Source organism: Carcharodon carcharias, chromosome 13, assembly GCF_017639515.1.
Source record: "Carcharodon carcharias isolate sCarCar2 chromosome 13, sCarCar2.pri, whole genome shotgun sequence".
NCBI lineage: Eukaryota > Metazoa > Chordata > Chondrichthyes > Lamniformes > Lamnidae > Carcharodon > Carcharodon carcharias.
In genome coordinates, this window is record NC_054479.1 from 26,846,934 (window position 1) to 26,919,022 (window position 72,089).

At 44.0% G+C, this 72,089-nt stretch overlaps 1 protein-coding gene across 1 annotated transcript; it reads left to right on the forward strand.

Moving 5' to 3' along the window:
- Positions 1–6,353: 6,353 nt before the first annotated feature.
- rtn4r (reticulon 4 receptor) lies at positions 6,354–39,134 on the forward strand. Its single transcript, XM_041203038.1, has 3 exons — positions 6,354–6,745; positions 35,829–35,842; positions 37,548–39,134. The coding sequence occupies exons 1-3, from the start codon at positions 6,354–6,356 to the stop codon at positions 38,978–38,980; spliced, it is 1,839 nt and encodes a 612-aa protein (XP_041058972.1). The 3' UTR covers positions 38,981–39,134.
- The last annotated feature ends 32,955 nt before the right edge of the window (positions 39,135–72,089 follow it).

Consider the following 72,089-nt stretch of genomic DNA (forward strand, 5'->3'; position numbering starts at 1 on the left):
GTGCTGAATTTCCACGGTTTATCAGCCTCAACGGTATCACTCATGTGAAAACTGCTCCATACCACCCTTCCTCAAATGGACTGGCCGAAAGGGTGGTTCAAACATTAAAGACAGGCACGAAAAAACTAACTGGCGATTCATTGGCATCCAAACTAGCACGCTTTCTTTTTCATTACAGGACTAATCCTCACAGAACATCAGGTGTCATGCCTGCAGAGTTATTGTTGAAATGCCATCTAAGGGTGAGATTGAGCTTAATAATGCTGAATTTAGAGGGAAAGGTGGAAAGGATTCAGGGAAGCCAGAAAACTAGATATGACTGGCATAGTCTCGAGAGAAAATTTACCGTGGGAGAACCGGTATACGTGAGGAGCTTCGGGGAAGGACCAAAGGCTGCTGGGTGAAATAAGTGCGGTGAGTGGACCTCAAACTTACCAGGTGGAGGTGGAAGGCCAGATCATCCCTAAACATGTGGACAATTTAAGGAAGAGAGAGACAAATCATGAAGATTTGATTCCATCAGTGATTATGAATGACCGGGTCTGTGTTTCCTGTTGAGGATACTCAACCCAGGACTGATATATCTGATGTTCTTCTAAAAGTTGAGGATACAGAACTGCAAGTGCCTATCGAAGCACCTGATATTCAGGCAACTCTGGGAAAGGGGGTTCCTGACAAAGAATATGAAGTTGAGGAGCTGCGATGTTCCACACGTACCAGGAAACCACCTGAAAGACTGATCTTGTAAGTTCCTTACCCAGTGTAAATATTATGTTATCTTGAAAAATATGTACCTGTAAATATATGTATAGCCAAGTTAAAGGGGGACGAATGTAGTAATTATGGTTTTATTTAGTGTGTAATGCACCTTTTAAGAATAATACTTGTTAGGCAAGATCACATGATCTGTAGTAACCAATATGAGAGTAGCACGGACTACCTCAGCAGGCAGTACACAGGTGGATAAAAGCAAAATACTGCAGATGCTGGAAATCTGAAACAAAAGCTAGAAAATGCTGGAAAAACTCAGCAGGTCTAACAACATCTGTGGAGAAAAAAATCAGAGTTAACGTTTTGAGTCCTTATGACTCTTCTACAGGGTTAAATAGAAGTAAAATGTAATGAAATTTATACTGTTTAAGGGGGGGGGTGGAGCAGGTGAAGCTGGATAGAGGGCCAGTGATAGGTGGAGGCAAAGGAGAGATTGCCAGAGATGTCATAGACAAATGGACGAAGGGATGTTAATAATAGTGATACTGGCTAAAGGAGGTGCTAGTGTTGGCATTAAGGTCAGAGGGCAGAATATGATAATGGCAGGATAAGGGTAATCACTCTGGAAAGAACCACATGAACAAGTGACAGATGGTCCTTGTGGGGGTGGGGTGGGGGGAGCGGACGGGGGTGGGAAAAATATTGAAAATAGGGTAAAATAATGAATAAAATTGAATTTAAATAAATAGGAATAAAAATAAGTGGATAAAAAAAGTTAAAAAATGAAAAAGTAAAAATTAAGAAATGAGAATGAATATTGAGAAAAGGGGATATAAAGGGGATGAGGGTGGAGAAGAGAGTTCGTGGTCTGAAGTTGTTGAGCTCAATGTTAAGTCCAGAAGGCTGTAAAGTACCTAACCAGGAGATGAGGTGCTGTTCCTCCAGTTTGCGTCGGGCTTCACTGGAACAAAGCAGCATGCCAAGGATGGACATGTGGGCATGAGAGCAGGATGGAGTGCTGAAATGGCAAGCGACAGGGAGGTCTGAGTCATGCTTGCAGACCATGCTTTACTTCCTCCCTCCTCACCATCCAAGGGCCCAACCACTCCTTTTAAGTGAAGCAGCGCTTCACTTGTACATCCTTCAATTTAGCCTACTGCATTCATTGCTCACAATGCGGTTTCCTCTACATTGGAGAGACCAAATGCAGACTGGGTGACTGCTTTGCGGAACACCTTCGGTCTGTCCACAAGCATGACCCAGACCTCCCTGTCACTTGCCATTTCAACACACTACCCTGCTCTCATGCCCACATGCCCATCCTTGGCTTGCTGCATTGTTCCAGTGTAGCTCAACGCAAACTGGAAGAACAGTACCTCATCTTCTGATTAGGCACTTTACAGCATTCTGAACTGATTATTGAGTTCAACAACTTCAGATCATGAACTTTCTCTTCCACCCACACCTCTTTTATATCCTCTTTTTTCAATATTCATTCTCATTTCTTAATTTTATTGCTTCATTTTAAAATTTTTATTTTTTATCCACTCATTTTTACTTTTTTTATTTAAATTCATTTTTATTCATTGTTTTATCCTATTTTCAATCTTTTTTCCCACCACCATCCTCTCCCCCCAACCCACCTCCTCAAGGGCCATCTGTCACTTGTTCATGTTGTTCTTTCCAGAGTGCTTACCCTTGTCCTGCCCTTAGCACATTCTACTCTCTGGCCTTAATGCCACCACTAACATCTCCTTTAGCCAGTATCACTGTCATTAACACCGCTTTGTCCTTCTGTCCATGGCATCTCTGGCAATCTCTCCTTTGCCTCCACCTATCAATGACCTACTATCCAGCTTCACCTGCTTCACCCCCCTTAAACAGTATAAATTTAATTACATTTTATTTCTCTTTAGCTTTGAAGAAGAGTCATAAGGACTCGAAACGTTAACTTTTTTTTCTCCGCAGATGCTGTCAGACCTGCTGAGTTTTTCCAGCATTTTCTGTTAGTGCAAAGATGGAGTTGGAGTTGAAAGCACATGTGCAGTTGCTGCTGAGTATATTGTAAATAAACTTAATGTTCCCACCTAAGAAGTGTCTGCAGATCAACTCTATCATTAATAGCACAACTCGGCACCCCACAACAACCAGGAACTTGCAGGGTCAGCCATGGCCTGGTCTGTCTTAGTTCCTGCCTCTTTCTAGAACATTTTGCTGGACTCTGAGGTAATTTAGGCCCAACATTTCAGGAGGTGCACTGGTTTAAAATACTTTTGCTCTGATTCTTCACTCTATTTGATATTCAGGCAGCATATCATTAGTCAAAGGAACGTCCACCTATCATTTCACTATTAAAGCCACAGTACTATGTCAGATGCATATGACTGATCGTAAAGGAAATGCTTGTGTACACTGATCAGAAGGATTGAGTAGACATGCAAAACTGAGTTCAACTCTATAACAATAGGGAAGACCACTCCAGTCTCACCCATAGCACAGAAACCAGATTAAAAAGTCCACAATTCATAAGAATTATGCAACTAGTTAAAGAATCAACATTATATTACTTATTCATAAAAAGAGTTCCAGGACTTTCATTCCTCTAACATATGTTGGTATTTTATTCTCACAGTATACAAACACAACACAAAAAGATGCGCTTGGTCAGATCAATCACCCTTTGTTCAACATGCCACCTGAACTGATGTTTATTGAATCAAGTTTGTACAAAATAGCCCAATCCTCTGATTAAGGAGTAAACTGCTGCACCCAAAAATAGTTTGATAGCAATACACTATAATAATCAATGTTACACCTATGCTCAAACTAAAATAAAGAAGTTATCTTTTGCTAATTTCCATTTTTATTTTTGGTCAAATAAGCCATTTCTACCAATAACAATGTTAGTAATAAAAATTGGGGAGGTTGTGGCATAGGTAACTCTTTTTTTTCATATTGTCACTGGACTGGTATTCCAGGGTCCCAGGGTAACGCTCTGGGTTCAAATCTTACCACGGCAGATGGTGAAATTTGAATTCAGTAAAAATCTGGAATTAAAAGCCTGTTGATAACCATGAAACTATTGTCGATTGTTGTAAAACCCACCTGGTTCACTAATTTCCTTTAGCGAAGGAAGTCTGCCGTTCGTACCTGGTCTGGCTTACATGTGACTCCAGGCCACAGCAATGTGGTTGACTCCTAAATGCCCTCTGAACAAAGGCAATTAGGGATGGGCAGTAAATGCAGGCCCAGCTAGTGACACCCAGATCCCAGGGATAAATAAATAAACAAATACTTTGCTGGGAACAATATGTAATGTTAGTACATACACAAAGTATTTAAATATGAATGCACCTATAGAACTATGATCTATAAATACAGTGGTTTCTTATATTGACTTTCATTACTGCATATCAGATGACCCACAGCAATGTGGTTGACTCCTAAATGCCCTCTGAACAAAGGCAGTTAGGGATTGGCAATAAATGCAGGCCCAACTATTGACACCCACATTCCCTGAATGAATAAAAAAAATCAAACCTTGACCTATCAAACATCAATATGTAGATGTGCTCATGTCCTGCTTCTGAAGGCTTGCATCATATTTTACTTTAATGTATGAATAAATGCCACCATAGCAAAGTAATTTTGAAACAGTATGCCAGTTCTGAATTCTCAAGTAACAGCTACCAGTCCTATCATGATGCCTAAACTCCCTCTATCCAAAGCCCAATATCTATCTCCTGTAACTGTGTCAACGTTAGTACCTTTTGCATTTGTACCATAATTCTAACACTGTTTACAGGTCTGCCCTCTGCCAGTACCCACCTGTAATTGCTGATCACTGCTATCCATCAGATTTCCCCCATCCCCCCCAATCATTACTATTCAACAGTCTCTGCCTGTGATTCCCAAAGCAGCACACAAAATTACAAGCAAGAGAACAGAAGTCAGCATGACACATGCCATTGGCTATACAACAGCTTCATCTATTTGACTTTAAGACAGCTTAACAGCACAGGATGCATTCTCAATGTTACTCTTTAATTGATAGATTCGGAATGGAAGCTTTAAAAAAAAGTGTTCAGCGATGTCCAGGGACACAGATACTTTATCAGCAGTGAATGTAGTCAAGCTAAAGGAATATGAACAGCAGTGCTGCACAATTGTGGAATCTTCCGCTCTGAAGTTTAAGGGTGGAATTTGCTGGAAACTAAGTGATGTGGTGGGCAGGAAAGTCGGCATGCCCGATTTTCTGCATGTCAGCTTATCAATTATGCAATAACAAGGAGCTTATCGAATCTCGTGGAAGGATGGGCAGGAATTCATCTGCCCCGCCATTAACTCATAGGGTCGAAGGCACTGGCGCTATATTTAAATGGCACCTGCATAGACATTCACTCGCTATAGGCCAGGTATGCTGTAAAGTTCCGTTTCACATGGCACCCAAAGGAACAAAACTCTCGGTGCCACGATTCAGCGAGCCCTCCCTAGAAGCTCTCCTCCAGCTGTTCAGGAAAGGCGGGAGGTCCTCTTCCCTTGGGATGGGAGCAGGAGGTCCTCCCACCTGACAACGCCGGCCTGGGAGGAGGCTGCTGGGGAGGTCAGCACCCGTGGCCTGCAGAAAAGGACCACCCTGCAGCGCAGGAAATGAATGAATGATCTGATGTGCTCTTTCAGGGTAAGTGAAACCTCTACTCAATCTAAACTCACAATCTCTTAATGGCATCAGGCAGTCTAAGGGTTAGAGTCCACACATGGCCAGCAGATGGGACATCAGCACTGAATGTTTGCCACTCGCATTAAGCTCATCATCTCATGTAAGATTCTGTACAAACGGCATCTTAATCCCTTACTGGGGAGGCTCAGCACACACAACAGGCATGCATGCTTCTGAAATGCTCTTTCATCCATAGTGTTCACAGTCAATCCATCTGTCTTTGTGCAGGACAAGATCTCCCACGACAGTAGGGAGAGAGCAAAGACCAGAGGTGGGACCCCTGAGCTGAGGGCATTCTCCTCCCATCAGGAGCAATTGCTGGCAAGGACAGAGATTGTTGCTCATGGAAGGTGAGATTGGCCTCCCCCAACAAGCCAGTGAGGGCCCCTCCAGTATACATCAACAATATGGTGACAATGACTGTAAGTCACCTATAATGTTGGATCCTACCTAGTCAATCACTAATTACCTTCTTCTCTCAATTCCAGCTACCAGCAAGAAAAGGTGGAGGAAGTACGCCAACAAGTGTCTGAGCCCCAGCACCCAGGCCAACTTAGATGAGGAGGCAGATGAACCATCTGATGAAGATCTGTCACTGTGTTCACCTGCACCCTCAACCAGCCCAGATACATGCATCTCAGTGGATTCTTGTTCTAGAGTGGGCTGGGGTTCACAATCTGATGATCACCTCACGGACATGTGTCCACAGTAGGCGGAGGCAGTGACAGCCGAGATCTCTGACACTTGGAGAGCTGCTGGAGACCAGGCCCTGCTGAGTCTGAGTCTGATGATAAGCCTCTGAAATTGGCCCTGAGAGAAATGTTGGAGATGCAAGGTCAGGCAGGGGAACATCAGGCAGAGTTGTCAGAGGCTGTCGCCAGACTGGAATGAAGGATGTAGGAGTCCATCTATGTTTTATATGATGTTGTGGCTCTGGCATGCGAGCGCAGAGAAAGGTGGAGGCCACCTTGGAGGCCCAGGTCCAGTATTTTCTGCAGATTTGCGCTTGGACTTGCACCTCATTGCTCTAACTATGGGTACGTTCCAGGAGTGGATGGGCAAGAAGGGGGAGGGGCACTTTGACCACCCTCTAGGTGCCCCTTCTCCTCAAGGGTTCAAGGGCATGCCCTGGGGCACCCAGAGGAATGAGGAGCACCAGCCAGGCACCCCAGGGGCACCCACCCAAGACACTTCAAGTGTTCCCTGCCATTCCAACTCTCCACTGCCTATGACCCCATCAGCTCCAGAAGGTCAAGCCAAGGAGAATGCACCTGCCTCAGAGCAAGAGGACCTTAGCAGGCCAGGGCCCTCAAGGTCTCGGGACACCAGAGAACGCCCACCAAAGTCATCTCAGACAACAGGGCAAAGCAGTCAGCAGCTGCCTCCACCTCTGCTCCAGATGTTGGGGCAGCACATAGATGTAGCAGTAGGGTTAGAAAAATTAATAATTTTTGAATGCACAATAGTGGCACGGGTGTTCATTCACTGTATATAATCTGCGCTATTGTAAATACATTTGGCATTTATCCCTCTCCAAGTCTCAGGAATTGAATGGCTAATTGATGTGATGCATGGTCCCGCATTCATTTAAGGGGACAAAATTTCCACCACTTCCCCACCCCACCCAATTATCTTCTATCTTGTTCCTCAATTCCATTAAATCTCACCAAAGTGAATCACATGAACAAAAGCATTTCATGTATAAAAATGATGGCTGGGCAATGACATGTGACCTTGGATCTCAGTAAAACATTATTTAGCCTCAGGAGAATTGTTCATCAAGATTAGTGATTATCCTGATGCTTTTGCACTGATGCCTGTAGTTTGTAGATTTTACAAGTTTGTTGCCATCAATTTTAGAGTCTTTTCTCCCAGTTGTACTTTGCAATGGCATTTATTTTAAGTCTGTGAGTTTTGGGAAAAGTAGTATTTACTGTCAAACATCATAATCTTTCAAGCCTCCCCGCAGCGTGTTTTCGTCTCCATGGTTAATGCTGAATGTTATCCCTTTATTATTTTCCATTGTCCCTGTGACATTGAATGATTGACATTGGTTCCACTCGGTGACAATTGAACAGTCTGCTTGATGGCAATGAATGTGTGATGTTAGAGTTGTCAATGTTCAGTGCTTTAACCATCTCAAGAGGGAGCTACATCTGGACAGCACCATCTCTCCAAATGATGGGAATGAGTGTGTGATGTTAGAGTTTTGTGCTCATCCTGGTGAAGTCATCTACTTACTTGTGAGGATCGCACTTCACTCCTAAATGGCTGCCTGGTGGTGCTTTTCTGAATCCTTCTGTAAATGCACAGCAGGCAAATCAATATAGAATTCATTGCATGACTGTGCACCCATTGACTTAGGGTAGATAGAAAAGAATTTGAGAGATGGACAATGTCGAGGACTGAGATGCCAAGTAAATGATGCTTTGGCACATCTGCTGGGTATTCAGCAGGATCTATGAAGGGCAGAAGTTGCCATAGACTGCTACATCAATACTGACTGGGTCATATTTCTCCTTATTGCCATGGTGATGCAGGACATAGACTTGCAAGCTTCCAACAAACACAGTGTCATGAGTGGTTGTCAAAAATCAAACGATGGTCCTGCTGTGATGACAATTTGAATATAACTCGTGGCTTTGGGTGCATGCTGTTGAGTAACAGGTCACTGCATCCTGATGTCCAATGGCATCTTAGGGCTCAGTAGCATGATGAGGCCTCTGCATTTTTCATGTATGAGAGCTGGTATTTGGAGAGATGGTGCTGTCCAGATGTAGCTCCCTCTTGAGATGGTCAAAGCACTGATCATTGACAAATGTTTTTCCTGTCAGTGTCGCCTTGCTAAGCTGCTGTCATACTGGTATAAGTGAATCCATATGTGCAATGTTGGTTCAGCCAGTTGAAGGCTGCCATGCCCACTGATTTGTTGACACCATGGTTGAGGGTTCAAAGTTCTGGACTATGTATAGTTGCTTAAGGGGGTGCGCTAGTGGAAGGCTGATCACATTGCACATGGCCATATGTTCCCTAGGCTACTGTGCCTTCCAAGGATGACCCCATTGTTAGAGTTGAAGGTAACGTATGCTGTCTCTGTGATCATTATGAGATTGGTAACCTTTCCTGATATGTTGACGCTAACAATGAAGGTTTTGTTGTGTCCCTTGAATTAAAGCATGAAGAGAACTTTGATCATGAAAACTTGTCTTCACTTTATTCCTCTTGAAATCTTGTTGCTATGAGATTGGCATGGGCACGTCTGCTGTATCATGCCCATGCAATGGCATCCTCATGTGGCTCATCTGAATCCTCATCCTCTTCAGATTCATCCCCTTGAAAGTCCTGCTCATCTAAAGAGACATCTAGCTCCTCCATATCTCCCTCTGGAAGCACTTTCCCCCTTTGCAGTGCTGGATTGTGCAGGGTGCAGCAAATAATAATGATGAGGGACATTTTCTGCGGTGAGTAATGGAGAGCCCTGCCTGACCTGTTCAAGCATCGTAAAAGCATCTTTAAGAGATCAATAATCTGCTCTATTAAGGGCCTTATGGCTGAATGTGTAGCATTGTATCTCTCCTCAGATGCACTCTGTGGCTAATAAACGGGCATCATTAGCCATCTCTTCTGGGCGTATCCCTTAATCCTGAAGAGCCAACTCTCTAAGCACTGAGGTCCCTTAAATATCTCTGGCACCTGGGAGTGACTTGAAATGCATGAGTTGTGTGATGTCTCTGGGTACATTGCACAGACATGCTGGATCTGCGCTCTGTAATCACAAATTAGCTGAACACCCAGAGAGTGAAATCCTTTTATATTAATGGAATTTCACAGGCTGCTGCCAGGGAGCTCTCAAGGACATGCCTTGCACTTGGGGGAATCCTGACATCACCATAAATCCCACAGCTCTGGCAGTCTGGCTTGCTTCATTCACATGGAACTGCATGTACTGATGAGCTTTACTGAAAAGGGCATCTGTGATCTCCCTTATGCATTTGTGTGTTGCCAACTGAGATTCCACAAATATCCTCAGTGGATCCCTGGAAGGATCCACTTGCAAAAAAAGTTCAGTGTGATGGTAACCTTCAGAGCACCTAGCATTGGATGTCCTCCAACTTCATGTGGCATGAATTCCTCACAGAATGTGTGGCAAATATGAGCTACCACATTGCTAGACAAGTGAAGGCACCTGTGGCACTGTCTTTCGCTCATCTCCATGTGTAAGCTGCATCTTCTGTAGACCCTTGGTTGCACCATACGCCTTCATGGATTTGGTCCCTCCTTGTCAGCATTTTGGTCTTCCTGGTTCTTGTTCCTCAGGGTAATAGTCATCCCTGAGCTGTGCCAATCATGACGCATCCTTCTTCTCCTCATTTTAATCAAAGCTATGAAGAAGGCGCGTCGCCAGCAGCCTGCATTCTCTACTCCTCCTTGTATCTGTGAACGGATAAAATGAAGCAATTATTGGTAGTTCCTGTGAATGGTCTCCATCCATATGCAGGACAGGAATGGAGTCTTTAGTCCTTGACCCCTCAGTCTGTACATGGCATACCAAGGCCACCACTTCAAAGACAATATCATCGTGGAGGACGGCAGATGGCTGAGCTTTTCCCTAATATGTGATTGCATATTCACAGTGAGGGCCTTAAATTAGGGTCAAAAGACTCAGGTCCTATGACCCACAGGCAGGCTTCTGGTGGCTGTCCCCCAGTGGCCTTGACAATAACTATAAATACCGAATCCTTGCACTTATGTCATGATTGTGGGCATGGTGCCTTGAATGCCAAGACCAGTGCACCAGGACTTGGAGGTTTATAGGGTCATGCTGCCTCTGCACAGCAGATGTGGCCCTTGATTGTTTGACCCTACATCCATTCTGACATGCTTTGTAAGGATCAGGTCCCAGTTAAGACCATATGCACCTCAGCACCTAGACTTAATGGATTGTTGCCTGAGTCCGTACCATTAGATAAGGAGCTAAGCTCATTCATTGTGCCTTAGACCCTCAAGTCCAGCACTCAGCTGATCCATACCCTCTGTGGTTTGAGTAGGACAGTTATAGGGTGCCCCTTCAATTAATCAAATACTCCAGTGCTGAGCTCCCCCCACACATCCAGGGACCCTTCCCCAATCAATGTTTTTTCTATTTCATCTGTTCTGATGAAGAGCTATTCAGACTCGAAATGTTAACTCTGTCTTCCTTTCCACAGATGCTGTCAGACCTGCTGAGTTTTCCTAGCAATTTTTGTTTTTGTTTCAGCTTTCCAGCACCTGCAGTATTTTGCTTTTAATTTTTTTTTCTAGCTTGTTTTTCGAGCTGTATTGTTAGGCGAGATTGAAAATGGTGCTCCTGACTTTCATCTATTAGACCAGCTTCCAACCTGCCCATCACCTACCAAGTTCCTCCCATCCTGCTCCATACTCACAGCCTCCTATTTCCCCTTTGTCCTGTCACTGTCCAGCCTCCCCCGTTACTCTTGGCCCCATCATTGTCCATGTGGATATTCCTGTTCTCCCCAATGAACCTTCAATGCTGATGCCCCCCTGCCCTTTGTCAACATGACCCCTTCCCTTTTTGAGGCTACACGCACCCTGACTTTTCAGGACTCCCCCCTACCCCCGCCACAACATGAGACCATTCAATACCTCCCATGACTTTTCAGCTACCAACCTACATGATCCAGATGCCTCCCCTGACCATGACTGTGCCATCTGCCTCAAAGTGCCATTACTCCAACCCCCAGGACAAAATTCCTTAGGTGACTGACCACACCTTGCACACCATGCTTTGCAAGACCATCACTGCCCAGAGAGGTGTTCCCCCACCCAAGACCAGGACCAAGACATGCCATGTAGAGTCCTCTTACATGGCCCGTGCAACCCTTCAATGTACCCCTGACAGTGTAACCTCACGCCCAGGAGAGTCTCTTCAATATGTCCCTGACAGCGTGGCCTCAGTCCCACGGTAATCTCTTATTCTTCCTTGGACAGTCTTTCACTGCCCCACCCTATTTCTTGACCACCCCTTAGCCCTGCTTCTATCTCTCCCCTCCTATCAGATTTTGGCCTCCTCTGTCCTGCCTCCAGCTCCTCCCCTCTCATGTTCCACACACACACCATGACCCCAAGTCCTGCCTTCATCTCCCCACTCCCTTTCACATTCCACATACGCCCACAGTCCTGACTCCACCTCCCACCTCCTCCCTCATGTTCCACACACCCTCCTCTTATCCTACCTCCATTTTCCCTCTCCCTTTTCATGTTCCACACAGACACATCCACAGTCCTGCCTCCGCCTCTACCTCCCCTCTCATGCTCCACATATGCCCCCTCTTGTTCTGCCTTCATCTCCCTCTCCCATGTTCCATATACCCAACCCACTGCATTCACCCCTCCATCCAGTCCTGCCTCCGACTCCCCTGCCCCCTCTAGTCTTGTCTCCCATGCCCAGCCTTAGCACAGCTTATGATGCAAACACCCAATATCTCGCAGCAACGCTCTTAAAGGTAGGTGAAAGCAGCATCTACTGACCTCAGAGTTGTTGATGAAGTGAAGTTGGCCAGGTGCGTGCCATTTATACACAGTCATAAAACTGAACGTTCTAACTCCTCTGTGGTGGGGAACTTCATTTGGAGGGGGAGCTTAATTCCAGCAAGGTGATCTTTTAATGAGCATGCAAGACATGAAAATATATGTAAAATGACTTCCTGACATTGTTCACCGGTAAGCTTGACCTGCCTTTAACCCGCTTCCCAGAACCCCAGAATTCCAACAGTTCATCCCGACAGCGGGAAACTGATTTTTGGCCCCATGCCTAATTAAATTCCCTCACCCTCTATGCTTCTTGCTGTTGATAGGGGTGGAAGATTCTGCCCTACAGGCCTGAGACTGTGTCGGACACACAAATTTCCACTTATTAAATACTCCTTACATGAAATGCTTTTAAACCTTCCACTTGTCGTTGAGTAGCTGCTTGGCTCAGTAGGTTACGTTAGTTCGTAGGCTTAACATTAGTTTTTGGGTCCAAATTCCACTCCAATGCTTGAGCAAAATATTCTAGGCTACTACTCCAGTTTTGAACTGAAAGAGTTTTATTTTGTTGGTTTTCTAGGGATGAGATACTAAATTGGGGCCTGTCTGGCTGCTTTGTTGTGTCATGAAAATATAATAATTCTCATAATATTATTGTGATTTATTGTAAAAGTGGGTTAATAGTGCGGTTTGGATAGTTTATCTGTGTGTATGTGTGTGTGGGATTTAATTGAATTTGAGAAAGTTGGTCTGGAGGCTTTGAGTAATCAGCAAGAAGCTAGGTTTGAAATTCTAAATATGTAAACATGACTGAAGTTTTAGAATGTGAGATATAAGGAAAATTTGCATTTTTAGATAAATTTAAATTTCAAAGAGCTGGCATGATGTTACCCCTAGCCAGAAGACACTAAACCAAACAGTGTGTTTATTTTTCCCAAAGGCTACTGATGATATGAGCACTATGAAAGATTTATAATATAAGAAAAGTAAAGCTCCAAAGACATGCTGGACCATGGAATTTGCATTAAAAGGGGAGAAACATGTATAAAGGAAATGAGGCTATGTGTCAGAGAGTAGGAATTCTAAGATCTAATACATGTGAAAAGCCTATAGCCTCTGTGCATCAAGTTGCTGTCTCCAGGAACCAAAGCTGAGAAAACTCATTTTGACTTCTCATCTCCAGGGTATTGTATTGCTTTGCCTGGGTCTGTTTAAATCTATTTGTTTTTATTGTTGTCGTAACGGGGGCATATCTGGAAGCCAGATTAATTAGGGGTTTTAGGACTTATTATGGTAGCCATTTGTAAGACCTATGAATGGGCTTGAAATCTTTTCTTTTGTTAATTAATGTTGAATTTAGTTTTCCAAAACCCTCTGAAGTCATGGTAGTCTTATTGTTTCTGAATTCAGGGCTTGCATCTCGAAATAAAATACAAATTACAAAACAGTTGTGACCACATGATTAAGTTTCCTCCATGGATTTGATCTGCCTGGTATACATCATCTGTTACATCATAACAGTTGATTCATGTGAATGTTAAGCAGACACTATTTCAAGATCAGAGTGCCCTCCTGGTGTCTTCGTCAGTCTTGCTTTCTCAACTAAAAGAACCAAAAAAGATAGATTAACCCTTCATTGGAAGAGGGGTAAGACTTTCTGAAATGTGTACTGGAGAACTTCATCAGCTTTAGAGAACCAAGCTCAACATAGAATGTACAGAGGAGAAATTTAAAAAAGGGAATAAGAAAGACAAAGAGGGATTGTGGGATCTGATTAGCAGCGAAGGTAAAAGGAAACCAAAAAGTATTTTATAAACACACATATGGTGAAAGTGTAGGACTTTCAAAGGAAGGGTAGGATTGATTAAGGGCCTTCTTTTGAAGGCAGAGTGCATGGCTGAGGCAGTAAATGAATACTTTGCATCTATCTTCATCACAGAAGAAGATGGTGCCAATGTAGCAGTAAAGGAGGAAGCAGTAGTGACATTGGAATCAGTTAAAATAGCTAAAAATAAGATGCTTAAAAGTTTGGCAGTCCTCAAAGTAGGAAAGTCACCGGTATACATAAGAAGCATTCTAGGTTACTGAGGGAATTAAGGGTAGAAAATGCAGAGGCTCTGACCACAACCTTCCAGTCCTCCTTGAATGTGGGGTAGTGTTAGTGGATCCCATTGCAAATGTTGTATCCCTACTCAAAAAATGGAGAGGGATAAGTCCAGCAACTACAGACCAGTCAGCATAACCTCGGAGATAGGGAAACCAGGAAAAATTAATTGGCATTTTTAGAAACACGGGCTAATAAATAAATGTCAGCCTGGGTATGTTAAAGGCAAATCTTGTTTGACTAATTGGATCGAGTCTTTGCTGAAGTACTGGAGGTGATAGATGAAGGTAGATGAAGGTTGATGCTATGTTTATGAACATTATGAATGGGTTGGCAAAACACCAGGAAATAGACTTGCTAGCAAAATTAAAGTACACAGGATTAAAAGTGACAGTATGGATACAGAATTTGTGAAGGAACAGACAGCAGAGATCTGTAGTGAACAGTTGCCTTTCAGACTGGAGGAAGGTGTACAGTTGTGGTTGGTTGTTATTAGAACCATTGGAGTTAGTACAAAAACCACTGCTCTTTTGGCATATCTTAATGACTGGAACATGGGCGTATGTGGCATAATTTCAAAATTTGGAGATTATCTTATCTCGGAAGTGTAATAAGCAATAAGGAGGAGGCTATGGACTTCAGGAGGATATAAACAGATTTGTGAAATGGACAGATGCATGACCAATGAAATTTAATACACAGAAGTGTAAAGTGATACATGTTGGCAAATAAAATGAGTCATGGCAATATGAATGATAGCATACTATTTTAAAGGGATGCAGGAGTAGTGAGACATAGAGATGTACGCACACAAATCTTTGAAGGTAACAAGACAAGTTGAGAAGTCTGTTAATAAAGCATAGGGATCCTTGGCTTTACTACTAGGGGAAACAAGGGCATTGGTAGAAGTGAGAGAAACATGAAAGAGGTTCAGAGGTTAATTCTCACTCTCCCCATAGCATTTTTGGATTTTATTGGAGGAGCAATTTGTTAGTTTATAATATTTCTTACAGATGAAATGGGTGGAAGCATGTGTTAGGGGAAATCTTTACAAAAGGCAGGTTAAGCCTCAGCTGGAATATTGTATTTAATTCTGGCCACCACAATTCGGGAAGAACATTAAGGCCTTGGATAAGGTGAAGAAACTCTTACATTTGAAGAATGGTACTGGGATGAAGGACTTCAGTTAGGTGGAAGATTGTAAAAATTTGGATTGTTCTCCTTACAACAGAAATGTTTAAGAGGAGATTTGAGAAATGTGCTCAAATCATGAATGCTTTGATGGAGTAAATGAGGAGAAACCTGGTTCCAGTGGCAAAAAGGTCAATGTGCCAGAGGACACATTTTAAAGTGATTGGCAAAAGAAGGAGAAGCAACACTAGGCACCACAAATATTCCCATCCTCAATGATGGGGGAGCCCAGCACATCAGTGCAAAAGATGCATTTTCAACAATCTTCAGTCAGAAGTGCCGAGTGGGTGATCTTGACCTCCTCCTGAGATCCCCAGCATCCCAGATGCCAGTCTTCAGCCAATTCCATTCACTCCACGTGATATCTGCACTGCAGCTGAAGGCATTGAATGCTGCAAAGGTTCTTGCCCTGACAATATTCTGGCATTAGTACTAATGACTTGTGATCCAAAATTAGCTGCGCTCCTATCCAAGCTGTTCCAGCTACAACAATAGCATCTACCCAATTACGTGAAAAATTGCTCAGGTATGTCCTGTACACATAAAGCAGAACAAATCCAACCTGGCCAATTATGGTCCTATCAGTCTACTCTCGATCATCAGCAGAGTGAAAGCGGCACTTACTCTGAAATAACCTGTTTATTGATGCTCTGCTTCAGTTCCACAGGGCCACTCAGCTCCTGACCTCATTACAGCCTTGGTTCACTCCTGAAGTGAGGTGAGAGTGACTACCCTTGACGTCAAGGCAGCATTTAACTGACTGTTGGTATCAAGAAACCCTAGCAAAACTGAAGTCAATGGGAATCAGGGGTAAAATTCTCCACTGGCTGGAATCATACCTAGCGCAAAGGGAGATGGTTGCAGCTGTTGGAGGTCAATCATATCAGTCCCAGGACATCAACGCAGGAGTTCCTCAGGTTTGTGCCCTAGGCCCAACCATCTTCAGCTGCTTCATCAATGAGTTTCCCTTCATCATAAGGGCCGAAGTGGGAACATTACTTGATGATTGTACAATGTTCAATCTCAATTCTTCATTCCCAGCTCCTCAAATACGGAAACAGTCCATGTTCATTTGCAGCAAGACCTGGAAAACATTCAGGCTTGGGTTGATAAGTGAGAAATAACATTTGCACCACTAAAGTGCCAGGTATTGACCATCTCCAACAAAAGAGAATCCAATCATCTCCCCTTGACGTTCAATGGCATTACCATCAATGAACCCTTGCTGCAGACAACCTGGGAGTTAGGATTGACCAGAAACTGAACTGGACTAGCCATGCAAATACTGTGGCTGCAAGTGCCAATCAGAGGCTAGGATCCTGTGGCAAGTAACTCACATCGTGACTCCGCAAAGCCTGTCCACCATCTACAAGGCACAAACAAGGAATGTGATGGAATACTCTCCACTTGCCTGGACAAGTGTAGCTCCAACAATACTCAAGAAGCTCAATGCCATCCAGGACAAAGCAGCCCGCTTGATCAGGATCCCATCCACACATCTTCAACATTCACTTCCTCCACCATCGATGCATAGTGGCAGCAGTGTGTACCATCCACAAGATGCACTGCAGCAACTCACCAAGCCTCCTTCAACAGAACCTTCCAAACCCATAACTTCTACTAGCAAAAAGGACAAGGGCAGCAGATACATGGGAGCACCACCACCTGCAAATTCTCCTCTAAGCCACACACCATCCTGACTTGAAACTATATTGCTGATTCTTCACTGTGGTTGGATCAAATTCCTGGAACTCCTTTTCTAAAAGCATTGTAGGCATACCTACACCCACCTATCTGCAGCGGTTGAAGACGGCAGCTTATCACACCTTCTCAAGGGCAATCAAAATGGGCAATAAATGCTGGCCTAGCCAGTGACACCCACATCCTGTGAAAGAATTTTTTAAAAAATACTTATTTTTTTCGCACAGTGATGGAATTGTGATAGGGAGGTCTTGTGGCGCAGTCATCGCATCCCTACCTCTGGGGCAGAAGCTCCAGGTTCAAGTTCCACTCCAGATCTTAATAGTCTTGGAAAGTACAACCATAACATGGCAAAACAGGTTGATTATCGGCCTGTAAATCCTTCCAATATGCCTGATGGCTGATAGTAAGAGCGAAGGTGTTTTCTGATTAGCCAGACTACAGAAGGCAATGGCAAACCACTGTAGGACTTGGCCAAACATAATTATTGATGAATCCAATGGAAGTCCATGGTTGCTAACATCCTCTTAGGGTATTGTACCTAGAGAAAGGGGAGGTTATTGTGTTGTGGAATGCAGTGTCTGAGAAGGCAGTAGAAGGTGATTCAGTAGCAACATTAATTGGAGTATTGGATACATACTTGAAGAGAAAAAAGTTACAAGTCAATTCAGAAAGAGTAGAGGAGTCAGATTAATTGGATACTGGAGAATTAGGGTGTTCAAGGTTGAAAACGTTAATGTGTGGGACTGGAGAACCAATACTGTGCATATGATGATGTAAGGGACACATGACCAAGTGTCCAGAAGGACATAGCTCACAACTTAGACTGCGTAACAACTATAGTTTTGTATATCTGTTTATAGCAATGTTCATCCAATAAACCAGTTATTGTTCAGACCTATCTATGGGTGGGAGTTTCCACCCCCGCCCACCGCTGGGGTCATCCGGTCCCGCCGAAAGTCAATGGACCTTAGGCTGGGCCGCTAAATCTCCCACGGTGGGTCCCACCTTGACAGGGTGAGAAAACCTCAGCCCATGCCTCTGCAATTGTTTCTTAGCCAGTCACAATAAACATATAACAGATAACAAGGAGCTAACACAGGCTTGATGAGCTGAATGGCCTCCTTCTGAACTACTGGGTACTATGATTTACAGTACCTCATTTATTATTTGCGGGATCTTCCTGAATACAAATTGGCTGCCATGTCTGCCTACGATACAACAATTAATACACTTCAAAGCAATTCATTGTGAGATGCTTTGGTGCACTTCAGAGAGATATGATATAGATGCAAATCTTATTTTTCCAATATATCAATATTGAACTGCAGTAACACAAGCACTAAAAACATATTATGTTTAACACCCCAGAGTTATTGTTCTGATAGAAAATTGGCAGAATCACAGCTTTCAATCCCCAAGAGACCAAAAAAATTGCAGAATTCTACATAATAAAACCAGAGTGTGGCTTAGTCACTAGAAGCTGATGGTCATAATTGTAAACAGTAAAAATCTTGACTCACATATAATGTAAATGGAATTTGAAATGATAAATTATTTGCTCTGACTATATTTAAGCAATACAACTGTAATAAGCAATTATTCTAACTGTATTTATAAAAAGTAAAATTCCAATTTAAAGCCATCAATAGACTAAAGGAACTATATAATATAAGGGCAAGTATTCAAATAAAAAAAAATGAGAACCAAGTTAAATGTCAAACAAGAAAACAAAAACTAATATCCTTTCCATTTCTGCACTTCCATATTCCCTCCATCCACCCTCTTCCTTTTGCATTCTCCCCATCTCTTAATATGAGAGCCACCTTTCTCTATTGTATATCTTTTCATTCATCAACATGCAGCTTAAATAGGTACAAAATATTTAAAGAACATGTGTTATGTAACTAAAGACACTGAAAAAAAATCACCAGGTCAATCCCTTCCTTCAAGAACCAACGCAAAGATCCCAATATTTGAGGTAGAGGGAAGGGGAGGTCAAATATGCCTGAAGAGTTCACAGAACCAAGAACGTAGAGGTCTGGCTGAACTTACTGGAAGGAGCTCATTAACATTTCCTGTTTCCAGGCCCAACAGCTGACCAAGTTGACAGCCTGCAGCAGCTGGGAGGGAATGCCAGCCACAGACATAGGAGGGAGAGACTGCGAGTAGGAAGAGGGAGAGACGATGGACACAAGGGAGGACGATGATTGTGGCCGTAGGAGGCCTAAGGCGCCCTTGAGCTCCTGGGAGAGCACATGGAGTACTGGAAAGGTACCTACCTCGGGGAGGCAGTGGCTGCTGTCTCTTTTTCACTGTCAGGTTCCCCAATCCCTGCGAAACCTATGCAGCAACAGTCGATTTTAAATTGGGTTGCCAACTGAGCTGTGTAAGAATATGGATTTAACAGGACATTCAGAGAGATTAGTCAGTTGTAGAGTTAAATGACCAAAGTTTGGCTGGAACTGCTGTGCTGCAAAGTAAACTGCTTTTAGACTTTTCAAGCTAACTGGCTACAGGTGCAGAAAGGCTACCTTTCACAAGTATCCTGTTACTGCAAACTGAAGGAGAGGAGAACAGTTTGAGACTACATCGTTACTTCTTATTTCTTCTTCAGCTGTGAGTACTTGTACTAAAGAACTCTTGTTACTTGTTGAAATGTAATCAAGTATAACCCTTTTATTATTCTTCAGGATTATGCTTTGCAAAATTGCAGTTTAATATTGTTTGCTAGACTATATTTTTAGATAGAATTAGGGAAAAGAATAATGTTGAAACAGAGTTTTCTTTATAGTTGAAGCTCTTGTTATCTTCAAGGTCCATTGGATGAGTCATCAGCTGCAGGAGCAGAAAATAAATTGCCCTAAGACTGAAAGAGAGACAAAGGAGGCCCAAGTCTTTTTCCAGGCAGCCTCCATGGTTGGATAAATTTTGCAGCAGTTCCAAATTTTAGGGTATAACCTAGGAGGTTTGGGCTCCTCTCAATGTAATAGATCCACAGAGGCACCAAGGAGAGTCAACAAGCAGATGGGAATATTCGGTGTGAAGACTGGACCATGTCTTCTACCCAAAGGACAATAGGATAATAGAATTTTCAGTTGTAAAACAGGTGGGAGGCCTGATCGGAACAGGCTGGGGGTTAACTCCTTAACAGATGCCCCCATTTTATGCCAATGACCTTTCATCAAAACTGGGGTCATCAACCTGAAACATTAGCTTTGTTTCTCTCTCCACAAATGTTACCTGACCTTCGGAGTATTTCCAGCACTGTTTTTATTTCAGATTTCCAGCATCTGCAGTATTTTATTTTTCTAGTAATGTAAATAAAGGGACCTAACTCCAGAGGTGACTGTGCAGCGATTGGAGAAGAAGATAAACTGGCTGTGTAGAGATAGATGGGAGCGGAGCCATGCAAGGCAAATCATATTGAGTTAGATCACAGACAGGAGGTGGGGTTGGAGGGTGGTGTGATTAACTGTGCTGAATGCTGTAAAGACACTGAGGAGAACAGGAGAGCAAGTCATTAGGAAGGTGAATGGAGTGTGGCCTTTATTGCAGGAGAATGGAGAATAAATATAGGGGAGTCTTTCTACAGCTGTACAGGCCGTTGGTGAGCCCACACCTAGTGTGAGATTTTGAGAGCCCACTGGCAGCAGGTGTGGTAGCTGGCGCGCCTGGAAAATATGGTACAACCTGCTTCACGACGGTGGGAAGGCAGCTCGCGATCGTCCGCTCAGCCCGCTGAGAGTGGGCGGTGTTTCCCACCATCGATCGGCAGGGAGCTAATTGTAAAACATCAGCATATAATTAAAAGGCCAGCCCACCAGGCTTTTGGAACCCCATCGTATTGTCCAGCCACGTTGGCGGGAAAGCACGCAGACATGTTTCACAATGCAATGCAAGGCAAGGTGCACTTGGCAGCCTTCAATTTGGGGGAACTGAAGTGAGTGAGCAGCAGCGTTCTCCACAGCTTGCCCTTTGTTTACAGGACTCAGGGGTGCTGAGGGGTGGGTGCAACTGATCCCTGGGCCCAGGGGTGACTGCTGATGGCGGTGGGGGGGTGGTGTCGAGGGACAAGTGCTGGCCAGCATCGGAGGTGGACGATGTCGGTGGGGGAGGGGTGGTCAAGTGCTGCCCTGGCACTGCGTTCTGCGCACAGGCAATTGAGTTTGGGGAAAGGGTAAGCGAGGGAAGTAGCCATGCATTAGGAACACCTGTATAAACTGACCACACCTCTGCAACTGAGATAGATCAGGTACAGCCACAGTGGTATGATTGTGGCCAGACTCCTAGGCTGTCTGCCTATGCAATCATCGTGGAGACACCAAAGGGCCACCAAGCGCTCCATGGCTGGTCATCTAGCGACATCCAAGGTTTATAGATGCTGCCTGCCATTACTACAGATGACTGAGAACCAGTGTCACCAACGACTGTGCACCTCTAGGAACCTGGTGGCTCACATCTGCCACTTACTGCAGTAATTGGAACCAAGGGGACATGGAGGGCATCCACTGCCAGTGACTGTGAAAGTGACTATGGTGCTCAATTTCTATGCCAGTGGCTCCTTTCAGGGCTCCACATGTGACCTCTGTGGGATTTCAAAATTTGCCACCCACAAACGCATCTCTGAGGTCATGGAAGCCACCTGCTCCATGGCACAGAACTTGTGTATTTCATCTGGGACTAGGACAGCCAGGATGCAAGGGCCATTGGATTTGCCCTGGTCCTGGTCCACTCATGTGGTGCTCAGGTCTCCATCACTGCACTCGGTGGACTTCATCAACCTCAAGGGGCTTCCACTCACTAAACATGCAGCTGGTGTGCGACCACCAGAAATGCATCCCGCAGGTGTGCGCATGGTTTCCAGGAAGTGGGTACGGCCCCTACATCCTGAGTCACTCGCAGATCCATGCAGTCTTCCAGGGTTCACAGAGGCTGGAGGGTTGGCTCCTTGGGGGCAAGGGCCAAGCACAAAGGCCGTGGCTGATGACACCTGTGTGGAGGCCTCAGACTGAAGCAGATATAATGATGTTATAATGATGGTCATGCAGCAACTTGGTGGAGCAAACCATCGGGACGCTGAAGATGCAGCTCCAGTGCCTGGACCGGTCTGGTGGAGCCCTGCAATACAGTCCGCACAGGGCATCACCCATCGTTGTCATGTGCTGCGCCCTTTGCAAACTGGCACTGCAACAGGGAGAGGAGCTGGCTGAGGAGGAGATGGAGGAGTGCATGTCTCCTCCGATGAGGAGGACGCCGATGGAGATGAGAGTGAGTAGGTACTCAGCGGTGACAATGACAGGGATGAGGCTCTCACACTGGCTAGACGAGGCAGCTGCACTCAGGTTTGTGGAGGATGATGATGACATGTAGGAAGGTGTCCCCTTGGATCCTCACATCGCAGTTGTGAACATTTGACTCAAGTCTGGCTTATGGCAGCACCAAAACTCTCTGTGAGAATGCTCCTGGGATGGAGTTGCAGTGGAGGCCCTAATAGTCACTCGATCGCAGGAGAATGATGTCAACATGCAGTGAGGACACTCCATGAATCTTCACATAGCCTCTGAGAATGCCTGATTCATGTCTGGCTGAGGGCAGCTTGTTTGTTCTCCAAGATCAGGGCCATCTCAGATATGCAGCCATGAAGGGCTGTGTCCACCTTCAGCACCTCAGCCCTCCAGGAGCTGGTGCACAGCATTGCTTGTCACAGATGCTCATGTGATGGGGGCCAGTCCCACTTTAAAGGTGTTGAAAGCACACAGAGACAATGAGAGAACTCTGTGACTCCTGCCCACTACATTCTGGCAGCGATGACCAGCACCACTGAAGTGCAGGCATCAGTAATGTTTCCAGAGAGTGTGAGGCTGGACCATCACTGTGTTCTGAAGGCTGCACAAAGCCTAAGGAAGAGGCCCTGGACTGAGACACCTGCCTTTTATCTTGTGCAGAAGGGTTTCACATCTGAGTGACAAGAACACTGCTCATCAGATCAAGGAACTATAGGCTGGAAGACATTCTTAGGAGTTAATTGACAATAGTGAACATTATGTACAAGTCAAAAACAAAAACAGAATTACCTGGAAAAACTCAGCAGATCTGGCAGCATCAGCGGAGAAGAAAAGAGCAAATCATCAAAAGATGTCAACAACAATAGTACAAAAGAACACATAGGTGTTAAAGACCACGTCTCCTCTACATTGGAGAGACCAAACGTAAACTGGGCAACCGCTTTGCAGAACACCTGCGGTCTGTCCGCAAGAATGACCCAAACCTCCCTGTCGCTTGCCATTTTAACACTCCACCCTGCTCTCTTGCCCACATGTCTGTCCTTGGCTTGCTGCATTGTTCCAGTGAAGCCCAACGCAAACTGGAGGAACAACACCTCATCTTCCGACTAGGCACTTTACAGCCTTCCGGACTGAATATTGAATTCAACAACTTTAGGTCGTGAGCTCCCTCCCCCATCCCCACCCCCTTTCTGTTTCCCCCTTCCTTTTTTTTCCAATAAATTATAAAGATTTTCCTTTTCCCACCTATTTCCATTATTTTTTTAAAAAAAACACCCCCACTAGAGCTATACCTTGAGTGCCCTACCATCCATTCTTAATTAGCACATTCGTTTAGATAATATCACCAACTTTAACTTTAACACCTATGTGTTCTTTTGTACTATTGTCGTTGACATCTTTTGATGATCTGCTTCTATCACTGCTTGTTTGTCCCTACAACCACACCCCCCCGCCACCTCTCTCTCTCTCTATCTCTCCGCCCCCCATACACACACCTTAAACCAGCTTATATTTCAACTCTTTCTTGGACTCGAACTCAAGTTCTGTCGAAGGGTCATGAGGACTTGAAACGTCAACTCTTTTCTTCTCCGCCGATGCTGCCAGACCTGCTGAGTTTTTCCAGGTAATTCTGTTTTTGTTTTTATTATGTACAAGTGATCAACACCCATGCCCAGGCTGTGCATCTACTTTTATCTAACTTTCCTAACCCTGCCGCTACTTCATGGTGCTCTCTGGACGTCCGCAGCAGAGGTGGAGGCAGGCTGCTGACTGTAACACCCTGTCTGTGGTAACTTTGGCGGGCATCCTCTGGAGGGCCGAGACTTGATGGGCCCCGGCCTGCTTTCAGCGTCCTGCTTTGTGGCAGTGGCACATTCCTCGGCCTGTGAATCTGGAGCTGCTGAGGTCACAGGAAGAGGGGATTCAGATGGGCCAGTCACTCCCAGAGCCACCTGAATGGATGGCTCCAGAGTGTGCACCTGCTGATCCTCCTCCTTTAGCGTGCCCGGGGGCCTCTGGCTAAAGCCATGAGTGGAAGGGGTAGCTGGAGTGAGATCAAGCTGCCTGGCATTCCTCTCACATACACACTGTTGGAGGCCAACTATGGCATCAGCGATGGAGTTAAACCCATGCAGCAGTGCAGGGGTGACGTCCTGGACCAAGGTCTCCATGTCGGCTGCCACGCTGTCAGTGTTGACGTCAGTGCGTTGCAATGCTGGTGCTATCACCTCAGCCTGAAGACAAGCAGACTCCTCCAAGGTGCCTTGCAACCTGAGGAGTGCAGCGGAATTCCCTTCCTGTTGTTCCTAAGCTTGCCTTTGCAGCTCCAGCAACTGTGACATGACCGAGTCCAGAGGTCCATCATCTGACTCGGACTCAGCAACTTTCTGGCCTCCAGTCCTCCAAGTGCTGAGGGCCTGAGAAGTCCCTGCCTCCACCTGCTGTGGATCAGAAAGTGCGATGTGCTCACCAGATTGTGATCCCGAGGCTACTCTAAAGCTAGGTCCCACCGAGGTGTGTGTCGCTGAGCTGGTTGAGGGTTTGGGTGAGCGCTGTGACAGGACTTCAGGAAAGGTACCTTCTGGTTCCTCTTCAGAGATTTCTTCGGAGCTTGATTAGAGGCCCTGTTTGGGTCGGCTGTTTGGCAGACGTGCCTGCAAAAGCAAGGGCAGATAATTAGTGCACGGCAGTGGCCTGTGAAAGAGGACACATCACTCAGGGCATGGTTGTCTGATAGATGTTCCACTGCTGGATCCTTACTTGGTAGAGCAGTGCCGAGCTCACTGTCAGCACAGGACCTGTCTCGGTCATCATTGGCCAGCTGGATGGTTCTGTTTTTGAATTCTATCAGGACTTTGACCTCCAGCATCCCTCCACCTATCTGTGACCTTTCCCTCCTGTTGTGTGCCAGTTTGTCCTGCATGGATAGAGATGGGAAGAGTGTATCAGGAGTCCTGCCGGGCCAGATGATAAGTATGCCTGGTCTGTGTGCATGGTGAGTGGTCCCATGGATGGGATGAGAACAATGAAGGTGTGTGTGAAATAGTGAATGGTGATGTCCCTTGTACTGGCAATGAGTGAGGACCCTGTAGATGTGCAATGGGTTTGTAAGTGTGTGAATTGGGAGTGATGAGAATAGTGACTTACTCTGGTGGAACAGAGGAGATCATTCATCCTTTTGCTGCACTGGGTGGCTGTCCTCCTCTGCAGGGTGTTTGCACTGGCCACCACTGCCACCACCTCCCAAGCCGGGTTGATAACTTTGCTGCCCATCCTGCGGCCCGAGCTGGGGTAGACCACATCCCTACGGGCCTCCACGGCCTCCAGCAGTCGCTCGAGGGGTCCTTCGTTGAAGCAGGGGGCTGCAGTATTTTTCCCTTTCCTGGCCATGTCTCCCGGACAGCAGTGGTGAGCTGGTGGCGATGAGCGCTTTGCTGGCGGCTGCCTTTTAAAGATGGCAGCTGGCATCATGCAACAGCGGGGCGATGGCGGGTTGGCGAATGAGCGCCCGCTCGCCATGGAAATGACGTGTTTCATGGGAGTAAATAAATAATAAGGCGGGCTCGGGACACCACGGTATGAAAACCCACCATTTTCGCCAGCGGGTAAGTTTCCATTTTACCAGCCCGCTACTGCACTTAGTGCAATTCTGGGAAAATTCCACCGCCACCCCCCCTTCCCCCCCCCCACCCCAACCCCCCCTCTCCCCCCCCCCACCCTCACTCCCGTGTACTTTTGTGCAGTTTTGGTTACATTAATTAAGGAGGGATTTACATTTATACGCAGTTCAGAGAGGATTCATTAGGCAGGTTCCTGGGATGAAGGGCTTATCTTACAAGGAAAGGCTGAGCAGATTGGTCCTACATTCATTGGAGTTTAGAAGAATGAGAGGGGATCTTAGTGAAACATGGTAAGATTCTAAGGGGTTTGACAGGGCAGATACTGAGAGGATGTTTCCCCTCATGGGGAAATCTAGAACTAGGGAGCACAGTTTCAAGTTAAGGGGGCTCCTATTTAAGACTGAAATAAGGAGGAATTTCTTCTCTTCAGAGGGTCGTTGGTGTTTGGAATTATCTTCCCCAGAGAGCAGTGGAGGTTGGGTCATTGAATATATTCAATGTTGAGTTAGACAGATTTTTGATTTTTGATTGACAAGGGAGTCAAGGGTTATGGGGAACAGGCAGGAAAGTGGAGTTAAGTAGACATCAGGTTAGCCATGATCTTATTGTCTGGCGGAGGATGCTCAAGTACTCCTGCTCCTATTTCTTATGCAATTATGTTCTTATGAGATATATTCCACAGAGACTATCACTGGTCAATTTGAATAGGGCAGTTTTGACACTTGGATCAATTTAAAAACTGGATTCAACTATTCACATAAGAAGCTGCAGGACAGGTTTGCACAGCTCTGGGAGACAATGATGCCTTGAAGGACCTTAGTGAGTACAGAGGTTAGAGATGGGGCAATAATTGGAAAGAGCAAATGGGGGTCAATGTTGGGCTTTTTTGAGGTTGATGTCAGTGACAGTTTAAATGTGGGGGGCAAGGAAGCGGAACAAAGCCCAAGTAAAGGAAACTGTTAATGATGAAGCAAACCTAGGGTCCAGGAAACATAGTTGAGTAGGAAAGATTTAGAGGAGGAGGTGAGGCAAGGAGGAGGGGCTGGAAGTCATAGAAGTTATACACTTGGAAAGGGCAAATGAGAGATGGGAGAGGATGTGCAAAACAATGGGTACTTGGGACGCTGAGAGACAAAAATGATGTTAAAGATGAGGCGGGAGGGATGAAAGATAGTGAGATGCTCCAAGGTGAAAATGAAGGTTGCTGTAGTCCCAGAGGACCATAGGCTGCTTTCTCATCAGAGAGATGACTGGTGGTGAGGGTCATCATGCCTCAGGTGAAGGGTGATGTGATAGGGCCTTCATAGCTGACATCAGCTAATATGGGAATTGAACCCATGCATCACTCTATATCACAAACTAGTTATACAGCCAAATGAGCTAACCAACCCCCACAAGGCAAAAAAGGATGCCAGAAGAGTAAGGGAAGAAACTGAGGTAGGACTTTGTGGTCTCAGCCATGCCTCTACTGTAACTTGATAGTGGTGGAAAGTGTAGTCAGCTCAAGTATTTTCTATTAGGTTCAGCGTATCAACAGACTAGGCTGTGGACAACAGCCTTTGTTTATGAGGGAACAAAAATTCAGAATACAACACGAAGTGAAGTCAGAAAAGGGCAATCAAAGAGATGAGAGAAACAAGAAAGGTGCTAAAAGGTTAAACGCCCCTCTCCCAGTAGCATTTTTGGATTTTATCAGAGGAAAAATTTGTCAATTTATAATGTCTTACAGATTAAATGGGTGGAGGCCTGGGTTAGGGAAAGTGTTCAAGAGACACCCAAAGAAGAGCCATCAGTGTGTTTTCTTTTTTATGTTACTTTGGTTTTGAGAAAATCGAACTGTTAGATTTGATTCTAAGCAATTCACTGCATTGTGATGGAATGTTTTTTATTCATATGGCCTGGCCAGGCTTAGCTATACAGCACAGGCACATGGGTGCCACGAGCTACTATATCAAAGAGAAGGCATTTTGTTTAGATCAGTAACTTTGAACAACAGCTCAGTGAGCCAGTCCTCTGCACACCATTGAGGGAGGGGTCAGAATGCTGTATTTCAAAATGCTGTATTTGTCCCTTAATCTCTTTGGATGCACAGACCATCCAGGCTGAGAGGCGAACATCTACAGCTTATATCTGCAATGACACAGGAGATCTACTAGGACTAAATAAATAATTTGAGGACTGGATAGCTCTAATAATGATTTCTGGAGTTTTGGTGACCAACAATAGGTGTTGAGGACATTGATCTCCAGATGATAAACAATGTTCTGTGAATAGCTGTACTTCTTGTCAATAATAAAAAAAACTCCTAAAACACTATGTAACTCTTAGCCTTAAAACTTATTGTTATCCATCAGACTCAATGACACTGGTGCTACCTGACTGTGATTATATGCTATTTGCTGAGCCTCTCTATTCGATTGAGACACAGACACATCTGGAAGCCCAATGAACTCAGGTCTCTGGTGTCCGAATAGGGAAATGGTGTGGAGGAGGAGGATATGTTATTAGGAAGATTTTAAAGCCAGAAATGGCAACTTTATGAGTATGTTTGACCATTTGTTGTGAATTATGTTTTTTTTTAATGTGTTTGTTGTGTTAGAGTCTCTTTCCAGTATTTTCTGTGGGGATTTCCCCATCTTCTGTCATAATGGCAGTAGAAATACTTCAGATTTGATATACACAGCAGGTTTCAGCCTGTTTCCCGCTGAGCTTATGCCAGGAGATTGGAGAACCTCCGTGGAAATATGACCCCTTTATTTTTAGTAGAATATCCTCAAGTTACTGATGAAACAAATGACAGTGAAGAAGACATTGAAAATATTCTGAGTAATGCCATTGATTCTCTTTCTCTTGCTAGTTGTCTGCTGATAGCTGTTTCCATGTTTGCTATTCATTTATTTGCAATTTTATTTTTTGCTGCATTATATGACATCGGAGCCAATCTGGTGCAAATGTGACACAAACATTCCATACATATGAAATGCAAAGCCTGACAAACATGCAGCAGATGTGAGGTTTAATCTTAAAGTTCATTTTTGTTGAATGGTGTTCTTCCCTTTGCTGTTCCCTATGAACTCGTTTCCTAGCATTTTTCCACACGAGCTGTATATCATTTCCATCTCATGCTGATGACACAGGTCATTGAATGAAATGATCCCACTTGCATTTTAGCAACTCCAGCTATTTACAGCTACGTGACTGGCTGAATTTTTTTTCACTTGTACCCTTAGATCTTTTGTCCATCTCTCCCAGGGTCTATGGGCAGTTTTTTCTTTGGGATAGGACAGTTGATAGATTTTTGTCCTTGAGTTGTGACTTATTCTCTATTGATGTCTGTCTCAAATAGTGCGTGTTGATTTACAGCAGAATTTGCATCTGCTCTGCTGGTCTGGAACCTTTGCATGCTGACATGGAGTCTCTCACACATCTCGCTTAGAGACCTTAATCTTGGCACAGTCATTGTCTCCTGTCTGGCTTTGGCCTAAGATGTTTCTGATGAGATACTAATGAAGAAAGGGAGCTTCTAATTTCCAACACGGGCGATGGATTAAAACAGCTCCATTCCCACAATTTGAACACCTAAAACCCCAGGGTTATTTTATAAGAAAAACAATTTATGATGATTTTCACACTGAAAATAACACAATTGCCCATATTGCAAGTTGTATATGGCATAGCGACCGAGAAAAATCTGCATTGCATTGCAATAGGGACGAAAGGTAGTATGCTGGGGGGGGGTGGATGTTCTGGGGTGGGAGGTGGGGGACATATAAGCATCTTGAAGCATCTTATCCTGCAGATATCTTGGTGACGGTGGGTGTCCTGAAGGGTGTAGGTATCCTGGAAGGAGTAGTTCACCTGGAGGCAGTTAGGCATCCTGGAGAGGTTAGGGTAGTAACCTGGAGGTACAGATGTTTTGAAGCTAGTAGGATAAACCTGAAATATCATTTTGATGTGGACCGGATACATCCATCACTAATGTCCTTTAGGGAAGGAAATCTGCTGTCCTTACCCAATCTGACCTACATGTGACTCCCGGCCCAGAGCAATGTTGATTCTTAATTGCCCTCTGAAAAAGCCTAGTAAGTCACTCAGTGCAGTGGTAACAAGACTGCTACAAAAAAACTTGTAATAAGAATAAGACCAGACTATTGTGTGAACTCTCCTGTCTTCAAGGTGGATGTGTTTTACAAATTGTTTTCCAGTTTCAGTCTATCCTCCTTCAGAGTGAGTACATGAACTGATTAGCATTTGATACATTACATTGAGGCCCATTTACTTCTCATCACATGTAATGCGCAGGAGGTACATTCTACTGGGCAATTGTTTGAGAGCAAGGAATCACTCTGCAGTTTGGGTCCCAGCAGTAAAAGGCAAACAAGCACAGGCTTATTATTAATTCACAAGTAAATCATTGAGTTATTTTTATTTATTCATTCTAGTGATGTACATGTCACTGGCAAGGCCAGCATTTATTGCCCACTCCTAATTGCCCTTGAGAAGGTGGTGGTGAGATGCCTTCTTGAACCTTTGCAGTCCATGTGGTGAAGGCACTCTCACAGTGCTGTTAGGGAGGGAGCTCCAGGATTTTGACTGAATATCGATGAAAGAACATTAGGATGGTGTGTGACTTGGAGGTGGTGGCACTTGCTGTCCTTGTCCTTCTAGGTGGAAGGGATTGTGGGTTTGGGAGGCACTATGGAAGGAGCCCAGGCAAGTTGCTGCTGTGCATCTCATAGGTGGTAAACACTGCAGCCATGGTGCACTGGCAGTGGAGGGAGCGAATGTTTAAGGTGGTGGATGGTGTTCCAATCAAGCTGGCTGCTTTGTATTGGATGATGCCGAACTTCTTGAGTCTTGTTGGATCGGCACTCATCCAGGCAAATGGAGAATATTCCATCATACTTCTGATTTGTTAATTGCGGAAATGCATTGGGGGATTAGGAGGTGAATCATCCAGGCCCTAATCTGGTCTTCTAGTCACAGCATTTATTTAGTTCATTCAGTTAAGTTTCTGGTCAACAGTGAGCACCCTTGGTTGTTACTGCTAGATTTGATGATGATAATGCCATTGAATGCTAAGGGGCAATGATTAGATTCTCTGTTGCTGGAGACAGTTATTGCCTGGCACTTGTCTGTCCTGAATGTCACTTGCTTATTAGCCCAAGCCTGAATGTTGCCCAGATCTTGCTGTATATGCTACATTATCTGAGAAACTGTGAATGGAACTGAACATTGTGCTATCATCAGCAACCCAGTCTAACCTTATGATGGAGTGAGGGTCATTAATGAAGCGGCTGAAGGTGATTGGGCCCAGGACACTGCCCTCAGGAATGCTCACGGTGGTTTCATGGGGCTGTAACAATTGGCCTTCAACAACCACAACCATATTCCTTTGTTCAACGTATGACTCCAAGAGTTTTCCTTTCATTCCCACTGATTTCATTTTTCTAGCGCTCCATAATGCCACACTCAGTCAAATGCTGCCTTGATGTCAAGGGCAGTCACTCTCACCTCACCTCTGGAATTCAGTTCTTTTGTCCATGTTCAGATCACTTCTGTAATGAGGTCTGGAGCTGCGGGGTCATGGCAGAACCCAGACGGAGCATCAATGAGCAGGTAATTGGTGAGTAAGTGCTGCTTGATAGCAATATTGATGGCCACTTCCAACAATTTGCTGATGATTGAGAATAGATTGATGGAGCAGTAATTACCAAATTTGAGATATCATACTTTTTGTGGACAGTATGTACTTGGGCAATTTTCAAGTTTCAGTCTTGAATCTGGGGTGAAACAGCTTGAATTGAGGGGTTGCTAGTTCTGGAGAACAAGTCTTCAGTTCTATTGCTAGGTTTTGTCAGGTTCCAAAACCTTTCCTGCATCCAGTGTGCTCAACCATTCCGTGATATCATGTGGATTGAGTCAAATTGGCTGAAGACAGGCTTCTGTGATGCTGGCGACTTCAGAAGGAGACTGAGATGGACCAACTCAGCGTTCCTGGTTGAAGAGGGTGGAAAATTCTTCAACATTGTATTTTCCACTCATGTGCTAGGCTATGTCTTCATTGGGGATGTGGAAGTTCATGGAGCCTCCTCCTCACATTAGGAATTTGATTGGCCACCACCATTCATGACTGGATGTGGCAGGGCTGCAGAGCTTTGATCTGATCCATTGGTTGTGGGATCACTTAGCTCTGTCTATTGCATGCTACTGCTGCTGTTTGCCATGCAAGTAGTCCTCTGCTGTATCTTTACCAGGTTGGCACCTGGTGCTGTTCATGCCATGCTCTTCTACACTCCTCATTGAACCAGGGTTGCTCATCTGACTTGTTGGTAATGGTAGAGCGAGGAATATGCCAGGCCTTGAGGTTATAGATTGTGGTAAAAAAACAATTCTGCTGCTTCTAGTCTTTCACAACACCCCAGAGATTTTATGCTGCTAGATCTGTTCTGAATATACTGCATTTAGCACAGTGATAGTGCCACACAACACAGCGAACATTGTCCTCAGCATGAAGATGGCAATCTTCTCCACAAAGACTGTACACTGATCACATCTACCAATACTGTCATTGACATATATCTGCAAAAGATAGTTTAGTGAGGATAAGGTCAAGTAAATATTTCCTTTTTGTTCATTCTCTCACCTGCCACAGTCCCAATTTGGCATCTACATCCTTTAGGACTTAATCAGTTCAGTCAGTAGGGGTGCTACCAAGTGATGTTTGGTTGGGGGACTTCAATGTCCATCAATAGAGTCCATTCCATGCCTTTGCTACTTGCAGTGCTCCTTCTAAGTGGTCTTCAATATTGGGGAGTACTAATTCGTCAGCTGAGGGAGGGGGAAAGGTGGAAATCAGGAGGTTTCATGCCCATATTCTGATGTCATGAGACTTTGTGGAGTCCAAAGTCAATGTTGAGGGCTCCCAGAGCCACTCAGTCCTGGCTATATATCACTGCCAGTGGAACAGGACAGAGACAGGAATGATCATGCAGGAGCCTGGGGCATTAGCTGGCAGTATGATTTGCTGAGTGTGACTATGTCAGGCAGTTGCTGGACCAGTCAGTGGGACAGCTCTCCCGTTTTTGTCACAAGTCCCCAGATACTGGCGAGGGGGAACTCTGCAGGGTCGGCTGCACTGGGGGTGCCGTTGTCCGATCTGAATCCCGTGCCTAGATCAATGCCAGGTGGTCTGGTTTTACTTTTATTATAAGAATTTTGTAGTAGTCTTGATATCACTGAGTGACTTACTAGGCTTTTTCAGAGGGCAATTAAGAATCAAGCACATTGCTGGGCTTGGAGGCACATGTAGGCCAGACTGGGTAAGGACGGCAGATTTCCTTCCCTACAGGACATTAGTGAACCAGATGGATCCGGTCACCATTACTGATACTATTTTTTTAAATTATTTAATTAATTAACTAAATTTATATTCCCCAGCTGCCGTAATGGGATTCCCACTCATCTCCATAATGGATCATTATCCATTACTAGTCCAGTAACATAAGCATCCTGCTACCGTGCCTCAACGTATAATACTCTACTCGCCACCTTGACAATGTCGATTAGACGGACCCCTTCGGAGTTGGAGATTTGAAAAGACTTGTCCCGTTTCTCGCTCTGTCCCGAGTGCATCCGAACCGGCGGCTGAAGCCTTAATGTGAGCGGAACTTTCAGCGCTGGGCCGGAATGCACAGGGAGAGAGATTAAAATACAGGAAAATCAAAGAACCCGAGCGAGACTCCTCCGAACCTGCCCGGGGTTCATCCTCTCACCTCTCCAAGATTTTACACCAAAAGGCAGCAAATTCACACCCTGCCGATCGCCAGATTCACATCACACTGAACTCGCTGCGCGATTCCGACTGGTCTGATTTCCAAAATGTTCTTCTGACCATGGGTAGCTTCGTACCCGCACACAACGTGGATAGAGCGAGAGAGAGAGAGAGGACACCCTGGGACCACTGACATTATGAACTCTAAACTCCAGGTGGAGCCTCCAGTAAATTACACCCAAATTTCCTGTGCACTGTAGTCCGGTGCAACTCTTCTTCGCAATCACTGATCCCCCTTCTCCTTTGTCCACCTCCTGGTTTCCTAAGGTGAGTTATGGTACATGGGTCCCTGTGTCTAAACCTTCAACGTTCTGTGTCTACCTCGGTCAAGATCCTGTATTCTGGCTCTTTGCCCGTCCAGTGCCCCTATCCCCTCACATCTGCCTGCTCTTTCTGTTGTTTCTCAGAGAGTGCCGCATCCTCCCGTCCCCTCTCTCTCTCTCTCTCTCTCACACACACACACACAACACAGACACACAAGCTGCTGATGACAGATTCTCAGCACGTCGGACCACGTGAACCCGCCCCACCAGCTCGATAAAACATTCATTCTGTTTCTGCATCGTGAGCTTGCGATCGGCGGCGCCCGGACCTGACTGCGGCTCAGTTCCTCTCCAATTCCACCAGAAGCGGAGAAAGACTGCGGGGTCGTTTTACCATTCAGCAACCCCCCCCCTTCCCCCCACTCCCCCCCCTTCCCTCCCCTTCCCCAACTCCTCGGCATTCATGGATCGGACTTTGCTGACTTGTGTGCCTCTTTGATGCTCACATTATGGGACGTTGAATGTGGATCTCGCCCTTGCCTCGGGAGTGATGCTGGCTGCACGGGGGGAGCCTCCTCTCCAAACTGTCCACCCACGGCCGCATCAGGCTTAACTCCCCAGCAACCCCCCTCCCTCTCCCCCCCCCCCCCCCCCCCCCCCGCCGGTGGCTCAGAGGGCTGTCAAAGGTCCGGCCGACCGCCCATCCGAGCTGTACAGCAGCCCCCGTGCCTTTTGGAAAGCAACGGCAGCCGCAGGGCAACCGCGAAGAGGAGAATGGCTGAAGGTAGGGAGAGATTGCAGCTAGCCAAAGTAGAACAACTTTCCTGCAAACTGACAAAACATCCACCAACTTTACGCAGGCAAATGGAAGCAAATTGTGTTAAATAAACTGGTGGTGGTTGTGTGTGTGTGTCTGTGTGTGTGTGTGTGTGAGTGTGAGGGGGGTGGCATTTTAATGTGTGTCGACACATCGTTCAATCGAGAAAGGTTCTTAGTGTCAGCGATTAAAACAGGGAAGGAGATCCGCCTTGAACACTTTGTGAAAGTGCCGCTGAGGAAGCGAACGCTTGGTTAAATGTAAGGGATAGTCTTCAGTCAGACGGTGTTAGCACCGGCTCTGAATGAAGACCGGATCTAGAAGGATCCCATTTCTCTCTCTCTCTCCCCCCCAAACCCCCCACCTCCACCCCCCCCCCCACCCCCGAAAGGTCTAGAATCCCCCCCAGTGAAAAGTTGGAGTAGCATCAGGGAAGGGTATTTTAGCCCATCATTACTCCGGATAATCTGATAGGGGAAGAGGGATGAGTGGGATTAACATTCTAGAAAATGACTAGGACCTCCTTTAATTAACACTGGGAGCCGGAGTGCTGGACTCTGGTGTTCAGCGAGGGTTGGTGAGCGCCCCAGGCTGTATGTGACAGTCCCTCTGTTCACAGCCCGATCTGGTGACATTTCATTCGGCAAAACCAGGTGTGTCCCCTGGCACTCCAGTGCCTGAAAGTTCTTAAAGCCGCCTCTGCCCCAGCGCCCAGGTCCGGCTTTCAGAAAGGGGCATCCCTGTGAATAATAGAAAGGCCAGATTTCATCATTTAAAAAAAAACAAATGTGTGTGTGGAGGGATGGTGGGGACAAACTGGTGAAAAATATGTACCAGGATCGACCACACACATTCTGCATTAATACAAAAAAGTGAAGCAGCGAGGGAATGGAAAAATCAGCGTCTGGAAAAGAAGGTGGGGGTGGGGGTGGAAATAAGTATTCAGATTGTGAGGTACAGAGAGAGAGAAATTGAAATACATTCGAGATAGGCGCACAGACAGAGCGAGAAGTACGCCGCTAAATACGCGGGGCGATAAAGAGGCACAAAGATTACTGGATAGAGGTACACACACACACACATACACTTAGAGTGAAAGACAGCGGAGTCAAATAGAGATAGACAATTAAGAAAAAGGACATACACAGATATGAAAGGATAAAGAGTGTGGTAGGCAGTTGGATAGTGATGGCCATATAGAAAGAAATAGACTGGTAGAAAACGGGCATGAATAAAGATAGATACAGAACAGTTGAGATATAGAGTTAAATAGAGATGTACAGATAGAAGAGAATGGACTGAAAAGAAACAGGAGGGAACTGATACATAGATAGATAAATAGATGCAGATTTATAAATAGAAACATGAATATATAGAAATAGACTGAAAATAGGGAAGAATCAAGATAGATACATAAACAACATTGCGAATGTTGAAACCTGAAATAAAACATCTATATATATGTAGAGAGAGAGAGGGGCACAGAGCCAGGCAGGTAGAGATACACAGAGATTGGGTAAAAACAAGAATGTAGATTGTATATTTTATATATATAATACAGGTAGAACAGGAGAGAGAGAGGTAGGATTGACTAAATGACAAAGACTGAAGAATTTGTGGATGGTTAACTAGACGGAGAGAAGGAACCAACCCAACGACAGAAATATGGAGAGTAATGCGTATTACTGCGCTACTTTGAACTGGAATGTGGGAACTGGCGATTTGGTACAGATCCATTAAGTAGAAAGCGGGAAAATTAAACAGAAAGTGATTCTGTAAGAATTGACTGAGATGAAAAAGTACAAACGAGTATCGCCTCGAAAAGTAGATTGTGTCAGGAAGGACTCATTGATGTGGTTTAAGGGATTGATCACTCTGTTCCTCAGTGTGTCGGAGTGCACTCCGTTATTCAATGCCCACTCAGTTACCAGCTGGACGGCAGCTCCAGCCTGGTGCAAATCTACATCCAAAAACTGCCAGAAAATCAGGGGCTTCGAAACCGGAGCTGTTCCCTCACCCCTTATTACCCTCACTCACAAAGCATTCACTTTAGACTTGGAATGAATTCAATTTCCTACCCAAAGTACGTTTTAAAACCCCCAATCGCTATTTTAGAGAATGACGGGGGTGGGGGAGGGCAGACACCCCCACAAACCATCCCTCCGCCCCCCCCCCCCCGCCCCCGCCACCACCCCCCCCCCCCCCCCCCCCCCCCTCACCACCACCACTACCGTCTTGTATTGGCGCTGTTGGATTCCTGAACACAATGTTTTCCATTGCTGTAATAATAATACTTTAAAACTCGCTCCGTTCATTCCTGCACAGTGAATATATGTATGTGCCTGTTGGGTGGGGGAGGGAGGCGGGGAGAGGTGGTGGGGGGTGGGGGGGGGGGGTTATATATTTATGTCTATAAGAAATCGGTCTGGAGGACAAACATCCTGAACTATTAACTCGAGTGCTTTAACACGCTGATTAGCAGAGCAGTGATGTTATCAGGTAATAGAAGCAGCATTATTCTTATTCATTGTTGATGCTATTACTGATGGATGGTGGTCACCATCTGGAGTACAGCAGAGGCTGCCGAGGGCTGAACGACAAACTCCGGTGGTGCAGTTCTGGCAGGATGATGTCCCGTGTGCCTCTGCTCACTGAGAGTGTGTGTGTGGCTCAACAGCTGTGCAGTGACTGTTATAATACAATGGGTTATATCATTAAAACGAGCTCGTGTGCAGGTCCTATTGACTTTATCATTATCCTTGCTCCACAGGAAACAGGCTCCTCTTTCTAGCACTCTGCTTGCACTATCTCCCTAAAGCTGAGCCCTGCCCCGAGGATTGTACCTGCTACAGCGAGCCCATGACAGTCAGCTGTCAGCAGCAGGGTTTCAAAGCAGTTCCTGACGGGATCCCACTCCGAAGCCAGCGGATCTTTCTTCAAAACAACAAGATCCCGTTGGTGAGCTCTACCAGTTTCAGCTCTCGCCGGAACTTGACAGTCCTTTGGCTCCATTCCAATAACATCAGCATTATCCAGTCCGGTGCTTTCGCTGGTCTAGAACGTCTGGAGGAGTTGGATATTGGGGAAAATATTAACCTCAAGTCTCTGACTCCCACCGCCTTCAACGGCTTGGTTCGCCTTCACACCCTGCACATCCACAGATGCGGCCTCTCAGACCTGCCAAGGGGCATATTCAGGGGGCTTGGCTCCTTGCAATACCTGTACCTGCAGGAGAACGTGTTGGAGAAATTAGAAGATGACCTGTTTGTGGACTTGGGCAACCTGACTTCCTTATTCTTGCATGGGAACAGGATCAGCAGTTTGTCAGCGAACGTGTTCCGGGGCTTGGGCAGCCTGGATAAACTTTTACTGCACGAGAATCGAATTAACCTGGTGCACAGAAGGGCATTCCATGACCTGGGCAAGTTAGGGTTATTGTACCTCTTTAATAACAACATCACCGTGCTGACTGGACAGACCATGGAGCCCTTAGTGTCACTCCAGTATCTGCGGCTGAATGGGAACCAATGGATCTGCGACTGTCGAGCCAAATCTCTCTGGGAATGGTTTCGGCGTTTCCGCGGATCTAGTTCAGTGTTAGAGTGTCACACCCCCGCCCGCCTGTTTCTGAGCGACCTTAAAACACTCGACAGCCGGGAGCTGGAAAGCTGCTTGGATCCCTCCAGCCAGATCCGGACCAGTATTTTCAGTACCAGGACCAGGTCTGGTAAACTGCCGACGGTGGAAACTCCACCCGGTCCCAGAAAGGGTCCCGTCAGGTGTTGTGAGCCGGACAGCGATCAGTCCTCCCTCATCTACACCAAAACCAAATCGGCTCCCTCCTCGTACAACAGCAGAGGGTCCACCAACAACCCACTGAAGGACAAGGAGAATATCTCCAAGACCAGATACACGGAAAACGATCTGTCCAAAAACGGGACGTACAAAAGTGGGTTGAGCGATGCCCCAATGGGGACTTTCTCTGCCAAGATAGACCAGCCGTTAGTCATGCTCAGCCCAGAGTTGTTGGACAATCTGGACTCCTCCACATCGCCCACAACGAAAAAGAAACGAAAATGCTACAAAAAGCCTAAAACGGACTCGTCCCCGTGCCGCCTCAATAGCGGCTCGTCCAGAATGCGGTGGTGGCAGCCAGGACTGGCGGCGGCCTCTCTCCTCCCGTTCTTGCTGCACCTTTGTTAAAAGTAATCGCTTCAACACTGGCCCCATGCAGTGAAATACTTTCATTGACCTCTATAGACAATTAAAGAGAAACTAATATTATAAAGTGAAGGAAGCTTTGATCGTTCAAAAATAACTTGGATGCCTTTATATAAAATGTTAAAAAAAAGGAAAGAAAATAGTGTATATAATTGTGTGTGTTCAATCATTAACATAATGGATTCATCCTTTCAAGTTCCATCGAGATTCGAGATTTTGCAAGAAAAAGGACAGAAAAGGGAGAAAAAAAATGTTAAATTTAATTTAGTGATCGAACACCGAGTAAATCTCACAGGCGAGCGTTAGCAACTAAAACAGGCTGTTGGAGGACGGGATCGATAAGTGGGAATCCATGTTCTGGTATTTACAATCTCCTTTGTTTAATTTTGATTTGAGATGATTTGAGTTGATACTGAGCTCTAATGTTGTTCTCCACACCCCCACGTCCCTTCCCTACTCCTCCTGTGCCGACCCTCCACCTTACTCGCCTCACTCCTGCTGCATTTGTTAACAGAATGCTGCCAAATGCAGGGCAAAAAACAAAGCAAAGCGTGGACCCGTTTAATTTTACTTGTGTAAAAGGTTCAAATATATTCCAAAAGAAGAAAAAAAATAAAAGATTTTTTTAAGATATCTTTCGTCTAATACTCTGTGGGGCGGAGCTCACGTTGAATTGTTCTGGTTTCGAAGGGATTCGATAAGTCTTTTCGAATGTGCAAACGTATTATCTTTATCTCGGAGCGAGTGCTCGTGATGAGGCGCCTCTCCCCTGGTTTGGAAATCGAAGCCAGATCGAAAAAGAAACAGCCAGGTGAAAGGGGGACCAGAGGCTGGCTGGAATTGTAGGAATTAAAATGTCTTTTTACATTGAGCCGGACATATCCAATAATTCACTTCAAGGCACGAGAATTCAGTTACTGGGAATGTGTACTTATTTTTACTCAAGTGGTTGGACCAGCTCTGATTTTATTATTTTTTTAAAAATCAAACACACTTGCAGGATTGTAAAAGATAGATCGAATTAAAGTGTGGTTAAAGACGGATTCCGGAGAATTTGGATCAAACGATAATTCAAAGGCGGGAGCTGTTCCAGAGGATGGAATTGGCTCGTTTGCCGGGGGAACCGAACCCCCCCTCCCCGCCCCTTGCAAATTCCTGCACCACCACCAATGGCAGCGACAGCAACCGATCCGCACCCCCCCCCCTCCCCCACCCGGCATGGAGTGTGACCCCTTTCTCAGCAGCCCTCCCTGACACTTGTTCATCTTAGTAGCCATCGTTAGCCCAGTCTCGGTGCAGATGGAGTGATTAACGCGGCAATAAGTGCAGATATCCTGTTCATGGCGAAGGAATTGCACCCCCCCCCCCCCCCACCCAAGTCAACAATCACATGGCATTTTATGAACAGCAGAGAAACAGGCCATTCGGCCCTGCTGCTCCATGCCCGTGTTCCTGCTCCACACGAGCCTCCTCCCATCAACTACCCCTCTCAGCGTGACCTTTCCTCGCTCGTGTTTCTCTAGCTGCTCCTTAATGAATGTAATCAATCACTGCCCCCCCCCCCCCCCGCTTTTATTCCATCTCAAGTCTCCTGAGGACGCTGCCATGCTGCTGGGCGACATTCCCACGGGGACCGGTCACCCTGTCCTGTCTCGCAGCCACCTCCAACCCCCCAACAGTGACCATCATGGGATGTGGGCGGACTTTTGTCGAGTTTGGGGTTATAAGGCACCGCACCCGATCCGGGCCCTGCCTCAGGCGCCATGTTCAAACCGCACTGGCCGGTGATGGGGAATGTTTTCCATTCTGAATGCCGGTCGGGAATACTGTGCTCAGCTCAGCCCGTGCACACAGGGTGCTGGATGTCTGCCTGGCTGAATTATTTACTGGATGGCGTTCAACTGGTGGGGAGGAGGAGGGTTTGGGAAGGTAATGGCCGTTTGCACTGAGACGACACGATTTTTCGAATAAACCTTGTTTTCTATCTCAAAGACACCTCCCCCCCCCCCCCCCCCCCCCCACCTCCACAGTCCAGAGCGATGGTGCTTCCCACATTCAACTTTTTGTTTCCCCATTTTCTCTCAGCCTTCTCTGTCTATGTGACATTCAGACTTGCAAAGTGGGGGCGTGGAATCGGCTGCGGGAGGTGGGGCTTGTTAAACCTAATCTTTAAAAGGCTCACGAAAGGTGTGCGAGGGCTTCGGGTCAATGGTCTTTACCTGACCCCTAGGGTGAGGGGGAGGTGTACTCGTGCTGCAACAATACTGCAAGCACCCTACTACATTGAGCCCAAGTGCTAACACGCTGCAGGGACACACCAGCCCCTGCTCAAGGAAGCATGCACCAACTGGTTAAACAAAAAAAAACACACAGCAAAAGATGAAATATCAATGCTGTGCAATTTTGTCAGAAACACTTCAAAGGAATCATCACGCTCAGTCAGAAATATAAAGCAGCGAAAAGAGAAGAAAACCTAACAAGATTGCCAGAAGATATTTCCATTCGAATTTCACTTCTTTTAATCATTTTTTTTAATGAAACATTAATGAAAACCAAAAGCTTCGGGAGTAACAAACCGTCTTTTTGTAAAATCTCCGACACATTAAGACTGGCTAAATTCGTCTCACTCTCAGAGGTTTTATTGAACGGCTGGGGTTTAGATTTCTGTCAGTCTGTCTCCGGTGGTCGCGCTTCTCTATCGCTCTGACCTCTCTCAATGTTGGGCAGTATTTCAGTTTGGCCACTGACAGCCTTCCCAGCTTCAGGTTGGCGCCGTCACGAAGGCGGGACACGGTACTCAAAAAAAAGACACACGGAGGGCCGGCTACCAGGTAACAGGGGAGTCCAATCACCCCCGTGCAACATTGGCAAGAGACAGAGCAATTACATTGAATCCACGCCTCATGTCGGTCACGCATTCCAACACTACATTTATAGAATTTAAATCCGTCGGCTTATTTGCTGGCAAAGCCGCAAACATCAGAATAAATGTCGCACTGGCCAGAGGGAACGAGCAGTGGAAGTTATCTCTCAGTGAGTGGAGCGAGGTGTAGTTTTGCGAATAATTACGGCTGGGAATGAAAGGTGAAGGTTTGGGAAGGTGCGGTGTTGGGACTAACAATGCTTAGGCAGATGAGGAATTCCCCCACCTCGCTTTGTGTGTTATGCCAGTCACTCTTCAGAAATACTGACTATATTAATAATATATTGAGGTTACAATGGTCTATCCTAGTGGAGTGACGTGTTTTACTCTTCCTCTCGATTGGTGTAGATATTACGGTGATTTTCACATGGCAGATTGTAAAGGAGACTTCAATTCACAGAAATGTCATCCGATTAACACAACTTTTAAGCAGGTTCTCGCTGCAGCTGCCGTACAATGTTTCCTGGGCTGGTGAGGTCCACGTCAATAAATCCCAGGAGCGCCCGTCATGACTGCCAAGGTATCTTGTCTTGATAAGGTTGCTGGAGGCGAGGTCAGCCAGGCAGTCAGCGCAACTCTCCTCTATTGCTCAGTCTAAAGGAGCATCTGTCTCCAGTACTGGGTCCCTGGGGTACGAAAATGATGGTCAACGACAGGCTGCTGTTCTCCATGAAAGCAATGCAGCAAAATTGAGGAGGGGGTGGGGTGGGGGCGCTGGTGAGGGGGGTGGGTGGTTAGTTTCACATAACTTGATTAACGCACTAATGTGGAACATTAACAATTGGCGCAAGGATCAGGTTGAACCCTAGCGGTTTGGAATATTTATACCCAGTCTGCAGGAAGCAATGGTCTGATCTCAGTGTTTGTGTTGCTTCTGAATCACAGCGAGGATGTGAATCCAGGCCACGGACCCGCGCCAATTAGTGGAAATGACAGCTGGGAAGGCATTAGAGGTGATCCTGATCTGTTCTTTGAGTTCAGCAGGAGACAAAATTAAAAAAAAAAACATCTTTTTTTATTTTTTTGTCTTTCTTTCACCTGAACTATGCATGTTACCGGGTTTCAGGACTGGAAAGAGAATGATTCAAACACCACACTAGTTTTCTCACAGCTTTTAACGAGGTCTGTTGGGTTAACAGCTGAAATATGCATCTGGCTTTTAATTAGATTTGAAGTCCATATTCCCAGTTTCAGATTTACTCTTCATCAATGGATAACTGTAGCCATTCAAATATATGTTACTGAAATTAAAAATGACTACCAAATTCAAATTAATGCTAGTTTTATCCCAGTTTATCTTGCCCGCATTTTGCTGCATTGCAGTAATTTCCAGTACATGATGCCGTGACCCAATCCCAATCCCAGTGGGTGACAATGATGGTGAACAAAATGGGCTGGGTAAAGAATGTGTAGGCTGAGCACAACTTTCATGCTATGTGACTGCAGGGTACAAACATCTGCCTAGAGTGCTGCAGAAGAGATTGATGGAAACACCATATATTCATTCATCCTATTGCAATACCTCAGGCTGAAGGAGTCCCATATATACATTCTATTGTATAACCCTCAAACTATTGGAGTCCCATGTATTCATTCTATCAGCTAACAAATGGATTTCCATGTATTCATCCAATTGCATATCCCCAGATTAACTAATGGGTCCACCCTGTATTCATCCTATTGTATATTCCCAGACAAACTGATGTATTCCTCGTGTATTCATCCAGTTGTATGTCCCCAAACTAACTAATGTATTCCCCATGTATTCATCCTCTTGTACAACCACAGATATTGGAACATAGAATTGATGGACAAAAAAGAACTCAAGCCCAACTAGCTTATCTTCTATGATACCGACAGCCACAATAAAATCTGACTTGCATTTATGTAGCACTTCTTATGACCACGGGACATCCCCAAGCACTTTACAGTTAATGAAGCACTTCTGAAATGTAGTCACTTTTGTAATGCAGGAAACGAGGCAGTCAATTTGTGCACAGCAAGCTCCCACTAACAGCAATGTGATAATGACCAGAATAACAGAAGAGCAAAATACTATGGAGGCTGGAAATCTGAAATAAAGACAGAAAGTGCTAGAAATATTCAGTAAATGACCTTGCATCAGAACTTACAGTGATAATGGAGTTGGATATCTTAGCTGGAGTATAATAATCCAACTGATATGATCCTCATTTGCCTGTATAACCCCTGGACAGATGGGATCAGATATATTGGTGATTTTTAATATGGAAAATGTAATTTTCTCTTTTTGTATTATTTTAATAAATTCTATATCAATTCGAAGACTACAGAAGTCTCTGTGTAGGTTTCATATAAGTGTCCTAAAAATAGAGACATTTCTGCATTCAAACTCCAAAAATGCACATGCCCACATACAATAATACAGAACAGAGGCACTTTTTAAATACTTACATCAATTAATATGCCAATAGCATGTGTGAAGTGCAGAATTCATGCTCAATAATCTACTGAACAAAGGTGCAAGAGAACACATTTGTGGAAGATCTGAACATTCTCACTGCATAGATACCAATGGATTAAGGAGTTACTTTGGAATGATGTTCTTATTTGTTATTTCTTATATAAAATAAGGTTAATTGTTGTTTTATATACATGCAGTGAGAAGGTTGACTCCAGAGGTGGTAGCATTGCATGCTTGGTGAATGCACTATTCCAAGCAAGATTTTTGGTATCAATAGACTCTCCTTGCAGATGTTTTTCCAGGCCACTCTCTGATACCAGTGGACTCTCCCTCCACACGGTCTCAGGTGCCATTTTGATACCAGTGAAATCACCCTATAAGCAAAGCTTTAGGAAAGATTCTGATTATAATAGCTTGTCCTTGTACACACTGTTCTGGGAAGCACTCTAATCCTAATAACCTCTCCCTGTACTCACTATCCCAGGAGGGGCACTGATTATAATCGACTTTCCCTTTTCACACTATCCCGGGAGGAGTTCAGGTTATAATATCCTCTTCCTATATCCACTATCCTGGGAGGAGTTCAGATTATAGTATCCTCTTCCTTTACCCACTGTCCCAGGAAGGACTCTGACACTAATACTTTGCCCCTGTACATACTTCCATACTTCCAGGCTCACATCCGCTTCTCTTACTTTAACCCTTTCTGTTAACTTGTTCTAATTAATGTTCCTTTTATAGAGATTTTCTGAGATTGCACTGTTATTTGTTTCAATAAATAATAAGCATTTGCATTTACGTCCTGATATCTGTTATTTGATAATATATAATACCAGCCCAGTTAACGGAAGTTGACCCAAAGAGCTTGCAGCAACCATTCTACTTCCCAAACAAGCATCAGTGCTACTTACTGATGATTGTTTGATAAATAATTCTATGTTGTAAATGAAGTCTAACAGCAGGTAACTTAAAGGGGTGGCATCACAGTGGGTGGTTCCCAGTTAAGGGGTGAGATCAGCAGCCTCCAGGCAACAACCAGCAACTAACACCCATCCAGCTGCAGCTCCTACAATCCACCAGTAGCCTCCACACAATTAGCAGCTACCCATGCCCAGCTAACAGCAGCTTCCACATATTTACCAGCAGCGCCCACACATATCAGGCAGCAGTCAGGTACCAAGATGCTGGCGAAGGCCACCTGCCATTTTTGTCATTCAGAAATAATTTTTTGGTGTGGTAATAAAAGGAAGCAGGAGAAAACAAACATTAAATCACAAAGAGATATTCCCCAGAACATTCTACACCTAGTCAAAATGATTGATATCCCTTCAAAAGTTGTCATGACACCTATAAGCAATTTGTTCCTCTTAATGTTTGTTCTGAACAATTTAAGTCCATGTATGTCTAAAGCTCCACTGAATGTTCAATGGCACCAGATCGTCACCAGATGTTCAGAATCCATGTGTGAATGTTCAGCAACAACCTGCATTTATGTAACACCTTTAACATAGTAAAACTTTGTAAGGTGTTTCACAGGACTGTTATCAAACAAAATTTGACAGAGAATCACATACAGAGATAATAGGGCCAGTGACCAAAAGCTTGGTCATAGGCTTTATGAAGCACCTTAAAACAGGAGAGAGAGGCAGAATGGTAGAGAGGCACAGGGAAGGAATTATAGGACTCAGGTAGCTGAAGGCACAGCTGTTAATGATTAAAATTGGGAGCACATGAGAGGACAGAATTGAAGAAGCACAGAGATCTCGAAGGATTATGGAGCTGAAGAACATTACAGAGATAGCAAGGGGCAAGGTCATGGAGGAATTTGAGAACAAGGATGAGAATTTTAAAATTAAGGTACACTTAGATCAGGAACCAATGTAGGTCAGCAAGCTCAGAGGTGATTGAATGGGACTTGAAGCTTTTTTTTATTGCTTCATGGGATGTGGGAGTTGCTGGCTGGGCCAGCATTTATTACCCATCCCTAATTGCACTCAAGAAGATGGTGGTGAGCTGCAATCTTGAACTGCTGCAGCCTATGTGGTGTCAGTACACCCACAGTGCTGTTGGTAGGGATATCCAGGATTTTGACCCAGCGACAGTGGAGGCTGTGCAAATCAGGATATAGGCAACATAGCTTTGGTTGAGCTTAATTTTTGGAAAATGTAATTTTAGGAGCTTGGCCAGGACGGCTTTGGAATAATCATGATTAGTAGTAAGGAAGTATAGATGATTTCAGCAGCAGATGAACTGAAGCAGGATGGAGCCAGGCGATGAAGGCAAAGTGGAGGTAGGTGGTTTCAGTGATGGAGTGGATCATCTCAGGGTCAAATAGGATGCCAAGGCTGCTAACACAAACTTCAGAGAGTGATCAGGGAGAGGGATGAAGTCGACGACTATGGAACTGAGTTTGTGATGGGGGCCAAAGATCTTTGGATCTTCCTAATATTTAGTTGGAGGAAATTGCTGTTTATCTTGGACTGGATGTCGAAGAAGTAGCATGGTAAATCACAGACAGTGAAGAGGTTGAGAGAGGTGCTGAAGGTGTAACACCAGGTGTTGTCAGTGTACATGTGGGGTGAAATCTTACCAGTCGTGTGGGGCAGCTTTGGTGACAGGCAGTGGAGGAGTTTTTGAGAATGGCTGACCTGGCGTATTCCTGTCTCTGGCTGATCTTACCAGAGGCGGGTGAGAAATGGAAGCCCAGCAGCAGTAAGTAACCACTTAGTGCCAATTAACTGTCAAGTGGGGCCAAATTTGCGGGGTTGCTAGGATAATACCAATGGTGGACAGGCCCTATCCTGAGAGTGAAGGCTGGAAGGTTCCTGGAAATGGCCTGCCTCCACAATGATGGCCCTGCAGTTGTGATCACGGGTCATTTAAAATAATTTTCAATTCCTCAGAAAGCACCTCCTTCTTGTGGCATCCTCATGTTCTCCTGCCTACCACAGCAGTGCTTACCTCTCCTTGAGGTGAGTCGGCAAGTCAATGCTTTGGGCCCACCCATTGGCCCAGCTGTGTATCTGTCCCGTCTGCCATCCCTAATTGGATAGTGACCTCAAAGACAGCCTCTTAATTGTCCACCTTCAGTAAGATGGTGCAGACAGGCAGCAGGCAACACCAGTGGGGTCAGGTCCCTCTTTTGAGCCCGACATCTGAAAATTTTTACAGGTAGTAAGATTCTGCCTGTGGAATTTGACCTGTTTTTGGATGCAGCATGTGGATGAGAAATAGGGCATAGAAACAAAGAATGAAAGACTTGCATTGATATAGCGCTTTTCACAACCATCAGATGTCTCAAAGTGCTTTACAGCCACTGAAGTATTTTTGAAGTGTAGCCTCTGTTGTAATGTAGGAAACACAGCAGCTAACATGCGCTCAGCAAACTCCCACAAATAGAAATGTGGTAATGACCAGATAATCTATTTTTGTGATGTAGATTGAGGAGTAAATATTGGCCAGGACACCAGGAATAAATACCATGACCTTCTACAGAATAGTGGCATGAAATCTTTTGCATCCACACGAGCAGGCTGGAGGGGCCTTGGTTTAACGTCTCATCTGAAAGATGTGCCTCTGAGCACTGACATTCCCTAGTGTAGATCCTGGGTGGAGTCTGGATGTAACCATGGAACCATAGAAAAGCTACGGCACAGAAAGAGGTCATTCCACCCACCCTGTCTGCGCTGGCCCAAAAAGAAAAGCTAAAAAACTAGCCACCCATTCTAATTGGTGATTAACGGTGCAGGAGCAGAAAGAGAATCCATTGTGGGTAATTCTCTGGTTATAACTAGATAGAAAAGCGTAGAGCCAGGTGAGTGAAATCCCACCCAGTTGCACGGCAGAGAGGCGTTGGAAAAAGATAGTTCGATCAACAGTGTCAAAGACTTCAAACAGATGGAGAAGAATGAAGACGAATACTTCCAAAATATTCAATGTCACCCTTCACCTCTTGGGGGAAATGGTCAGTTTGCTCAGAAACTTTTCTGCTGTTGTATTTTTCTCTGCTAACTTAAAGGGTATCACACAGTTTACAGATCAGATTAAGTCAATTCTGCACTTACTGTAATTGAATTGATCAAAGATACAAACATTATGTCGTATATTCCTCCGGGATGAAGATCACACAAGAAATTCTTCAAACACTTGAGAAAAGCTTTTTCTCCCACACCAAAGCAAGAGTCCAGGAAACTGCTGTTACAGTTCATCTTCACACAAGCAAACTGTTCTTCCCATTTCCATGTTGGTTGCGTCCAGATTCCACATATTGATTGTTAGACAGCGCAGCACTGTTGAGAAAACTGAAAACCCAACTAGATACAATTTACTGGAGTGGGACTGTAAGGTGTTTGCTGACTAAAGACAGGATTTTTTTTTCAGTCTCCAGAGAACAATACAGAAAACAGCCTGCATAAGTTGGATCTCCATGAAGATTAATAGACCTCTGGATGTCCAAATCCCAGAAGAGTTAATAAATTATTTAAAACAACACCAAACAGAGTGACAGCATAGGTGGAATACTGGAGCATCTGAGTAACAAAATGTGACTTGTTAAATAATACAGTGCTGGTTGTATTAAGTGACTCAAGGCACCTAGGACTGTGCTCACACTTGGATCTGTCAAAATCATGCAGTAGGCCCCACCTCTACAGCACCCCTGACTCTTAACTCCTTCTCAACATAGTAAATTATGCAGTAAATTCAAGGGAAACAGCATGGACAACACCCTGTACAAACAGTACAAAAATGCATTGTTTCACCAGCAAATGAGGAATACGATTAAGCAAATTTTGTTAAGAGCCATCATTAAATCCAATTATTGTCTTAATTTCTAGCTTTAACATGTCATATAGGTATAGACATAAAGCCACAGTTGCTCCCAGCAATGGGCAACTTTATGCCTTGATAAATGTCACTATGTATTGCTGAAAAAAGAAACATGCTGTCAAAGCTTTTCATCTTGCACTCATCAGGACAAACACAAGAATGCCAAATTTCAAAGGGATCAACAATTTATAATGCACAAGAAAAGGATGCTGATTTATTGGCAAGTTGGCTCTGATTGGCTGACGTGTTGCCATGGCGAAAGGAGCAGGGAACTATTGCCCCTGTGCTTTTATTTAATTCAAAAAAAGGCACAATGCCTGGAATGTTCTTTTTGCCTGCAGAGGACAGGTACCTATGTAGCTTGTAGCCTGCCAGAAGTCAGGGGGATCCTCAAGCCTGTCAGTTCAAGATGCGTGATCAATGCATGCCACTGGAATCATGCCGACTTTTGACCAATGGTAAACTTCAGGGCCAAAGTGTCTGTAACATGATTATATTTTAATTACAACATCACTAATGTCCTGCCAGAAAATGTCCTATTATCTACTCAGACATAGGTGGAATTGGCAGACTATTAGTTTCTCATCTTATTTGAATGATTTTCAAAGCTTGTGTTCAGGCTGCAAATCCAGTCTCCTCAGTACCTGCTGAGAATTACTCAGGCAAGACAGCTCAAAAAGGGGTCTTCATCATTTAAGAGTCAGCTTAGCTCAATTGTTAACACAGTTTCCTCTGAGTCAGAAGATTGTAGTTTTCAAGCTTCACTAAATATTTGAGCACATAATCTAGGCTGGCACTTCAGTGCAATGCTGAAGGAGTGTTATATTGTCAGACATTTTGGGTGAGAATAAAAGCCAAAGCCCTGTCTGTTTGCTCAAGTAAATGATAAGTTCCCACTGGAGTATATAAAGAAATGGTAAGAGTTTTTGAGTGTCCTAATTAACATTCCTTGTTCAACTAATGCCACCAAAAACTATTCCATTTGTTACAGATCTCCAAGTTCGAGGATCCATTCTGATGAGGCACCCTAGACAAAAATACCTTAAGGTACCTGATTAGGGACTATTTGTAGCACTGGGATTACCCAATGCCATTAGAACAAAGCATGAGCACAGCAATATGATTGACTCTTAAATGGCCTCTGAAATGGCCTGGCAAGCCACTCTGTTCTCAACGGTATTTAGGGATGGGCAATAAATGCTGGCCCAGTTAGCGACACCCACATCCCATGAATGAATAAAAAAAACTACAATTGCCCTCTTCAAAGCATTTGAATTGGGAAATGTCTGTGTAATGGAGATTTTTAATTTCCAATGGTGGTCCAATGGGTGAACCTTTTGGCATCGTGAGCTGGTCAGCCAAAAAATTTTAAGGCATCACAAATGATTGTTTCCTAAAACTGCATGTTCATGAAAAAATACTAAGGTTCCTTCACGTACTTCATTTTGTTATTCGTAGTGATCCTAATGCAGTATCAGACATTCATATGGAGAACACTTGGGCTCCAGTACATAATTAGATCCAATTTGATCAATAAGGCTAAAATTACCAACAATTTAATGCTATCTCCAAATTTCATGAGGGCCAAAAGTTGCAAAGATGGCAAAGAACTCGAATCTGGTTAATTAGGCAACCCAACGATGTGTAAAATTACCAATACTGAAAAAAATGCAATACTTTGAAGGCTGTTCTTAGTTTGTAGCTTATGATGTCTGTTATTGCAGAGTGTCTTTTGTTTTATACTCTAATAAATTGGGGACCATTGTGAATGTTTTATGTCATCACCGAGTGTTGATGAGGTTTTACTGTTGCCATGTCTCTTGTCTTATTTCAATCCTTGATGAGGCTTTGCTTCTCCTAAGACAGATTTGAGATAGCTGGTATAGTTTAACCTGAAACCATTTATTAAGAACTATTTACAAAGACCTCAGGGTATTCAGTACACAGGCTAGTCTTGAAGCCTCTTGGTCATCTGACTACTGATGTCACAGTTAACATCATTAATATTATCATGGTCTCATTAACATATCCATTAACCTATGCTCTCTATCTCCCCCCAAATAGAATCTCAAACTGTTAGATTATTCTGTTAAACTATTTACATTACATTTTCCAACATCAGTAAACCCTGTACTGTTTACAGTTTCGATCCAACACCTACCCTTCCTCCTCTTCAGGTCACTGTGATGCAAGGCTTCAATCTCCAACAGCGTTCTGGGCTGTCTTGGCGGACGGTATGCATTCCCTTGTCTTCTTCTTGGAAAGCAAGCACGTTGGTGGAGTGCGAAGGCAGCTTCGGACAACGGCTGATACTTGGGCTGTGATCTTTATGATGACTTGACTGTAAATGTTGTGAAATCCATTTAACGAAAGACTGATTCAAGAGGAAAATCTTCAGGACATGGGTGACTGCACCTTCTTAAATAGGAATAGAACAAACTGACACTGTCCTCTGTAATACTCTGTTTCTGTTTTGCACACTGGGGAAAGGCCTGAGAATATGAAACATTTTCACAGCTGTATCATTCACTGCTGCATGGATGATGAAAGAAATATTCAATACCTGTGACTTGAATAAATCTGGTAGATGAGAAGAATGAAGAACATCCTGAAGACCCTGTGGCATATAAAAAAAGGATGACTTCCCTACTGCTCTTAGAGTACTACTTGGACTTTCTGTAAGTAGTGGTCACATTTCCATGCTTATTTCAGCATGAGGCTGCTCCATAGTAAGGCAATGGGATGACAGTGTCAGCATTAGAAGTTAACACTACACCATCTTCAACAATGGAATAAATCTCCGGAGCTGGATCTAGATGAAATTTGTGTGTAGGGCACTTCAGCTGTAGAAACCCTGTAGTTTGAGCCTCTGCTTCTGCACTGTAGGATGATGTGAGTGTAAGCATGCCTTGCTGATGAGCTTTAAATCTGGGCTGCAGTTTACTTTCATTCAAACTAATAAGCTTTGCACTTCCTGGTATGATCCAACTTGGAATCAAGCATCTCTTTCTCCCTGAATGTAACCACCAGAAATTGCTGTTGCCTCTCATTGGTGGGTGCAGTGGGACACCTAGATGAATTCAGCTCTTCAGTAGCTTCTTCAATGAATAGCATTGGCTCCACAAAAAAAAAACAACAGAGATTTCATCTAGATAAAAGCAAAATACTGCAGATGCTGGAAATTTGAAATAAAAACAGAAAATGCCAGAAAAACTCTGCAGGTCTGGCAGCACCTGTGGAGAGAGAAACAGAGTTAATGTTTCGAGTCTGTATGACTCTTCTTCAGCTCTAAAAAAGATTCATGCAGACACATAATGTGACTTGTGCCTTGTGGTCAGGCTTTGGCGAGCCAGGAGGTGAGTTACTCACTACAGAATTCCGAACTTCTGGCCTACTCTAAGTGGCTGCAGTATCTATGGCTGGTCCAGTTAAGTTTCTGGTCAATGGTGAGCCCCAGTATGTTGATGGTGGGGGAATTCAGTGCTGGTAATGTTGTTAAATGTCAAGGAGAGATGGTTAGATTCTCTCTTGTTGGAGATGATCTTTGCCTGAGGAGTTATTATCTGAGGAGTCAGGAATGGCAATGAACACTGTACAACCATCAGCAAACATCCCCACTTCTGTCCTTATGATGGTGGGAAAGCCATTGATGAAGCAGTTGAAGATGGCTGAGCCTAGGATACTACCCTAAGGAATTCCTGCAGTGATGTACAGTGACTGAGATGATTGATCTCCAACAACCACAACCATCTTCCTTTGTGCTAGGTATGACTCCGACCCGTGGAAAATTTTCACTCTGATTCCCATTGACTTTAATTTTACAAGAGTTCCTTGATGCCACACTTGGTTAAAATTTGCAATCCAGTGAAATTATCTTAATTGCCAATAATGCAACCTAAGTTGACTCAAAAGTTGTAAATGTCAAAAAGAATGTTGATAGGATTTTGGAAAGAATAAGTATCTCAAATTTGATTAGGCCTCTGGTTCTTTTGGTATTCACTTTATTGTGCTCAAGGAAATGGGACTTGTAAGAAGCCTGGCCCTTATATATTTAATAGAGCACTGAAGTTTCCATGGCAACACCTCTACCAATCAGAGGCTGCTGGCCAACCAATCAGCACTCTCTTCTCATACAGTATAAATATGTTGTTTCCACCGGCATTGATATTTTCTTGCAAATTGACCTGATGAGTACAAAATGAAAAGCTTCAACAAAAAATGGTTCTTTTTTCAGCAATATTCAAGTTCTGTACTACCAAACAACTAATTGTTTGATTTTTTTACCAAAAGGAATGCTTCCAGTGAATAGTTACTGGGAGTCCTCAAAGAAGTTCGACTCATGGTGTGACTTGAGAGTCAACAATTCTATTTTGTTTTCTTCAGTTGTTTTTAAATTTTGTCTGTAAATATGTACTTGTGAATTTTATTCTTTTTCTTTAAGAAAGAAGGAAACCTGTTAATGTTGTACCCCTGTTGCAATCCTGTCACAATGTAGTGTATGCTCTAGTTGTAAGTGAGAGCAGCTGTTACTAATTGGTGAAAGGTTAGGGTATTATTCTTAAATACATATAAAAACTGGTTTCCACCTCTGAGGGAGAGGAAAAGGGAGTCTGTGCTTGTCTCCTTTGGGTTTTGTGAATAAATCGATGTTGAGGAAAGACTGACTCTAGATTCCTCCTTTAGTCATTGAATGAGCAGTGAATTGTAACAACTAACCCCCCCAACCCGACTTCACCCCCACCAACCTCACAACTCGCCCCAACCAGACTTGACTAGTCCCTGATCTGACAGTCCTTCCTGACTCTTCCCAGCTAAACCTCTGCCAGCCTACCCACTTACCTCATCCACCTACCTACTTACACACCTACTCACTCACACATTCACTCATACACTCATTCACTAACACACTGGGAAGCTTGATGATCTTTAAACACTTACCAGAATACAGCAGCTAGCTCTAAAAAAGAGGGTTGCTGCTTTTGCAGATTCTCTTTACTGATCTCTGCGAGGATTCCTGCGCTAATGGAGTTCTTCTGCCTCGTGGATCAGAAGTCAGAGCCTTTTCAACATATGTAGGTGAGTGGGCATGGTTTTTTGCCTGATCCATTTCAGACACAGGGGCCAGGATTTTCCATGCCCGCTGATGTCGGGCGTGTTTGGTGGTGTGACGGACAATATGGCGAGAAGGCGAAAAAGCGGTTTTCATGACGTGGTGAAACCAGTTTGCGATCGTCTGCTCCACCCGCGTTTCCCACCATCGAACGTCAAGAACCTCAATGTAATATTCAGTATATCATTATAAGGCCAGCCTGCCAGAATCATTCCCCCTCCCCGCCGCTGGATCATCTGCCCACATCGGTGTTATTGCACGCCGATGTGTTTTACAACAGCATATAAAATGCGTGCACTTGGCAGGCTGCACTTTGAGGGGAGCTCAGAGGTGAGTGAACAGAAATGTTGTGGAGCACTCACCTGGGTTGCCTGTTGGGCTTCAAGGTTGAGGCGCATTGGGGGATGGCGCAAGGGCTGCCCTGCAATTCAGGTGACTTGCAGAGGCAGGGTGGGGGTGCAAGGGCTCCACTGCAGTTGAGGCAACTTCGGGGGGAATGGTGGGGGTGGTGGAAAGGGCTGCCCTGCTGTTGAAGGTAGTACATAAGCACTTGCGGGGTACGGAGGGGTGGTGGGTGGGTGAGGGAAATGGCCACACATTAGGGACACCATGTATAAAGTGACCATTCCTCTGCAGCTGAGACAGTTCAGGCACCGCCAGTTTGCTATGATTGGAGTCAGGCCTCTAGATTCTCTCTCCAGCCAAACAACGCAGAGGCATCAAAGTACCACCAGGTGCTCCAGAGCTTTTTACCCCTTGGGTACAGACTGCAAACTAATGAGCATTGTAGTGGATAGCAGAGCAGTTGGGTGACTGGGCACGATACACAATCTCCTTGCTAAAGCTGACCATGGAGCTGTCACTGGTTGCTCACAGTCCCTTGCAATGTTATCATCCTGGTTTGGATCAATCTCCCCTATGGTTCAAGCTAACAGTGTAGCCTTGCAGCGTGGGTTAGGAGAATGTCTGCACCTGAGCTGAGAGCACAGCATGCAGTCCAGTGGGCAGAGCTGCCCCCTAATCGGTTGGGTGAAGTGGGGCGGTGGAGGGAGGGGTTTCAGGCAGCTATGCAGCGCACTAAACTCTGGCCATTCAAATGGTCGCCAGCACTCTCTGGGATGCATTAAGGGGCCTTAAGGCTTAACTAAGAGAGGTTCTTAGTACACCCATGGTGACCCATGTGTCTCATTCTTCCATCCTGTAGGAGTACAACATCAGGATCATAGAGCCTGGTGACCTAGCTGTATGCCTCGTGGCGTACAGAGAGAAGAGACGATGGAGGAGAGAGAGCGACTTAAGTGCCTGGCTGCACAGAAGGAGGAGCAGCACCTTTGGAAAAAGGAGTGGGGCTCCTGCACATGCCACCGAAGAGCCACAGCGAACCATGGCTGGTCGTCACCTAGCTAGACCCAGGGTCTATAGAGGCCACCTTTCATACCTGCAGATGATTGAGAACCAGTGTCGCCAAAGACAGTGCATATCTAGGGAACATGCTGGTCCCATCTGCAGGATTTGGTGCCATGGGGACATGGAGGGCATCCACTGCCCATGGATGTGAAAGTGACCATGGCACTCAATTTCTACACCAGTGGCTCCTTTCAGGGTTCCACAGGTGACCTCTGTGGGATATCACAAGCCTCCACCCACAAATGCATCCATGAGGTCATGGCTACCATCTTTGTAAGGGCAAACAGCTTTGTTCATTTCGCCTGGGACCAGAACAGCCAGGATGCAAGAGCGATTGGATTTGCCCAGATTTTGGGTTTCCCACAGGTGCAGGGTCTCAGATCGCTGCCGCAACAAGCAGTCAACTATGTCAGCCACAACGGATTCCATTTGCTGAATGTGCAGCTGGTGTGCGACCACCACAAATGCATCCTGCAGGTCTGCACATGGTTTCCAGGGAGTTTTACCCGCCTGCTACCACACTTAGTGCAAATCTGGGACGATTCTGCCCTTGGGTTTTGACTCTGTTTGGAAGTTTTGAGCCATTACTTTAATTAAAAATAAATCTCCAACATTAACTTTCTCAGAGGGAATGAGACTCACTGTTTTAAACGTAATTATTGAAGGCCAGAGAGGGTGTTTGGTATAAATATCACTTGTTATGCTGTTATAATTAACGTTTAAATGTGCAAGCCCTAAGTTTTTCAGCTGTTTCTAGTGTGGAACAAGGGTGGTAATTTCCCCAAGTTCGCAGTGATTTCAATGTTGAGTCTATCGGTGGAGACTGCAATAGCACACCATGTGGACGAGCAGGGTATCTTTGACAGCAGCTTCTGGATTTCCATGTTTATCTGCGCATGTGTAGGCGCCAGAAGTTGTTGTCAGATTTACCCTGTAATAATGACGAGTGCTGATAGCCTCATTGTTGTTTTTCTTTCCTTTATTATTTCTTGGGATGTGAGCATCACTGGCAAGGCCAGCACTTGTTGCCCATCCCTAATGGCCCTTGAGCTGAGTGGCTTGCTAGGCCATTTCAGAGGGCAGTTAAGAGTCAACCACTTTGCTGTGGGCCTGGAGTCTTGTGTAGTCCAGACCAGGTAAGGATGGCAGATTTCCCTCCCTAGAGGACATTAGTGAACCAGAAGGCTCTTACAACAATCAATGATAGTTTCATGGTCACCATTACTGAGACTAGCTTTATATACCTGATTTTTCATCAACTGAATTTGAATTCCACCAGCTGCCAGGGTGGGATTTTGAACCCAACTTTTCAGAGCGTCAGCCCGGATCTCTGAATTACCAGTCCAGTGACATCAGCACTATGCCACCATTATTATAGCAAAATCCAGGCTATTATAAAGCACAATTTCTAAGGGCTGATTTTTTCCAAAACTGGGAGCCGATCCCCCACCAGTGGGCAGCAGGACCCTGGAACGACATTTCACCAGCTACAGACCACCATCTAATTGGGCCAAGGGGCCTGTGAAGTAGGTCACTGTCTTCAATTATAAGGCCAGCAGCCCACCCACCTTGGCATCACCAATCTTAAAGGTGGGCACCGCTGAGGCTACACAATGAAGGGAAGGGCACCTCAATGCCGAAGCACCCTTGAAGGTGTGGTAAGTCTATATCAACAAGCCAGGCAAGCCCAATGTGAAAGCCCAAGGTGGAGGAAGCTTCAAGCCGTGGTGCCATAGCTGTGGGGGTGGTCAGAGCTACCAGGACACATCTGTGGGCCATGCAGTGCCATGAAGGAGGGCCCCCTTTGGGAACCTGCTGGGAGGCAGACAGGTAAAACCAGCCCTATATGTTCACAATCTTTAGTAAAAGCTAAAAAAATGCTGGGATATACTGCTAGCACAATGCAATCTATAACAAAATGCACCATAATGTCCTGTACAAGACCTTGGTGAGACACCATCTAGAATTCTGTGTCCAGTTTTAGTCTCCTCCTGGATGCTCTGGAAAATGTTCAAAGGAGGGACGCTGGATTGATATCAAGTTTAAATGTTCTTAGTTATCACAATAAACTGAGAGACTCAGGTCTTTATTATTGAGAAAAGCATTGTCTTTGGGGGACATTTAATTGAAGTATTTAAAATAATGAATGGGCAGAGTCCATGAGGATAGACTTTTCAATTAGATGGGCTGGATAGAACATCAGAATATGCATGTAAGCCACATAAGTACAACATTTGGTGAGTCATCAGGTATTTTTTTTTGTCCCAGAGGGTCATCACGCTTTGAAACAAATTGCTGGCTTATGGAGCGAGCGTAGATTGACTGCAAGGAGTCTTGGGCTAGCGTCTAACTGAGACTGACATCACTGTATGGAAAAGGCAGGTGAGGTATTGGAGGTGGTTCTTGGTTATTGTGGTCTCCTGGAACTTACTGTGATCGCCTTCCAGAGTGGAGGGAGAATTTTCTAGAAGTCTCCTTTTTTTTGCTTAATTCATTTAATCTCTTCTAATCTCATGTTTTCTTCTTTGGGATGTTGTGAGGACATGATAAAATGCTATATAAGTAGCAATTCTTCTTTTTTGTGTTTCAGAACTGCCAAATTTTAGGTAATTTTAGATCATGTGGTCTTTTTCGTTAGACTCCTAGGCATGTTCCAAATATTGATAATTATCAAAGTTTAAATGTATTTGTTAGTGTTGAGATGGAATAAAAGTGCTGGCAAGAAGTCAAGTATTCTTTTACATGAATCCAATAAAATATGCTGTATTTGCTTTTGATTCTGTTTAATTTTGTTTCTTGGTTAACCAGATTTATAATCCAGCCTGAGATAACACAATCTGTCAGGGTATTATTAGCACATCAGTTGGCAATACTAGAATAGTGCAAAGTATTTGATACTATTTGAGCATTGCTGTTAACCTGAGCACATTAAATAATAAGACAAGTTGCAAATAAGGTCACACTTTGGTTCATAGGAAGCAAGGGCTTGTTTATGGGAATGGCCTTCTGCATTGGACACAAGGGAAGACAACTGTAATGGCCAGAATTTTTTTTATTTGTTCATGGGATGTGAGTGTTGCTGGCCAGGCCAGCATTTATTATCCATCCCTAGTTGCCCCATAGTTCAGAAGGCATTTTTTAAGAGTCAACCACTTTCCTGTGGGTCTGGAGTCACATGTAAGCCAGGCCAGGTAAGGACAGCAGACTTCCTTCCTTAAAGGACGTTAGTGAACCAGATGGGTTTTTACAACAATTAACAATGGTTCCATGGTCACCATTAAATTTTTAATTCCAGATTTTTATTGAATTCAAATTCCACCATCAGCCATGGCGGGATTTGAACCCAGGTTCCCAGAGCATTACCCTAGGTCTCTGGATTATTAGTCCAGCAACAATACCACTATGCCATCACTTCCCCAATTGTAATAATTCAATGGAAAAAAAAACAGTAAAATGTTCCCCACAATTTGATGGCACAAAATTATGGTTGTTTTTAAACTATAAATACAATATAAAGGCCAGGATTTTACATTTGGTGTGCAGGGGCGGGCCCAATACGCTGGCATATAAAATGACGCGTGATGATGTCGGGCGTCTGTCCAGACATCATCGTGCTGTCTCGTGATGTTTCATTTGGTGGGCACGCGCTGGAGTTGGCTGCGCGCCTGCTTATAATTAAAAGGCCTATTAAGGCCATTAAGGAACTAATTAATTTCAAATTTATGCTGCCCATCCAACCTAACAGTTGGCAGGAAGGTGAAAAGGCCAAGTGGCCTTTACGTTTTTTAGGAAACCTCATCCACGAGCGGGATGAGGTTTCCTAAAGCTTTTACAAATTGAATGAAAACATTTTTTGAAAAATAAAAATGTGTTCCATCTCATATGACACAGTCACATAAGGGGACATGTTTCATTAATTCTTTATTAGTTTTTTTCAAAAGTGCTTCAATCTCCCTCAGGCAGCTCCACGCCTCAGAGAGATAGAAGCGCTCTCATGCGCGAAAGAGTGCTGGACCCGACTCTCCCTCTTCCCCCCCGTCCGTACAGGTAGCGCTCATACCGGTTGCGTATTACCCTAGGCTGGCCTTAATTGACCTGCCCGCATAAAATGGTGGTGTGGAGCCAATCGCGGGCAGCGCTCAGCTAAGCGACTGCTGGTGCCCGCTCCCACCGAGCCCACCCGAAGCGAGAAACCTAGGTCAAAGGGTAAAATGTTTAAGCCTAGGAATTATTGTGCCCAATATTAGCCTCAAAAGGCATAATCACGCTTTTTAAAAGCAACCAAATTAATATCATGCAAGTGCTTTAAGATAGGGTCATGCAGTGATTCCTGTACTTTAATTCCTTGTCATGAAGCTATTTCAAGAATTGGAAAAAAGAACTGTATGAGCTGAAGCTGCTGAAGTGAAACTGCTTGGTGGAGAGTAAATCCCCTTTGAACCATATGTCCAATTTGAGTTTTTCTTTGAGCCTGTGGAACATAGCTATAATGGGGCTGCTGCTTGTCAGATAGCTGCTCTTCAGTAACTTGTGGAGATCCCTTCATCCCACTTCAGACCACATCCATCAATAAAGGAGGGGAGACAAACACCCCCACAGCCCGCCGGCTACCATCACACGCTTTCAGGATAACTCCAACATTTCCAATCAGAGTTTGAAGCAGAGGGATAATCAGCACATAAGAATATCTTGCTGTCTTTTTACTTGAATTATCAAACAGGCGTTCTTCAGAAATTAATTCACAATGTTGCTGCATAAAGAGGAATTCTTACACTACAGTACACGTGTGTTCCCTTGCCTCAGTCTGCGTCAATCACAATACAAATGAGGTGCAGCACATCAATGTGAGTTCAAGACTGAAAGGAACTGAGAACAAACCTTGCCTATTAAATAAGAGATTAATTACACACCGTGTAAATCAAGAGAAACAAAGGATATTTTCAGGGGGAGGATAATGCATTGAATTTATTTTTCAGGATAGTAATGGTTATGAATGGTAGCCTGACTAAATAGTTTTGTTGCTCTTTGACCTGGAAAAGATAATGGCACACATAGCACATGATGAATACCTATACTGTCTAAATATCACACGCCATAATAAGTGCCCAATGCGCTCTAAATATTCCAAGGATTTAACATTCAATCCCTTTATCTCATTGAAACAGTCTCCTACACTCTCCTGCATGGATGCTGAGTAAAGTTTTGACGTTTATATTAATTAACCTACACAAAATTGGCAGAATTTGTGGCATACATTTATATGAGTTTATATGTGATGGTGTGAGAAATTATATCTGCATGAACATGTGTGAATAGTGTTTCTCTCATAAATACATAAATATATTTATTTATACATGCATGTATATCACACACATGCAGTCACATAAATGTACCTGTGTAATCTCACATGTATATGTACACTTATACACCCGTGATCATATACACACGAAGACCTATAAACTCACACAGAGCCAGACACAGATGATGTCTGCAATTTTTAACCGGTACTCCAAAATGAGCATTTATTCAGGAGTTGGAGGACTAGTTATTTTCTGTAACTTCTCTGGCCCAGGGACATATTTTTTTTTTACTGTGATATTAAAGATATCTTATATTTAAATCCAATCTTCTAGTGCTTTCTTCTTCAGAATAGGTGACAGGATGTATAGCAGACCAGTGTGTTGGCCTGTAACTGGTGCAGATGCAACAAATACTTGGGAAAATGAAAAAAAACAGGATAGTTTGGAAACACACTGCAGGTCAGTCTGCATCTATAAGTGAAAACAGAAAATATAACTTTTAAAATCATCAACCCTAGATGTCTATGTGTCTTTTTCCACAGATGCTGAGCTGCTGTTTCCAGCAATTGTCTGTTCTGATAATTTTTGATGGCATGATGTTCTTCAATCCCAAATCATAACCTGCCTGTTCTCTCTACAGATACTGACTAACTTGTTTGCAATTTTTTTTTTTTTGCTTTTGTTTCAGATGTTATTTTTAAAACTTCCTATTGGAAGTAGTTATCTGTGTTTTGGCTCCCCTTGACCATATGTCAATCTTTTATGAGCAGGGTGAATGATTCATTCATTCATTATAAAAAAGGATTGTCCATTTTTTTCCCTCTGCTACAAGTCTAATTAGGGTGTGAATGGCCAGTTCAGTTCAGACAGCAGCATTCCCAAAACTTCAGCATCGTGCTCTATTAATATGAAAACACAAATAAGATCAGCATGAGATCACACTCATAATTTATGTATGAGGTTCAGTCATCCGTACTGATTCGTTGCAGACAGTATGGGTTGCAGCTCTGTGGATAACACAAGGGTCTAAATTTAGGAATGTAACAAATGACAGTTTTAATTGTCACTGGCTAAATTGGGCAGGCTGAATCCCACTTGGTGACGTTTAACTGCTGCTTCTGCATAGGATGACTGACTCATCAGAGAATGGTGTTTAGAAGCTTTGAGGGTAGCAGATCCTTCTCTCAGTGCCCACATACACAAATCTCGCTATATTCCAACAGCTGAGTAAAGTGGGACTACTTAATATGTATACCAAAACACAAGATTTGGTGTTTGTCTTAACTACGATTTCTGAATATATTTTTTGATCTCAGTGACCGCTTCAAAGGGACAGAGACCTGCTCCCTTTTATTGTGCATGAATAATATTGAGTACACCATGTGGGGAATGTGGTGATAATTCTTGGAATCCCCTGTTTCTTATTCCTGACCACGTCATAACATGCTAAAGATCGGGTTTGATATTTCACTGGAAGCAACTTCCAAAGCAAATCCTGTCACTAAGTTTACAGGTGTCAATAATGCATGATGACTAAATTAATTCCCCCTCCTCCCCCTTCAATCCTGCAGCCAGTAATCTTTTTTGCATTTAACATGAATATCAAAACACTACCATGACACCGAGGGCAATGCCTGGACAAGGATGCAGATTCCATCAGTGAAAAGTGTGCTGCATGGCATATATGCCCCAAATATCAATACAGTAACACTGTATTGTTCATTGTATAAGTGATGTGTGGCGAAAAAAGCAGCACAGAACATCTCCTGCATTGACATAAACCATCTACTGTAGAAGCAAGTTTTGAATAATGTCTAAATCCAGTCAACACAACAATGCTCCAGCATCCCAAGCCTGAGTGTCTACCTTCCAGACTTGGCATTCTATTATCAGGAAATCTTGTTGAAGGACAAAAAAGATTTAAACAGCAATTTGAATTATTTGTGTCAGATGTTGGAGCAAATCTCAAAAGTCAAAAGATGATACCATCAATTTTCCTAGGTGATAATGGCATTAGGTAGTAATAATTTTGACTTTTCAGAAGGGACCAAGAAACTAAGCTGCAATGTAGTTTGAGGGATACTCCAATCTTCAATGAAATGTGATGTATCAAAGAGACTTTTCACATATATACAGAAAACAGGAGAAGCCATTGATCAATATTTAACTGAATTATGAACTCATGGCAAAATGTTTACTTATGAAAGGTCCAATCAGTTTTGTATAACTATAATGTTGTTGCTAAGATTGATTGCAAGCTGTCGGTTATTCTATTTGATAAATATTTGAATGATTGTCCTTTGTAAATGCAATGAATGATGATAAGGCTACAGGACAATAGCCTAAAGGTACCATATACTCCAGGAAAATTTTTGTATAGTTTTGATACACTGTCGCGAATTGCAGAGCAGAATGAGAAGGCTGACAGGGGATTTTCAAGATTATTTTAGCTGCATGTTTACTAGGACTATATGACCAGAAGATGAATTTAATCAAGGCTGAGATGGAAAAGAATGAGACCTTTGGGATCTCAGAGAGACAATAATGGAAGAATAGCCACAAGTAAAACAAGATAGCTCTCCAAACATACAAGAGTAAAAGAAAAAGAGAACATGCAGTTATATAACATATTTCATAAGTTCAGAGTGATGCAAAGCACAGCCAATTAATTACTTTTCAAGTGTAGCTAACATTGCAATATAAGAAAACAAGGCAATCTATTTGCATCAACAGGTTACCTAATTGCTACTTGTAGTGCCTTGTTGGTGCAAATAGGTTGCCATGTTTTCTTAAAATACAATGGTGGCTACACTTCAATAGCAATGAAACAAATTACCTGATAACTCTTTTAGTGATGCTGGTTGAGGGATAAATTTTGACCAGGACAAGAGTAGAACTTCTCTGCTCTTCAGTGAGTATTGCCATGGGGTCTTTTATGTCCACCTGCAAGGGCATGGTCTTGATTTAATATCTAATTCAAAAGACAGCATTTCCAACAGTGGAACATTCACACAGTACTGCACTGAATTCTTAGCTTAGGTCATGTGCTTAAGTTTTTGGAGTGGGACTTGAATCCACAGTCCTCTAACTCACAGGCAAGAGTACAAATACTGAGCCATAACTGATAACTGTAGATTAGGGTTAATGATAATGAGTGGCATAAAGAAGTAAGCTGGAAATTTTTAAAAAGACTAAAATATTTGTGAGAGAAATTTAGGCTTCGAGAAATAATCATGGAAGTTACCAGATTATCATTAAAACACAGCTGGTTCACTTCTGGCTTCAGGAAAGGGAACCTGCCACCTTTATTTGATCTGGCCTACACCTGACTCAAGTTCCCCACTAGCTGGTTGACTCTTAATGCCCTCTGTCACAAGCCACTCAGTTGTCAAAATAGTCACTTAGAAGACTTACCACTGCCTTCTCAGAACAATTAACAATGGATAATACTGGCCTGAGAAAAAAACTTTAAAATGTGTCATAACTGCCTCTTGAATAATGGCTATTGAAGTAAATGATGATGTTTCTTTGCCATCTGTCACTTTAACATGAAATGAATGTAAGCATGTTCTGTTTATGTAGATCATCACACTCTTCCTTAATTAAAATACGTGCAAGTTTGTGAACATCTCTGTATAATATTGAGTTTCTTGTTTTACATTTTTAAAGTATTCTTTGTAATCAAAGATATATTTTAAGAATTTTACATGGAATTACATTGAATTTACAGCATGAAACATGCTATTTGGCACAATCTATCCATTGATGCTCCACTCAAACCTCCTCTATTTTTCTTTATCTAATTCTATCTGCATAAGCTCTGTTCCCTTCTTCCTCATTTGCTTATCTAGCTGTCCTTTAAATGTATCTATACTATTCGCCTCAGCCACTCCCTGTAGTGGTGAGTTCCACGTTCTCACTAATTTTTGGGTAACATTGGTAATCTCTATCTCTCCTCTTCTCCATAAGTGGAAATGTTCTCTTTGTCTACACTACCAAAACCTTTCATAACTTTAAAGATCACTATTAGGCCAACCCTCAATTTTAGTATTTCAGAAGAAAAGAGACCCAGCCTGTTCTTTCCTGATAGATATAACCTCGCAGTCCTGGTATTGTCCTTGTAGACTGTTTTCATCTTCTTCATCTACAGAATCAAGCTTGATGTATTTTTTTTAATTCACCTGACAGTTTTTCTAAAACATTTTCATTCAAATTTAACAAATATTAATTTTATCTGAGGCATATAAAATATACAACACTCCCCATCCTATGGCTCTCATGTTATCTCCTCTTTCCCATGCCATCCCCATCACATGCCATTCCACCCATCCTATGACATTCCTCTCATGTGATCCCAATCTCATTCCTTCCATCCTTCTCATGCCATGCCGTCTTGCACTTGCCATCCCCATACTTCCCGTCCAATCCATCCCATCCCTCATGAAAAAAATCTTTCTGATCAGGTTAACTTTGTTATTCAGCTCCCCTTACTTTCCATTTCTTTTGTTTTTCACCTGAACATCCTGCCCCTGCCTCACCAAATTGCTACCGCTGTCACAAACAACTGTTGGCAGATGCACATGCATCATGCGCTCCCATCCTCCACACACCCCATGTGCCTCTGCATGCGCCAGGCTCTGCCAACCAAATCAACACACCAACAGATATGCTGCTTAAACTAAACAGCCAAAACAACCTATACAGACAAAATCTGACTATAGTTATGATAGATATTTTTGGGTTGTTTTTCTATTTTCTCCTTCTGGGTGGGGGAGGAGGGGAGGGTGGGGTATAGGAGAGGGTGGTTCAATTATTTTTCCTACTATTGATATAACTTTAATAAAGTATGAAACCAACATTCCATACAGAAACCTACACTAAACAAATTCCATTTTCAGTGATAGGACTATTTGCAATGCTTGTACTCAAGGGGATCCCATTACTTAGGGAAAGAGAGGTCTTGCAAAATCACAGCTATTGTCTTGATCAAGTACACAACTCTTTCCAGGCAGATTAATCTAGTCAGAGCTTTGAAGATGGGAAGCAGTTGATGCAGTGTTTAATGTTTGTTTTATACCTTAATGAAGTTATTCCTTTTGGTTCAATCTTGGATTACAAAGAACTTTGAATCAACTTCAACAGAAGAAATGTAATATTTATAGAGTTGAACTTGTTTCCACTAAAGAAAAGAACATCTGTGGATCTCCAAAACAGCATGAGCAATAGTTGATGGATAATTCCATTATTTAGTTTTAAGCAGAACCCGAAAGTGCAGAAGTAACAAGCCTTAATCAGGACAAAAGCTCAGAACAACTTTGTCCAGTCAGCAACAGGTATGTAGAACAGTTTTAGTAAAAGCAGTTGGTTAGGAAAGAACCTTAATGCATCAATTTGCCATTATATGTGACCCACTTATAGCTACTGCACACCTTTTTACCTGAGATAAGGAATGGACCTTCTTGGTCATTTGTTATGGTTGACTGTCTATTTTTTTTTTTAAGTTTTGACTTCAGATGAAGAAAGTAAATAAATTAAATCTGTAGTGGAAGATTTAGCACAGTGTGCTGTCTGCATTTCAGGAAGTACAAGCCAGGAGCAGGGGTGAGACAATTCCTAATAGGATTCAAGAGCTGGATGGCTTTGAAAGGGTTATCCAACACTGAGCTCACTGCTGGTTTGGCCAGTCACGTTCTATTCCACTATTTAGAAAGAAAGAACTTGGAATTGTATAACAATTTTCACAACCTCAGAATGTTTCAAAGTACCTCACAGCCAAGTAAGTACTTCTGAAGTTATAATGTAGTAGCACTTATCCACCATTTTCATGACTCAAAACTTAGTGTATTAGACTTTCTGCTGTCTCGAATGTTAGCAAAAAAGTAAGCAACTGTAACTGCATCTGCAGTATTGGTAGGAAGCATTAGTGATCTGTAGGATTGGTAGGAAGTATTAATGTCCATCGATCGCTCCTGTGAGGATTGCTGCTATCCAGAAATGATTTCTGTAAATTAGAACATGAGCGAAAAAATACTTTTTCCAGAAGGAAGAACAGTATGAACCAGTACACTTAGTTCTCAGTTTTTACTGGTGCTCCATTTGAATGTATATAAGCAAGTTTGGACCAATATTCTTATTTCCCAGTTTTACTGTTTTTTCCTTCTAGGTTGTCTATAAAAACTTGTTAAAAGCCAGCAATGATGAATTTGTTCAGGATTATGTGGGGATGGAGGAGATAATCAAAAATAGATTACTTAACCTCAGGTCAGATCTAAACAGAAGGTAAGATTTTGAAGTATCACCACTGCGCTAGCAGAAGCAGCCTCATAGGAATGGTATAGAAAAGGACAACGCTAATCAGAGGACTAAGTAATGCAGAAATAGATAACGTTGGGCTCTTCCTCCTTACAGCATTGAAATGCCACAAAGCTCTTCTCAGAATTAATTTCATTTTAATGTGCAGTAAACACTTAAGTAAGCATGGAGGTTGCTCTGTCCAGGCAATGCCAGGCAAATAGTAATGAAATGAATGACCAGTTAATCTATTTTTGAAGCTGCTGGCTGAGGGTGAAAAAATGAGCAGGACAGCTCCTTGCTGCCTGGTCTTCTTCAAATACTGTGCCACGGGAACTCTAACAGCCACCTGTACCGCCAGGAGAGGCAGGCAATCTCAATTTAACATTTCATCTAAAAGATAAGCACTCTCTCAGTCCTGTTCTGCTAAGCCAGTTCCTGGAAAGCATTTCAGATCTACAATGTTTTGACTCAGAGGGAGTGGCGCTACCAACTAATAAGTGAAGCTAGGAAAGATGAAGGTGAGAAACAGGGCAATTGATGGAGGGCCACGGAATAAGTCAAATTTCAATTTTATTTCATGGGATTCCAGGATTTCACGAATGGTTTGCTGATCATATTCCAGTTTGTTTGCAATTGATTTATAACAATTGAATGAGCCAAATTCCATTTTTATTATTTGGAATTCTAGTGTTTTAGGGATCAGGAAATCTGTGATAACTTGAAGGTGACTTGCCAGTGCACTATATGATGATAAATTATCTACATTACTATGTATCAGAATTCCATTGCTGGATATTGCTTGGTTGCATGGCAATGGTTGGAAGGCCCACACATAGGGCAGCATTGTCCCAGATTTGCACAAAGTGCGGTAGCATGCGAGAAAAAAATCGTTTGACTCTCCAGCCGCAATGGTGAGTTTTTGTGCTGTATCATCCCATTCCCACTTCATTAATTATGCAGCCACAGGAAACACACCATCTCGCTGGTGGGTAGCCTCTGATTTGCCAGCCACACTGTTACCTCACCGCTTGCTCACGCAGGGCACCATATTTAAACGGCAGCCGCGCACATACTTCTCAGTACTTGCAGCCCAGGGCTTCTCCAGTGAAGGCATGGCCCCCCAAAAACCAGGAAAAGGGCAACCTCCTCGATTCAGTGACACATCCCTGGGATCCCTTCTGGATGCCGTGGTGGCCCATTGCGATGTCCTCTACACCCGCTCTGGCTACAGAAGGCCCATCAGTCTCACCACTCTGGCTTGGGATGCGGTAGCGGAGGTGGTCAGTGCCAATGCTGCACACAAGATGTTAGCCACCCAGTGCAGGAAATGGATGAATGATCTCATCCATCCCGCCAGGGTAAGGCAACCACCTCATCACTCTAAACTCACACACTCACAAGGCCATCACACATTCACTATCATCGCACTCACTGCCAGCTAAAGGGACATCACCACTCACCCTCTCACACAAACCTTCACATCACCATCTGGCCTCATCTCCTCTGAAGACTGCTTCTTCAGTCCTTGTCATCTTGAGGCCACTTGCACAGATCAATATGTGCCCCCCCAACACACCTTGGGATATCCTCCTTCCCCAGCACAGCCCCTGCCCTGTAGAATCTTCCCTTGCCTTAGGCCACTTCCCCCTCTTCCCCAAGCAAGCCCGAGCCCTGCAGCTGTTGAAAAGCTTACCTTATGACTGATCTTGTAGCTAGAGGTCTGCCCATGAGCCCCCACTAAAAGTGATGTGGTGATGCCTGCAAAGCCTGGCATTGATGGCTGCGAGTGCTGCCCGAAGCAAGGTAGGCAAACAGACCTCGAAGTCCCGAGTGAAGTGCAGCTTGCAGGTGCACGTCACTTATGTACGGTTGTGAAACACACTGATGTGCCCGGATGATCCAGCATGGGGGGGATGATTCCGGTGAGCAGGGCTTATAATGAGATGCTAAAGTAATGAAACGAGGTTTCCGACATGCGGCAATGGAAACGCAGCGTGACATTGACGGGTCGAGCAGTTGGTCGCAATTTGGTTTTATGATGATGTGAAACCGATTTTCAACCTCCTCACCAAATTGCCCGCCCCCCCCACCACTCACCACCCACCATGAACCCCAATGCCAAAGGAAAATCCCGGCCATAATAATCATTGTAGTAGTTTCTTGCACTTTATTCTTAGATCTCTTACAGTAGGATGAGTGTTCTTGCTCCTGGTGTGTATCTTTAAGTTTCCATCAATATACAGCTGAAGTCCATGTTTGAATCTAAGCAGTTTAATTGTTTTTGTGATTGACACACTAAAGGCTGACTCTGTAGGTATTGAGATTTTTGTTTGGGTTCTATTTGCACTTACTCACTACTGTCCCATTGGCTTGAAGAAAAAAAGAACCAATCCAAAGCAGGGACTCAAAAGTTGCACAAATCAGGAGTCAGACGCTCAACCTACTGGAAGGGAATGGCAAGAGATGGGTGACCTAGCTGTGCATAAAGCTACCACAGTCCCCAAATTTTTCAGACTGTGGAAGATATACTGGAAAAGCTTTTGTTGTGATTTGTGAGTCACACTTGCACTTTTGTTGCGGGGGTGACTGAGTTGGTACTTTAGATAGAATAGCTCTGCAGACACCTCTTAAGTGGAACACATTCTGTTTATTTACAAGGTACTCAGCAGCTACACATGAGTGTTTCTAACTAAACTCTATCTACATACTTCTGCTGCTCACTTGGAGATGACTGATTTCCAGCTAACTATTGAGTTAACCTATGCTACTCCACAATTGGTTACACAAGGTCATGTGATCTTCCTTTATAACATTCTTCTTAAATGTATACTACACATTAAACAAAACCATAGTTACCACATCCCTCCCCTTTTACTTGGAAACATATTTTTACATTTACAATTACAATTTTTCCAAAATAGCAAATTATTTACACTGATAAGTAATTTACAAATTCAGTCTTTCTGGGGGTTTCCTTAGGCGTGTAGAACATCTCAGCTCTACAACTTCAGATGCTTTGTTAGGAACCTCATTTTCTGGAGTTGTCTGAATATCAGGTTCTTCAGCGGGTACCTGCAGGTCTGTTTCCTCAACTCTTGTAGGTACAATAGGCACTTCCTTCACATCTGTACTAGATTGAGTTCCCTCAACAGGAAATGTTGACTTGGTCATGAACATGGTGGAATAATTTCTTGATGATTTTTCTCTCTTTTCCTCAAATGATCCACATGTCACTGTATGACTCAGCCTTCTGCCTTCACATGGTAAGATAGAGGTCCAGTCACTGCACTTATTTCACCTGGTAACCACTTTGGTCCTTCTACAAAGTTCTTCACATATACTGTCTCTCCCATGGTAAATTTCCTCTCACGAATATGCCATTTGTCTCTAGTTTTCTGACTTCCTTGACTCCTTTCCAAGCTCAATCTCGTCCTGAAATGGCATTTCGATAATAAATCCACAGGTGTGACATTTGTTGTTGTGCGAGGGGTAGTCCTGTAATGAAAAAGAAAGCATGCTAACTTGGTTGCTGTGGAATCTCCAGTTAGCTTTTTCATTCCTGACTTGAACATTTGAACTGCTCTTTCAGCCAGTCTGTTTGAAGAAGGGTGGTATGGCGAAGTTTTCACATGAGTGATACCATTGAGGCTGATAAACCTTTGAAACTCGGCACTCTTAAATGCTGTGCCATTATCAGATACGGCCACTTCTGGTAGTCTGTTAATTGCAAAACTTTGACGTAGCCTCTCAATTGTAGCAGAAGATGTTGGTGACTTCACCTCATATATGTCCATTCATTTTGAGTGGGCATCAACAATGAGCAGAATCATCGTTCCCATGAAAGTTCCAACATTGCCAATGTGTAATCATGCCCATAGCCTTCCTGGCCACTCCAAGGGTTGTAACGGAGCTGTTGAAGGTAACTTTTGCAGTTGCTGACACTGCACACAATTTTTCACTAAGCTCTCTAATTCTCCATCCATTCCAGGCCCCCATAGATAGCTGTGTGCTATCATCTCCATTTAGGAAATTCCTGGATGTGCACTGTGTAGTTTAATTAACAATGGCTTTCTTTCCTTTAGAGGAACTATCACTTCTGCTCCCCACAGTAAGATATTATCCTGGCTGGTTATTTCATGTCTCCTGTTAAAGTACAGTTTCATTTAATCAGATACAAGTTCTTGTGACCAACCATGAAGGACTTGTTCTCGTACTTGAGATAGGACTGGGTCTCGACTTGTCCAGTCTCTGATCTGTCTAGAACACACCGGTGATTAATCTAAGAAATTTAACAATAACACGAGTTCTTGTGGAACTGGGACATCTTCATCATTTTCTTGTAAAGGCAAATGGTGCACTGCATCGGTGTTTGCAATTTGACTTCCAGGCCTATGTACAAAAGTGCACTTGTACGCTGCCAGGATCAGGGCCTTATTTGTGTTTCTGTGTCTTCTTAGGATGGGCCTTCTTCTTTTTAACACTGACTTTAATCTCGGCCTCCTTTTCAACTTCAACATTGGCCAGACTGCTCTCAGATGCAAGCTCGACTTGAATGAGCTCAGTGGTTGAGTCTCCCAGAGTTTCATCATCTGTCTGCTTCTTAGAAAATACTGCAACTTTTGCCTCCAAAGCCTCTTTGGCTTCACTTAACTGATTCTTCGGCTCTTCCATCTCTTTTTTGTATTTGTTTGCTGCATCCTGGAAAATTGAGTATTGTTGTGTTTTCTCTGCCAATTCATCCTTCAGTTTATCCAGAGAAGTGATAAATTCCTTCTGCTTCTTTTTGT

What these genes read in the sequence shown, in the direction of transcription:
- rtn4r (XM_041203038.1), top strand. Translation starts at nt 6,354, where the DNA reads ATGTTGTGGCTCTGGCATGCGAGCGCAGAGAAAGGTGGAGGCCACCTT.